Below are 70926 nucleotides of genomic sequence, written 5' to 3'. Positions count from 1 at the left end.
CAATGCACTTCGTCACACATCGCTTGCTTTAGTTCAGGTGTCGCGTTACTGCATTGAAGAACTCGGCTTCAAGTATGTCCTTCTTGGTAAATTTCAGTCTGACTGCCTTGAAGATAGGTTTGGACGGTACCGACAATTGAGCGGCGCACAGTACCACATCTCGATCCGCCAGATATACGAGTCGGAACACAAACTCAGATTGCAGAAGGTTCTTGAGCTTCCCGAGTTCGACGACATCTCGCTATGTGCCCGCACTGATGCGGTGAATGCTGCCGTGAACCAGTTTGATGTTGAAGTGACAGCAGTTGACGTAGAAAAAAAAGAACACATGCTCCCAGCTATTACATACGTGGCTGGGTACTGTGCGCATGCTGCGCTGAAAAAGCTGATGTGCCCATTCTGTAAAGAGAACCTTGTGGTTGACAACCGCTCTCTTGAAATTGAGGCAGAAGAGCTCATTGCTGGTGTAACAAGAGGTGAACTAAAGTTCCCGCAGGCCGTGGTGGTAAATGCCGTGCTGGCAATGAATATTGTGCTGGAAAAACTGAGCAGCGAAAGGTACGCGTTAAAATTTTATTCTTGTGAAAAGCAAAAAGATTTGCTTGTGTCCCTGACAACACCCCTTGTTGAGTATAACGAAGATCTGGACGTCTGTGAAAACGGCCATTTACCTCACGTGGTGATGGGTTATGTACTAAGTGCGGCTGCCAACACTTTGTTGAATAACTTGTGCAAACGAGAAAACAACATGCTTGCTGAAGCCAAAGCTGCAAAACGGAAACTGAAGACACTTCAGGCATAAGCGCATAACGTCTGCTATCATTTCGACTGCTGCCTGGAAATTATTGTCACATAAGTGTTTTTTTCGTGTGTGTGTGCTCCGACTTATTTCTGTTTCTTGTTCTTCAATTTGTGCAAACAATGTTTTTGGGGACATTGCTGTATGTTGTTTAGAACTTCGAGGATTTCCTTATTGCTTTGTTCTGTTGGAAATGTTGATGTAATAATATTTTTGTTTGAAACTTCGGTTATGAATGTGCTATCAGTTCATTTGTGGAAGCTATTCCCGAGAAATTGTATTTTTTCCACAAACCCAAGTTCTTCCTGCTTATTCCTGCAAAATAAAGAGTGAAATTCTGTACCCCCGAAAAACAGTTGTGATGTTTTAATAATGGCTGTGAAAATCGGGGCGCCAGGACTCTTGCTTTTAATTGTGTTATTTAATATGTTTGCAAATCGTGCGCAAGTCCTGGACTCCTTAAATGTTCGTAGATCTAGGCGACATGGAAGTGAGAATTCGAAGAATAAATACAAAACACGACTTGAAACGTCCATCGAGCGCCACTCTGTTTCGTGTGCGTTTCTTCTACGTCCTTGTTTTGCGCTTTTAACCTTTTAAATAATCATGAACCAACTAGCTCGAACCAAAGTATTAATTCCTACGAGCTTTTCTGAAGTAAAACGTATTGTCAGTGTTCCATTCTCGAAAATTCAGCGCCGAGAACGAAGAGACTCGCATTACGAAGCCCGACCGAGTGGGTGAAGCCAGCTTCCAGGCCGATCTCACTTCGATGACGTCACGGGAGCCTGCGGAGGCCTTCAAATAGTCTAGGAGGTGTTGGTTCATCCCCCTCATTATACGCTAAAAGAACTAGCAATGTCTTCTTATTTGTGTTCCCGTGCTCACAAGTGCTATCTGAAACCATGTGCGAATGTGTTGACGTCTTTAGCCTCCTGCTTCTCACCTCTGACGATGTGGAAACCAATCCTGGTCCGATGAACACCGAGCAGTTGAAACAGTTTAATGAAATGCATCAAATGCTTGTTGACGTTAACGCGCGATCAATACAGATTCAATCGTCACAATCAGGAATCCTAACATCTATTAACGAGATTAAACAGAACCAAGAAACAATGAGGGCCAACATCTGACATCAACTCGAGGCTCCTTGCAGTCGAATCCAGCGCCTCTGTTGTAGCACAACTTCAAACAGCAGTAATCGACGCCAGAAATGTTGCTGATGGTTTACAAGGCGAAAATATTGCGTTGCGAGCACGTCTTGACGAGGCGGAAGATCAGTCCCGTCGAGACAATCTGATATTTTTTGGGGTTACTGACACCATATCAGAAACTTGGGCCCAGACGGAAGAAAGAATGTTGAGCGTTTTTCGAACGTCCCTTGGCATGCCAGCTACGGGCGACTCTATTGTTCGGGCTCATCGTCTCGGAAGATTTTATCACGAAAAATGCCGACCTATAATTATAAAATTTTCGTCATTTAAACCGCGGGACCAGATCCTGATGGCAAGACAAGCATTAAAAACGCACCGTATTACGGTTAGCGAAGACTTTTCGCTTGCTACGCGTAATGCGAGAAAAAGACTGTTAGAATTTGGTAAATCTAAGGGAGGAACGTTTAAGCTTAGGCACAACAAGCTGCACATTAACAACCGGCGTTACGCTTTCAACTCGACAAATGGCGAAGTCTATGAGCTAGGTCCTTCTAGTTTGCCTATTGTCTCTCCCGCACAGCCGACAATTCCCCAGACACAGTCATCTCTTACTCAAGATTCCGCTGAGGCGCGCTCGCCAACGTAGGATTTGTCGAGGGGTTGAGCTAGGCTGTCACAGTTTTCCGACGTCTCTGTTTTGTTTACTAACATAAGGAGTGTAATAAAAAAATGTGATGAATTGTGTTCCATCATTGATTCTACCGATGCTGATGTTGTTGTTCTAACCGAAACATGGCTTTCTGGGAGGATACGGAACAGTGAACTGTTTGATGGTTCAAAAAAGTTCAATGTGTATCGGAACGATAGACAGGACAGGTGTGGCGGTGGCGTCCTGATTGCAATTGCTGACCATATTAAGGGGGGATACGGCCCCGAAATTCCATTTTTTTTCGAAAAAATGCATTTTTAAAAATTATTATATTTGGGTTCACTATATTCTGGAGCATAGTTTCAGAAAGTTTCATTTATAAATACGCAGTATTTATTTCGCAAAAAATTATTTTCGACAAGCTCGCGGCCGCGCGGGCTGCGCGCGGCGATCCGCCGAGCGAGCAGAACAGCGAAGTTCGGCATTTTCAAATTAGGCCTACTCCGCGCTCGTTCGACGCAGCCGAGGTATCTTACCCTCGTTGGAAGCGCCGTTTCTTCTAGTTTCTGCCCATAGAAGCTTGCTACATTGGAGGCTATCTGTGGCCCGGGAGAACCCCGTACAAACAAGCCGAAAAAACGTGGGAACTGTGATACCAGCAATCCCATTGGTTGCGACCCGAAACGGGGCTCATGATTGGCCGCCTTCGGTGACGTAGCTCCTTGTTCGCCTGATACGCGCGCTTTCGGCTGCTTCTTTCGCTTCTGATCGTATCGCTACTTCGCCGCTGTTTAGATTCGTTTTCCCTTTTTGTCCCCGGTAGCTTTGTTCCCGGTAGTTTTTCTGCCGAGGAATGCCTGCCTCCAAGGTTAGCACTCGCAGTAGCTTTGGCCGGCGTTCTCGATGGCGAAAACCGAGGGGTCGATCAGCGGCACTCCACGCAAAGGACGGGGACCCGTCTCCGCCGGCACCATCGTCGCCGTCTGCGCCGCCGCCGTCACCATCACCATCTTCAAGCTCAAGTGCGGCTTTGCGGACATCGGAGCCTACAGCTTCATCTCCGAATGCTCATCGGCTTCCTGTCTCCTCCGAATCGGATGTGCTGACCACGTTCGAGAAGAAGCTCAGCCTGCTCGATTTTGACGCGGGGACTACGGACGACCCGGAGCAGACAGACGCTCCCGTTGAAAAGCCGCTGGACGGCTATCGGCTCCTCAGTGTGTCGGCCGTGCAAACTCTTGTTGCGGCTTTGCTCTGCCCCAAGTGCCACGGAGAACTGCTGAGCTTGCGAGAAGAAGGAATTGGCGTCAACCTTCAATTCGTTGTTAGCTGCTCGACTTGCGGAGACATCGTCACGACACCGCATTCACCGTCAATTGGCAAGTCTCGACAGAACGAACTCGCGGTGCGTCTCGGTGTCGTTGGAAGAGACTGTGGCATCAGTTTTACGAAGCTCACGAATCTTTTCGGGGGCCTCAACGCTCCGCCCCCGATGCACGTCAAGTCGTACCAGAAGATCGCGGCGAAAGTACACGATGCGGCAATGCAAGCGGCGAGTGACGCAATGAGGGACGCTGCGCAAGCCGTGAGGGACGCGCAACCGACCGGGAACCCGAGCGCCGGCAGCGATCGTTTAGATGTCTGCATCAGCTACGATGGCACGTGGCATAAACGTGGCCATACATCGCACTTCGGAGGTGGCGTTGCTATCGAACTGGAGACCGGCTTGGTGCTTGACTTTTCGGTCCAGAGCAAGTATTGCCACGGGTGGCATTGGGCCCCAATGAAGACGACGAACACTTCGAGGAGTGGGCAGAAACCCACAAGGCAACTTGCCAGAAGAACTACGAGGGATCGTCCAATGCAATGGAGGTACAGGTGGCTGCAACCATCTTCAGCCGGTCTATTGAGCTACACAATATGCAGTACGTCACCGTTTTGTGCGACGGCGACAGCAAGGCCTTCACGCATGTGTCCAGCCTTGACCTGTACGACAAGGACATCCACAAGGAGGATTGCATCAATCACATAGCAAAGAGGATGTATGCAGGTCTGGAGAAACTCAAGAAAACAAAAAAAGGACTGGGAGGAAAAGGGAAGCTGACCAACGTAGTGATGAAAAAGCTGACGAACTACTATGCTTGCGCTTTGAAGGACAACGCGCCTGATGTCGTGAAGATGCAGCGAGCCATCTTTGCCAGCCTGTTCCACACGTACTCCACAGACGAGGAGACCCGTCACGTGGGCTGTCCAGATGGCGAGGATTCGTGGTGCCATTATAACCGCCACAAGGCCCTTGAAGCAGCAGGGAAGCCTTCGACACCACGGCCACACAGACCAGCATTCTCCAAAGACGTTGCAAGAGAGCTTGTTCCAGTGTACAACCGGCTGTCGCGAAAGGAGTTGCTCCTCCGATGCTCCCGCATGATGACACAAAATGCGAACGAGTCTTTCAACGCCCTTATTTGGAAGCGATGCCCCAAGACGGAGTTCGCCTCCTTGCGAACTGTCGAGACAGCTGTCGCCCTAGCTGTCCTCGAGTTCAACCTTGGACCTAAAGGTTTCGAAAGGACGCTCCAAAAGATGGGCATCACCCCAGGAAGCCACCAGGAGAAGCATGCCCACAAGGCGACTCTGGGGAAGATCGTGAAGGCCAGAGTGAAGGCACAGGACTCATCAAAGCTCGCACACAAAAGACGGAAGCTGGAGGCTATTGCCAGGGAGCAACAGAGCCTGGAGGTCGAAGGTGCCACCTATGTCCCAGGCGGATTTTGAGAACAAGCCGCAAGCTGCTGCCAGCAAGCAATGCGCCCATGAAGTTGAAGGTGCCACCAATGACTCGGTTGGATTTCAAGTTTCTGGCATCGTCCGAAAATAAAAAAAAAACAGAAGTTGAAACTTCAATCGCATTTTTCTCAGTTTCACTTTTTGACAGGAATTCTTGTTTTAGGAAAGCTATCGTTTGACATTCAGAATAATGAGGGACATCATTCAAGGTTCTCTGGGACTGAAATTTTCTGGGGAACAAGATAGACTACTTCACAGTTAAAAAAATACACTCCTTCATGAAAAAAAAAATAAAAAACTGAAACATGAAAATTTTAGAATTTTTTTTTAATTTTGGGATGTTGCTATTTTCATCATAATTGAATATTTTGCAATATATTTTTTATCTAGGTTGCACTGTGGGTATTGTTCTTCTCATTGAAGCAGGTAGTTTGCCACCAGCTAATATTATTTTTCTACGATAGACTTCCTAATGAAGTGTCTTTTTTCTGAAGTGTAAAAATCGTAGCATACTGTAAAGTTCACCGATAATGCTAAAACTTGGCAGATTATCCTTCCTCATAGTGCTGAAATAACCCTCAAAATTTGAACCAAATTGGGTGAAGGGTTCAAAAGTTGACCCTCCCAGGCCATATCCCCCCTTAAATCTTTTTCATTAAACATTGCGTGCGATATAGAACTAACCTGGGTCGGCCTTGATTTGAACCATAAGAAGTGGATCATGGGAGTATGTTATCTGCCACCCTCATCTTCGTCGTCATTTGTTGAGACTTTGCATAACGCCATTAACAGAATAGTGATGCGGTATCCCAGCGCACCCATCTTCCTTCTGGGTGACTTCAATTTTCCCGCTATATCATGGTCAGATGACGTTCATTGCATGAATGTACACACTACAGAGTGTAATTCGTTCATTAACTTGTGTCTCGATTTTAACCTGTCGCAATTAGTTCTTCATCCCACCAGAGTGTCTCCGACGACAGCAAGTGTTTTAGATCTAATATTGGCTACTCACCCTGAACATGCAAGTGACATAACTTATCTTCCAGGGATCAGTCATCACTCTATGTTACATTTTCATTTCAAAACGTAGGTATCTAGGCCGACTGACCGACGAAAGAAAATACGCGATTACAGTAGAGCGAATTTTGATCAGATTAACAATGATCTTGCGGTTTTCTTTGACCAGTATTTGACAGACTTTTCGGGGCGCTCGGTTGACGAAAACTGGAATTTGTATAAAGATAAGGTAATCTCCCTTATCAACAAATACGTGCCGCTCCGAAATATACTTGAAAATAATCAGTCACCTTGGTTCACGAAAGCCCTGAAGAGACTGTCAAATAAAAAAAAGCGCTTGTACCGTGCGGCCAAGTTTTCCCAGTGTGAGCGTCGCTGGGCCGCATATCACAATTCTGTAGAAGTGTACAAAAAAGCGATTGAAGGCGCTAAATCTCACTTTTTCACACATAGTCTTCCAGACATGTTGGTAAATAACCCCATTAAATTTTGGAATACTGTTAACAAAAAGGACCGTTTTTCAATTTCTCTTACAACTTCTAGTGGTGACAGCGTGCCCAGTGACGAATGTGCTAATGTCTTAAATAGTATATTTATGGAATCTTTCTCCGATATTCGCAACATAACTTACCCTTCGATGAGCTGTTCCTGTTATCTGCCAATGGATTCTATCTTTGTTGATCCTGCTGGTATTGCAAAAATTATAGATGAACTGAAGTTATCATCCTCATCAGGAGTGGACGGAATTAATTCCAAGTTTTTAAAAAACACTAAACTATACTCATCTCTTATTCTCTCAAAATTGTTTGAACAGTCGCTGCAAGATGGTATTTTACCTTGTGATTGGCGAGTGGGGAAGGTGGTTCCAATTCCGAAAGGTGGCGATAAGTATTCCCCTAACAATTATCGTCCCATTTCATTAACCAGCATACCATGTAAACTTCTGGAACACGTTATCTTTTCCCAACTCGCACATTTCCTAGAGTCGAATAATTTTTTCACCGAAGCACAGCACGGATTTCGTAAATTATTATCTTGTGATACTCAGCTCCTATCCTTCACTCATGACATTCATTCTATTCTTGACCGAGGCTCCCAGGTGGACTGCATTTTCTTAGATTTCGTCAAAGCATTTGATAAGGTGTGTCACGAGCTATTACTGTTAAAACTTTCAAAACTTAACATTGACCCTAACGTTCTCGCATGGATTCGGTCTTTTCTAAATAACCGTTCACAATTTGTAACAATTAACAACGAAAATTCTCCTCCCGTGTCTGTGAATTCTGGAGTTCCTCAAGGGTCGGTTTTAGGCCCACTACTATTTTTAATCTATATTAACGATCTTCCCATTAATGTGTCTTCATCCGTTTGTCTCTTTGCCGATGACTGTGTAATTTACCGTGAAATCTGTCACGATTCTGACCTGTCTACACTTCAGTCTGATATTAACTCTGTCTCTCGTTGGTGTGAATTATGGCTAATGAAACTTAACACTAGTAAATGTAAACAAATGAGAGTGTCCCGCAAGCCTAACAACAGTCCCTGTTACCACCTAGATGGCAACCTTTTGGAGCAAGTGGCAACGTACAAGTACCTTGGTGTTCACTTAACAAATAACCTTTCATGGAAACCCCACATTCAATATGTTACTACCCGTGCTAACTGCATGTTGGGCTACTTAAAACGCAACTTTTCATTGGCACCTATTTCACTAAAATTGATCCTCTACAAAACATTAATCAGGCCTAAATTAGAATATGCAGCCTCCATCTGGGATCCCGGTCACGATACTCTAATCACTGCATTGGAATCCATTCAAAATAGGTCAGCCCGTTTCATTCTTTCCAACTACCATCGTACTGCTAGTGTCACATCAATGAAAAATAGTTTATGTTTACCACTTCTCTCCTTGCGACGTAAAATTTCACGCCTATGTCTATTTCATAAAATGTATTTTCATAACCCTCTCCTACGCAATCGGATGATTACCCCCCCCCCCCCCTTTTACATTTCATCCCGTCTTGACCATCAGCATAAAGTTGGAGTTCCAAGTTCGTTTACCACAACATTTCAATCTTCTTTTTTACCCCGCACAGCCGAGGAATGGAACCACCTCCCCGGTTTGATTGCTACTGTAACTGATACTAACTTGTTGAGAAATTCCATCACTAGCTATTTTAGCAGTGACCCATGACCTATTATTATTATTATTCTTTGTTTGTTGTATATTTAATATTGTTGACTTGTTACTATATTACTATCTTTGTTTCATGTATGTGCTCTCCCCCTCTGTAATGCCTTCGGGCCCTGAGGGTACTTTCAATAAATAAATAAATAAATAAACAAGCTCCATGTAAGCAAACCAGTCCTTGGGTCTTGGGAGAGCTCATTTAAGAACCGCTTTCACGAAGTTATACTGTGCCGGCTTCGAATCGGGCACTCCTGCCTTACACAAAGATATCTCCTTTATGGGGAGGATCCACCAGTTTGTGAGCACTGTGAAGAAAATCTTACTACTCTTCATATTTTGTGGATCTGCCCGGAATTCGACACTGAATGACGCGCTCATTTTCCTGAGTTTTTTTAGATTTTGTATTCTATTTCATCCCGCTCTTTTGCTGGGAAAGCACCCTCTTGTTCCTCTTGGTCGAGTTTTATCATATATTACTAGTACTGGCCTTATACACCAGATCTAGTCCCAGTTGTTGCCAGGATCATCTTTTTGGAATGAGGTAACCGTAGGAGTTTCATTAGTTAATTTAGTCTGGCGCAGTATGGCCTCCGTTGCTGTTGCGCCAAGAAACCCGCAAACAACAACTCCGCGACATCAGATTCGAGCATGACAACAGGGAACGAAACTCGCGGCTGATTGAACAAGAGGACATCGTCACCTGGCAGCAGAAGTACCTGCATGAGATCGCACGTCACCGACAAGATGGTCGGAACATCATCTACTTGGGCAAGACGAGGGTGACGGCAGGGCACACTGTCTCAAGGGTGTAGGTAGACACGACCGTGGCCTCGTCTCACGACGCCTTCATGCGTGGTTTCTCGACTGGCCTTAAGCAGCCATCGGGGAAGGGCCAGCGTCTTACTGTCACCCACATCGGCGGCAATGAAGGCTTCGTCGACGGCTGCCTGGACGTGTTCCGTGGACAAAAGACCGGCGGTTACCACGAGGAATTGAATGGCGCCCGCTTCGAGAAGTGGTTCGACGGTGTCCTAGACTAACTTGCGACAGAAGCGTCATCGTCATGGACAACGCTTCTTACCATTCACGGCGGTTGGAAGCAGTGCCGACGACGAGTTCCCGCAAGGACGGCACCCGACAGTGGCCGAGGTCTAAAAAAAATTTCATGGGACCCCAAGAGGCTGAAGAAGCAGCTGCTCGACATTGTGGCCTTGGTGAAGCCACATCACCTAAAGTATAGTGTGGACACTGCTGCCGAGACGGCTGGCTGCACTGTGGTCAGGCTCCCACCGTATCACTGCGAGTTTAACCCCACTGAACTGATATGGGCGCAGATCAAGAACGGCGTTGCTGCCCGAAACACGACGTTCAAGATTGTCGACGTGGGGACACTCCTCAATGAAGAAGTTGACAAGGTCATTAGGAAAAGTCACTACTGAAGTACCTCCCAACCATAAGAGTTAGCCAAGACCACCTCGAACTATTCTTCGGGGCTATCAGATCACATGGGGAATGCAATGATAATCCAACTGCGAGACGTCTGCTACAGTCTTCAAGAAGTTGAGTGTGGTAAACGAAGTGCGAGATGTCACATCTGGAAACTGCCTGTCAGTTGAGCAAATTAAAATTCTTCATGTTAGCAACTCAGTGAAGCAAGACTCCCTGGATATCATCAACTGGTCCACCGCTTGAAGAAGCCTCGTGGAAGAATCAGAAGGAACCAGCATGGATAGAGGCGACGATATTCCTTTCGACCACGATTACTTGCCGGATCCAAGGTTTCTGTCAGAATTATCCGAAAGGATTATTGCTTACATTCCTGGGTTCATGGCTCGTCACCTCCAAAAAGGTTGCACTGTGCAGACTGCATTGATGCACTCGCGACCACAGCTCCCACAGATCCGTTCTACTGACTTATACGACATTAAACATTGGGAGGGCTGCTCTACCCATCTGGAGATTGTGGATTTGTCTACAAACGTAAAAAAGCTCTCGGATCTACCCTCGCACACTCGTCCACATTGTCAAAGAATTTCTTCTCAAAGCTACTTAACAATGTTTTCAAATCATTCATTGGGAACTACATGTTCAGCACCCTTAATGAACACATGCTCGACAACGCCCAATGGAAAGCCACGCATTTCTTCTTTTGCGATGCACCACCGCAAGTACCTTGACATCAGGCTACACACCATAAGCCGAACATCAATGCAAAGCCTCCACCCGCAAGAGAGCAGACAAAGACAAACAAAGTTGACAGAGTTACAAGGTCAGTGAGCGCACACACTCGGATCTGAACAAGGATGATGAGCCAGGAGCAAACAGTTACAAAAACAAGGCAAAGAAAATTTGAGGTGACATTATATCTGAGTCTAAAGCATGTTTGTGTCGATGGACATCACTGTGAAGATAATGCAGCAAAAGTTAAGGCTCATTCACACTGCCCCGTTTTTTTACGTTAAGATACGTTATGAAATATTACGTTAAGTCACCGGGACCTCTGTGCTTCATATTAATCGAGGCTACCAGTTCCAAAAAGAAAGCATGACACGCGACATTCGAGACATTAATTTTTCAGGTGATTTATACGTAACATAACTTAATGTAAGAAAATGGGGCAATGTGAATGAGCCTTTAGACTGCAGAGACTGTACATATTTTCACAGCCTAAACTATTGGGGAGGAGATCAAACAGTCACACCACTGGCAGCACGCTTCAGCTGTGGGGACAACAGACCAAATTTCCTTGTTTGTTTTTGATCAGCAATATCGATGGTGACAATTCGAATGGCCGCTCCTCGTGCAACCAAAGCACTGGTAAGAGTGAAGCGCTCGTGTCCAGACCGTGCATGGCGAGGTTCGATTTCTTTGCTATTCTGTGTTAGTGAACACCGGGCTGTGGAAACAACAAGCTCAATAAAGCTTCCCCTATAGTTCTATCTGCTGCCCATATTGGGCAGGAGATAGAACTAGTTTGCTTGTGTGCAGTTAAGACTGCTTATTTATAGTGTCATACATAATTTCATTTTTGTTTGCAAAAATATAGTCAATAAAACATTTCCCAACCTCGAGTCAAATTGAACTGGTTCAATTTGTCACGACAGCAATAAAACTTCCCAGTGGACGACCTGCCTAGCGGTTGCAACGAAAAGAATTAGCGATGAGAGCGCAGCTATCATTTGCAGAGGGGCGCGGAAATCATCGCCGTAAAAATGCGTAAGTATCGGTCCAAACTGCCAGGTGTATATAATTTGTTCTTGCTTTGGCTACTGTAATAATTAGTAGCCAGGAGATAAAAAGAATACTCCTCGCTGATGCACGGTACGTTACCCAAAACACGCTAACAGGCAATCGTTACAACGTTGACATTCCACGTTGAATGCTATCATTTTCAGCATGGTCTGTAGAAAACATAATGCATTTACTTTATGGTTGAGGGTACATAACGAAGTGCAGCAGGCGTAGAATCGGTCGGCTGGGTGCAGGCAACAGTTTCCATCTGTGATGAGTGATAAACAAAATCATCACGCTCCGCGCTACACGCAACCGTCAACCACGCTACGGTCACGTGATGTGGTTACGTTGGCCCGATAAGTGAGGAGGGTAAGGAGGAAAATGAGAAAGAGGCGAGGCGTCAAGGGAGCATGGCTTGTGGGGGGCTACACGGCTGACGTCATGCCAACCTACCCTTCTGATCTCCTTCGTTTGTTTCGGTTAAGGTAAGGTTCGAACATGCCATATAAAGGTTGTGTTCCCCGCTGCCACCGAAATTACGACAGCGCAGCTGGTGTAGAGGGCATAAAAGTTTCAATCTTGACGTTTCCGCAAGAAGGACTGCAGAAAACGTGGATTAGAGCGATTCCACGAGAAAATTTTGTGCTTTAGCAGAATACTAAGGTGAGAAGTTCACGCTCTTTGTTTTTGTGGGTCTCATGACAGGATGCAAATATTATTGGTATTGTTACTGAGCCACTGAAGCAACGAATTCAACTGCAGAGCGGATTTTTCCCTTAGGCATGGGCCTGAAGAATTACTTAATTGATTTGGCAATCTTAGGTTCGATTCATTTTTGCAAGTTATGCAACTTATAATTGATCACTGTTTCAACCTGTGCATTGATGTAAATAATAAAATGGAAGCACATCTTGTCATTTTTGCGTAAAGGCATCGGAGCACAGAAAGTATTTATCTCTAGTAAAGCACATGTTTCATCCAGTTTCCGAGTTGTGGTGAACACGCAGGTAGCAAAGATTCACTTGCCGATTTTAGGTATCCGCAACAGAGGCACTACTTGAAATTCAGCTGAGCATGTCAGACTGCCATAACAGCCACGCCAGTGCAGGTGGTTCCCTGGAGTAAACTATAGGTTTTTTTTGTTTTCTTTTGTATTAAATCAAACACGCGTGATGGGCGTATATTTTGATGTCCTGGAATTAATTATTAGCCTCATGCTTGTATGAAACAAAATCAGTCTATTTTTTTTAAATACTTATTTTTTACGAAAAGCGAAAAAAAAAAAGTGAAGCAAGGCGGAAATCGAATGCCGTGCTAGCGGTTATCGCACGTAGTTCTCTGAGTTGGCATAAATTTTAAAAAAAGCTTAAAATGTTTGTTGTTTTGTATGTCGATCTATGGTACACAACTAATTTTGATGAGTAAACATGTATTTTGACATATAAGCAAATCAGTCCACTTCTAGCTGGATTATGGAACTGGAAATGAGACAGTCCAAGCTGGAATCCAGCTGGACTGCCTCATTTCCAGTTCCATAATCCAGCTGGAAGTGGGCTTATTTTCGCCTGGGTATATTTCCATGATAAAAACGTCCAACATTGTACTTTAGACAATCTGGCATCATATGCCATTCGGAGCTGTATGCCTCAATATGCATCACAGATAACGCCTACCAAGTGCTATTTCATGGTCCACAAACTGGTAGTTTCTGTATAATTCGGAGTCGCGAAGTATATTAAAGGAATTAGAAACCTTATACTTGCAAACCCTGATACAAGGGAAAAGGAAGGGAGAAACACAAGCAAGTCTCAAAATGCAGCTGCAAAATTTATTCACAGGAACAGCCTCTTATATGGACGGAACTAACCCCCAATCTTATATGGACGGAACCCACGGAACGTTCACCAGCTATCCTGCACCACAACTCTTATTTATGTACTAAAAACCATATGAAGACAAAAGTTAACACCGGTTTAAACCTGTTTTACTAAACAGGCCATTTTGATTTTCCCTACAACTTCCTAGTTATTCCCCATATCGTCTTCTCAGTTGCCAGGTCCGATTTTCTCCCTTTTCGTTGCAGTTCTTACAGAAGCATTCAAATACGAACCCTGCCGCCCAAATCTGCGGAAATGTTGTTTCTGCTGGTTAGCTGACCCGCAACGCCATATCATAAATGTCGCTTGCTAAATGCTATGCGCCTATTGTCCTATATTAGGGCTATCGACTTGCGCTACTTTGATTGTAAATACTAGAAAGAACCCTGCCAGAACCAGTATTTTCGCGATTTTAATGTCTGGATGTGTTCGACCGCTTCTACAGGAAATAAACCAAAGTGGAAATGAAGCATACTTAATGAAAATGTTATGTTGAAACCAGGGTGTCGAACCGGAACCGAACCGAACCGAAAACGAACCGGTATTTCTTTCGGAACTGAACCCGAACCCGAACCGCTATATTGTTATCGCGATGAACCCGAACCGGAACTGAACCGGAAAAAAATAACGGTTACCGGCTCATGTCAAAACGGTTCGGCCACGCGCTGTTGACAAAAAATGTGCTATCAATGCCATTTGTTTTTTAAGTGCCGTCAACTGACACACACCTCGCTTACATATTTTTCTTCTCCACTCAGTCTTAGGAATATAAACGCTGCATCCATGAATCTTGACAAACGCTGCATCCATGAATCTTGACATAGGAACCAGTATTGTGCTGGTCGCAGCTTGCACGGAAGAAAGAGAATTGGAAAGCTGTGCAAAAAAAAAAAAAAAGAATTGCGTCACGGGATTTCATTTTCCTCAATCTCGTAAATCCTAAATGCTGCTGTATGCTCACTTCATAACACGTTTCTAGAACGCGCGAGTTCTTGAAGCTTGCTTCCATCGGAATGAGAAAAAAGGCTGTGGGAGTTTGATAATAATGCATCCGGTTTCATATAGGCACTTAGATGCTAACATATTTGTGAGACAGCGAACTCTTCTATTTTAATATTTATCCTATTACGTCCTTCTGGCGTTGCGTTCGGTTAAGTGTTTTTTTTATATTCCGTGTCTTGTTTAATGAAAACTTCTTTAAGGGTCTAATTTGAGTTACCAAAGGCTAGTTCAAATAAAGAAAGCTGTATTTTCTCCCCACTGTACCTTCAATTGCTTACACGCCGAGGTGGCGGGATAGTTAGTGAGTTCTACTTGTAAGTGGGTTTGTAAGGAGGTCGCGGATTTTACTGCTACTGCGTCGGACCCAATTAGATGAAGTCCGAATGCGTAAACGTCGGTGAGGTAACCTTTGAGTGCACATAAATAAACCATTCCTGGTAGAAATCCCTGAGCCTTACACTACGATGTATCCCGTTTCGTATGTGCTGATTTCAGATGTTTTATTTGTAATTTATTTTGATGTTGCAATTTGTCATTTATAATTTCCGAACCGGTTCGCGGATCGAATTAAATGAACCGGAACTGAACCGGAACAAAATAAATTTACCTGAACCTGAACCGTAACCGAACCCGTATTTTTTTCGGTTCGACACACTGGTTGAAACAATGGCAAAATATGAAAATTACCAACAATCTCCTTTTAGAGTGCAGCTATTAGGCACCCGTTTCCGGGTTTCGCGGTGTCGACGTAAAATTTATGTCACGTGGCCTCAACACCAACTAAATTTAGCGAGGAAATGACGTCCCATGACTTGCTGTCATGTCACCTATGAACAAATTCAGTTTCTCTGCTAGATTTAGCAGGAAAATTAACGTCCCGTGATCTCAACAGCAATTCAATTTTCCACCAAATTTAGCGGGAAAAATCACAGCATGTGACCTCAACACCAATCCAATTCCGCGCTAAATTTAGCGGGAAATTGACATAATATGACTTGGTGTCAAGTCACCTATGAACGGGATCAGTTTCTCCGCTAGATTCAGTGGGAAGATTGACGTCATGTGATTTCAACAGCAATTTAAAGGTGCCCTCCGGAGCTTTCTGCGATCGTCTGTTTATGTTGTTATATTGCGTAGTAGGTGCAAGTTAATATGTATACAAAGTTTTAGAGTACAAAACCGTTTATTAAGTAAATGGCAGTAGAAATATATCGTTACTATTTTCTCTTGAAAGACAATCGCCCATTCCCTGGCCATCGCTAAAACTTGACCAATGGAAATGCTGCATCTCGCGGTGAATGCGAACGTTATTATTGCAATACTTTTTAAGCTTGTTGTAAATTAGAGTTTGAGAAAAACGTAAACTGATTGTGGTGCGGGAAACATAGTTTGCAATTATCGTTCCAAAGCCAGCGAACTATGTTTTCTCCCCGCAAGCTTGTTGCTAGGGGGTGATGCGTCGGCGCGTCGGGTCGTCTGCTTCCCGGGGCGTGTGCAAGCGTGCGTTTGCGACACACGTGTTCCTTCTTCCCGTGGATCCCGACTCCGAAGCCAGCTTTGCGATCCTTCCACGTGAATGAGTCAAACTTTTCCTTGTCATCTGTGGAATGCGACTGCGTATTGCAGTAGTTTCTTTTATCCTTTGAGTGAGCGATTTCCCTGAAATGCCGAACGTTTGTTTCGTCAAGACGTGCCACCATCAAACTGGGAAGAACGTTCGCAAGGGCTTGCGATTCTTCTCTTTGCCGGAGAAAGAACCACGAAGGACTGCGTGGTTACGCTGCGCCGGGCGAGGGCACGACATTGAGAACCTGCCTCTCATTCCCCGTTTTTGTGCCGAACATTTCGAGCCGACTGCTTTCCGAAAGGACGACCTGCGTCGTTCCCGTCTTCGATCAGATGCTGTGCCGACGCTTCTGCTTCCCGTCGCCGATGAGACCGACGATCCTCCCCCAAAGCGCCAAAAAGTCGTGGTGAGTTTTTCGATGGCTCAAATATTTTTAGGAGTGTCACGAACATGGCATTCTGCGTTGCGCAGTGCGGCTGCTTCTGGTATCTATATTCTGAACTAAGAACTGAGGAGGCATTTGTGTAACATGGGAATCCACATGGCATTCGTCAAGTCGATCAGTGGTGCCTAATGTTCCGGACTAGCGGTTCGAGAGCTTATCGCGCGAATGGTGCGGTGCATGGGGTTTTCATTTTCGGGTTTTATATCTTTCAAAAATCGGGGGGGAAAAAATCGGGCGCTATTTTTCCGGGCGATAATCGGGAAGAAATCGGGTTTTTCCAGAAACCATTCCGAAATTCGGATTTTTTTTCGGGATTTCTTTATCAATTACAAATACGTGCAATGTGTTATTTACATGAACAAAAGTAAACAAAATATATTATATAGGCATAGGATATGTTTCTACCTTCTGATCGGCTCTGAAGTGAATCTTTGCGGAGGTCACGCAAATCGAAGAAAATTGTAACCATCAACTGATGACCAAGGAATTAAACAGATCCAGAATGGTTCATATTTTTTATCAAGTCAGGTGATTTCAACACTGCTTTTCGGGGAGAAATCGGGTTTAACCCGATTTTCATCAGAACTATTCGGGGGAGAAAAATTAGGTATTATCGGGTTTTACCCGAAAACGAAGAACCCTATCAGCATGCACCATCTGCAGGATCGAACTCATTTGTAAAAAGAAAACACGAACAAATAAGATAAAAGGACAGAGTCATAAATCGCCTCTAATGGTACCACCATCACCACCCCCCTCTGCTATTGACCCACCCAAAGTCAATACATGTTTTCCCAGCTTGTTTACAGACAGGAACCCTTTCGTATCAGCTTAGCAAAGTTCCAAGTGTCCGTGACTACTAACAAGCAGGTTTTCTTTTATATCTACTCTTGTGAGCAAACTCAGTTTTTTTTTTTCTTCTCACAATCCTGCACCCACGATTGCGTGCAAACCCGCGTTTGCAAATTTGTATGCACATAGCAAATGCACGCCATGATTTTGTTGCTTGGTGGCACTTCTGGACACTGAGAACTCATGGCAGTTGCTGTATGTTTCCCACTTGCGGCTATAAGTGCTCGTTGGTTGCATTTCCTTCAGTGGTTGGTAAATACATGTCAAGCTGCAGCTTTACGTATGTATGTAATGTGACATCATATTGCGACATGAACATTTATTGTTGCTGAGCTAGAGACTGAAAATATAGATGGTAATGTAAGTTATAAAAACAAATATAAAGAGTGAGGCATCCCTTAGATTTGTATTACAGTGAGAGCTTTGGTTGAGTGCATGAAATTCTAAGCTATGGAAAGGCTACAAAACAATTCATGGATGTTTGCCATCAGCTAAAAAACTAGGCATCAAGGATGTTTGCCGCGGTGACGGCATTGTGTGGAGTGCTCGAGTTGCACCCTTTAATTTTAAAAATATGAAATGTGTAATAAACAGTGCCCTTTGCAGACTCAGGCCTCGGCAACTGGACTGCCTGCACCCTGCGAGGCAGAAATGACCCTCAGGGACTGTACTGCTGAAACAAACATCCCTGCAGTGGTGCCACCTGTCCCTGTCGCAGACGTGCCTGCACAGTCGCATCCACCCGAGTCTGCCTTCTCCACTTGTAGCAGTGGGGTGCCATATGAATGCACATCTCCTGTTCCCAGCAACATGCCAGACTCTGACGCAACCTACTCTCCGTCTCACAGCGAGGATTACGAGAGGTAAGTTGTGCATATAAACACATAGAATCTGTAAAGAATGCTTCACATGATCCCATTTCAGAATCGAGCATGGTGCATCAGCTCCACCACCACCACCAGAAGAAGAGCGCCAGTTTCTGGTGTTCGAGAGCTGCCTAAGGGAGCTTTTCAAGACGTGCCAAGAGTGCTCAAGACTGTGCCAAACAACGATCGAAACTACCGGCACACTGATCACAGTCTACAGCATCTGCCCTGTGGAGCACGTGCGCACATGGAAAAGCCAGCCCATCGTCAACGGCAGACCAGCAGGGAACATACTGCTGACCAGCCACCTGGTCTTCTCTGGAGTGAAGATTGCCCCTACGCTGCGGATGCTACGCCATATGAACGTGCAGGTCATCTCCGACTCGAGCTTCTACGAGCATCGGAAGGCCTTCGCTCTACCTGCAATCCACAAGGTGAGCAATATTCCGGGACACTGCAACTGCATTTTTTTCCCATATACCCAATTTTCCAATGAGGTACAAAACTGGAGCCCCAGTCACACTTCGGTTAAATGAATAAATATCTTCTTGTAGTATGCCACTTCAATGGTATAGTGCTAAGAGATAAAATTTTATACATCATGTTACATATGTGCCATGGGCTACTAAATCCACGATACTTTAATTTATTTCTGCTATGTGTAGTATCCTGGGGCAGTTCCCTGTCTGGCATTGGGTTGAGTGAGTCAGGTTCCCCGTGAGAGTCAAGAGACAGAGGGTGGTTGTCAGAATGGAAAAGGGTAGGGCAGCTTCGAGGTAACGGGCGGCCTGCTGCCTCTTTTATGAAATACACAAACATAAAAACACAAATCACAACCTAGCACAATCTAAGTCACATTCAAACTCGCTGCATTGTGCTTTCCTTTTTCTTTCACTCAGTCATTCATTCTACAACACAACACTATGCATACATAAACAGATGGGACTATTGTAGTATGCTCCATGCCTTTCTAAAGCAATATTTATCTGCATGAACAGGTCTGGCTGCAAGAGCAACAAGAACTTCTCAACGAGTTGCAGAACAAAGAGGTGGACATCTCTGCTGACGGGAGATTTGACTCCCCTGGGTTCTGTGCCAAGTACCTGACGTACACAGTCCACGTCGAGCAAATCAACAAGATTCTACACTCTGTCCAGGTCCAGCTAAAAGAGGCAAGTAGTCGAATTTACGTGAACCAGTTGCAACAATCTCATAATCTTTCTCTTGTGTTATGTCATCAGTTACTTCACTGCTATGCACTATTTTGGTAAAATATTCATTTCACACCTTTTTTTAGTCTGAACAGGCCATGGCCAGTGTCAACATGGAGAAGGAGGGCCTCCTCAAGCAGCTGCAATTCTTCAAGGAGAAAGGTATGTTCATGCTTAGTTCATGTATATCACTACTCGGCGGCCTTTCAGGCACTCTGTTCAAATTGGCATAATCACTTATTCTTTTGCTATCTTCGGAAACCTAATGGTGCAGGTATCAAGATCCGATCGTTGGTGACTGACCGTCACCCTGCCACACGAAAGCACATGAAGACGCACGAACCCGGGATTGACCACTTCTTTGACATATGGCACATCTCCAAAAGTAAGCAATCCTAACAGGCCATTCGTGTAGCCTTTATTTTCCAGCGATCACGCTGCAGGTTTCCCTGACACGACTCTGAATTTTAGGTGTGAAAAAGAAGCTGACAGCAGCAAGCAAACGGGCTGGATGCCAAGACCTGCAAATCTGGATCCAGACAGCTACAAACCATATGTACTGGTCAGCAAGGGCTGCAGGAGGCGACGAGAAGCTGCTCATCGACATCTGGCTCAGCATGCACAACCATGTCATCAACAAACACTCGGGGCACGAAGGAACCTATGGAAGGTGCCTCCATGGTGACATGCCAGAGCCAACACGACCATGGATGGATCCCAGTATGTTTTTGTTCTTCCAAATGAAGGTGGTTTTTCTAAAACTTGTATCATCCTCAGACTCGCAGGCCTACAACCAATTCAAGAGCATCACTGGCAACAAACTGCTCCTGAAGGACCTTGCACAGATGTCTCCACATGGCCAGACATATGCTTTGGAGGCGTTCCACAGCGTCCTGATAGACTTCGCCCCGAAGTCCCAGGCTTTCAGCCCAGAAGGCATGCTTGCAAAGTAAGTCAACCAATTTACAATCACATTTCCTTTGTTTGGACACTTTCATCCAGTCCATTGGTTACAATGCGACAAACCTGACAGTCTCTTCCTAATGATCAGATAATGGAATTGGATTGATGCCAGAATAACCACTCTTTGTAAGTGGCACACTTTACCATCACTGAAATGTAACCATCTTGCAGGACTCGACTTGCAATCCTCCATTTCAACGAAAACTCAAACCGCTGCCAAGCCGTCACACGAGAGGGCAAGCCACGTTGGTCGGTCGTAACATCAAAAGCACGAAAGGGCCACCACACAGCACGACCAGAGATTACGGATCCCACTTACAGTGAGTATAACACTAACTGCAGTGTGAATGCCTTGTCCAGAGAGCCTAGGAATGTTATCATGCAAAGGTTTGAATTCTAGAGTATGTTGGAAAGCTCATCAAGGAGGCAATGGAGAGCAGCAAACAGTGGCGGTCCCTGGCTGCTGCATCGAGGGCCAACACCGTCGTCTTCCCGGCACCGATGACTGCAGCCTACACAAGGCCTCCAAAAGAGGAACTCGTGGCAGCACGAATGTCCAGGTTCGGCCACAGTCCCCAGTAACGGCATCAAATCCCTGGTCGGGACTTCCATGCTGCCGCAGGTAAGCACACAGGACCTTGGTCCTAATCAGGGTGCAGGATAAGCAGGTGGGGAAACGGCCCATAGAAGCCTACCGCAGCGCCGTGACCGGATTGTGTACTCGTCTGCTTGCGGGTACCCCCGATTTGCAACAGATGGCGCTGCGGCGAGAGGAAAAAAATCGGAATCGGATTTGCATGGAACTTTATGGGAGAGTGCGCAAAATAAACAGAGAGCACGACAGTCTTTATTGAAAATCCACGAGAAACCATCTCCGTCAGTTTAGCCAGTCGCCCACCTGGAGTGAGAGTTTGCGGTGCTCCACATCGATGGCGCCACAGAAAAAAAGAAAACCGAGGGGTACACAATCCGGTCGCTCATTTGGCTCTCGTTTCCCCACCTGTCTATCTTACACCCTGGTCCTAATACAGCCTTGCATGGTAAGCAACCGCTTTGTTTTGCAGGACGTACGGCGAATGCAAGCAGACAGACCCAAGAGAAAACAGCCGAGCTGCAAAATGGTTCACCATTTTCCATTAGGACACCCTGACCGACAGTAAGGAGGAAGTTAGATCTGTCTGCAATCATTTTTCACAGAAATGCAGATCTCTCCTCATGAGAATGTTCCATTTTAGGGCCTAATCAAGCTGGTCATGGCATGCCTATCTCGAAACAGGGCAAGGAACTTTAGCCGGTGGCAATGTCGGAGTCACAGAAAAGTCACCAAACAGCGAGACTCAAGGCTACAGCTCAACTTGCGGTGAGGACGACACTAACTTCAGTGTGAACGCCCATCTAGCCCAACTTGGAATGTCTAGGAATGTAATTATGCAACCGTCTGAATTGTCACTGTAGGTTGGAAAGTCTGTCAACGAGGCGGACAGCAGCAGGCAGCAAAGACCTGGTTGGATCTTTCATGCTGCCAGTGGTAAGCACACAGGAGCCTCGTCCTAATGAAAACTACCATGGTAGGCAATAACCGCTTTGTTTTGCAGAGCATACGGCGAATGCAAGCAGACAGACCCAGGAGAAAACAGCCGAGCTGCAAAATGGATCATCGTTTTCCGTTAGGACACCCTGACCGACAGTAAGGAGGACATTAGATCTGTCCGCAATCATTTTTCACAGAAATACAGATCTCTCCTCATGAGAATGTTCCATTTTAGGGCCTAATCAAGCTGGTCATGGCATGCCTATCTCAAAAGAGGGCAAGGAACTTTAGCCGGTGGCAATGCCGGACTCACAGAAAAGTCACCAAACAGCGAGACTCAAGGCTACAGCTCAACTTGCGGTGAGGACGACACTAACTTCAGTGTGAACGCCCATCTAGCCCAACTTGGAATGTCTAGGAATGTAATTATGCAAGTCTGAATTTTCACTGTTGGCTGGAAAGTCTGTCAACGAGGTGGACAGCAGCAGGAAGCAAAGACCTGGTTCTATCTTTCATGCTGCCAGTGGTAAGCACACAGGAGCCTCGTCCTAATGAAAACTACCATGGTAGGCAATAACCGCTTTGTTTTGCAGAACGTACGGCGAATGCAAGCAGACAGACCCAAGAGAAAACAGCCGAGCTGCAAAATAGATCATTGTTTTCCGTTAGGACACCCTGACCGACAGTAAGGAGGACATTAGATCTGTCTGCAATCATTTTTCACAGAAATGCAGATCTCCTCTATTGATAATGCTTGATTTTAGGGCCACGATCAAGCGTAATGGAGAGATGCAAGCATTGGCACCTGCCCTCTCAAGCCGGATTTTTCAAGCCCAGCATGGTGCACCTCTATTGTTGGCACATCAGTGCCAACAGTAGAGGCATTAGGAGATGAGGACAGGCCAGTGCTATAATTCTTCCCAGTCCATTAGCTGTAATTAGGGTTCTGCGTTCTCAGATAAACCTGATAAACTCCAAAAAACACTAGCCGTTAAAATTTTGCTGATTCAGATTCATTTGAAAAACTCAATTTTTCGGTCCCCCACCAGTCTTTATATTTCCCGGAATCTTCGAACAATTTTTGCAATTCTCCTCTTATTGCAGTGTCAACTTCCGTTGCCATGTAGCCCCTTATAATAAAAATGAGGTAGGCCCTCTACGACAGTAGATGAATACGGCGCTCTCATATGAAAATACTGCTTTACTAAATTCACAAAGTGCTGTTTTCTACCTTTCATTTGCCTCATCGAAAATGCCGAAAGACTCCGAACTTTGCGTACATAAATGGAAGCTCCAAATTGATGGTTCAAAAAAACAAAACAAAAAAAAACACCCTCTAATTTTGCTAAAAAAAAAAATTAAATTCAAGAACGCAGGATCCTAGCTATAATTTGTGCAAGCTTTCAAGATCGAGGAAATCGGTGACCGTATTGTCATATTCATTGTGGGCACACCACAATGAAGGCGGATCAAGTGCTATTTTGAATAGCATGTAGTTCTGCACCAGAGATCCCATCCCCAGTTCACAAGCTTAGCCCATCGCAGCAGTTTTAGAAAATTGAAGTATTTTCAGAACCCAACCGACACTTTTCTGAAGACTGTAACACAATGCCTTATCCATCTTTCTTTTCATGTGCTGATGAGCGGACATGCTGTGGAGACTGCACCGAGGCGGGGCAGCCCGCCCGTGTTTCCAATAAATAGGGTTTTCATCCAGGAGGTAGGCTGGTAATGCAGCAATAACATAAGTGGGGTGGTTGCATATAACACTGGAAATATTAACAGAAGTTTTTTATGGCAATTTAAAAACAGTGCTGCATTTTCCAGTCTACACCACGGTTTTCCCCCCGTCTGCAACATTTGTCTTCTGTCATTATTGACCTGCTTGCAAATAAGTGAGGCACATTCGCTAACCTTACGATTGAAATAAACTGCATTAATTTTCCAACAACTTGACTTCTCGGTACCAGAACCTGGAAGGTGTAGAAATTTGCATGACCAAAAGGAAATAATTTCATAATTGAAAACAAGTGATGCCGATGGTAGTACTAATTTTGTGATCCCCTGGATGATTTCTGCATTGTGAGGTCAATACATGGGTCGATGTAACTAGAATACTGCACTATGCCTAACTAAAAACCCGACCGAAATTGTGCCATTTCCTCAAAGTATTTGCATGATGTGAGGGTATACTTGCCAATTATAACGACAATATAAACTAACAATCGTAGTATTCACTGAAATATATAAGCAGATCCTATTTACCACCGGGAGGAAAAATCCAGGGTAACTGGGCTGTGGAGGCATAGAATATTCCATGCAGGGGATCTATTGTGCATGCTCAAAAACCATTCCACAGCCAAGTAAAAAAAGGATTTCGCAGAAGGCTTGGACTGGAAAAGTCTATACTAGAGCACATGTTGAGAGTACAGTAATGAAATGTAGGTTGGCAATGAATTCTAAATAAAAAAAGTAATACAATTTACAGCATGCCTATAGTCGGTGACAGGTCAAGAACGAAGTGGAAGCTCCTCCCACCTCTTTCCACTTTAGTAGAGCGAATGCTGGAGAGGAGGCGACCTCCTCTCCGTCGTTCGCTGCATTGAAGTGGACTATAGTCACCCAAGCAGAACGTCATTTGTTTGTCATGTTAGCCACGTCGTCATCCAGACCCTCGGAACAATCGACCACGTCCCTCTGAAAACTGCAGCAATCGCAATTCGCCTTTCTTCGCCTCATCGCACCGGCACGCTCAGACGGCTGATGTAGGGAAGCATCTTGTAGCTTCATGCAGTCAGATTTTTCCATGTTATATGCAGTTTTTCCATTTGAAAGAACAGATCCAGAAGAAAGTAGAAGTACACTGCACAACACTGTTAGTGCGAACATGACATCGGTGCTTTTTCTATCTTTACTTTAAAATGGTATTAGTGGGTGCCAAATTTTACTGCTTAGGTTAGTGTTCCAAATGAGCACTTCTCACGCCCTAGTAGTTTTGATGACAGCCTTTGGATTCTAGGAGGAAAATGAAGCAATCCGGTCGTGCGACTCAAATCAAATTTGGGGGTTTTACGTGCCAAACCAACGACGGGCATCTGGCACGCCCCAGCGGAGGACCGAGGATTAATTTCGACCACCTGGGGATCTTTTGACGTGCAATCGAAAGCTCGATTACCAAGCTGCCTTCTCCGCAATATACCTCCATCAGATTGCAGGCACCTCGGCCGGGATTCGAACCCGCCACATGGGGATCCGTAGGCCGGCACTCTCGCCTCGGAGCCACCGAGGCGGCTTCGTCGTGTGACTGAATGTGACGTAGGTGCACTGGCTTTGGTTTGACTACGATCATGTGATCATAGTTATGGTCACGTGATATCGTAGATAATAGGTCACGTGATTTAGAGGATTCCGTTCATGGCTACGAGCGACTTCACACACATGCAGGGAGGGTGAAGAGACAAGGGAAGGGGGTTGCGTGGTCTCTAGGTCAACGCAATTTATTCTGCATCCCTGTAGCCCGCATACACGTCAGCAGGGTACCTGCCCCTAATTGTCTTGACCACACAGGATGGCAGGGGCCGCCTATTCTTCTTTCCCAAGCGGCTCCACAGCCACAGGGCACACTGCCTGTAGGCTGCAAATCTGTAGTGCCTGGAACAATGACAGAGATTGGATGTAAGAAGCAAAGCCTATCACTCTGTTGGCAAATTCTACACTTGTTTTCATTTCTCTAGGCATGTAATCATACTCTGCTTTTCTGTTACGTCCACTCCAGCTATCACATAGCAGAATCCCTATTTGGCAGTCCATGTCGGATGGGCTAGACATGGAAGCCAAATTGAAGTGAACTGCTGTAGATTCATTCTAAATGCTCCAGAGTTTAAAAAAAAAAAAAAACTATAGGCCTTGGTTCTCCTAACGCACCTCCAACTCCAATCGACACAACAACCAGTTATACACCGGAATTAACAAGGAAGGAATATCTGTTGCGTGGTCATGATACATAAAATAAGTTCACAGGGTCCCAGTTCACAATTGTAGATAATATCTGTCATTGGTGTTGGTGACGAATATTGCATCGCTGTGTTTTGGGAAGGACACATGAAAATTATGTGCACTGGCCAGAGGGAATGGGAGCCATTCATCCAGAACAGTGGAAAGCTCCCCATATGATGTTGTTTAATTTGGGACAAAACAGTGCAGTTCGTAAGCCTGTAAAGCAGTGGTGTGCAAATATTGGTTTGAATCAAATAGTGCACTGTCGTTTCTAGCATCAACAGCGCAAAAAGAGCCGGTTGCATCGGCTTCCCTTTGCAGCGCAAAGGTTATGGCAAACATACTATTCAATTTGAACCAATATTCGCACACACCTACTGCAAAGGTTTCCTGCACACAAGTGCCAGGGAATGTGAACTCATCAGAGAACGTCCCAATTTAACATTGTCTAAAGTGCTGCTGGCACTGCCGAAGCTTGGCATCGGTACTGGTGATTAGGGATTTGAGAATAGCAGCCTGGCCATGAGTGTTCTATGAAGCTCGCACAGAACAGTTTTGGTGTAAACATACGAGCTGAAGTGCTCATGCAATACTGGAGTGGCTCCAGCAGTTGTGATTTCATGTCTCTCCGACACAATCCGTGTCAATATCCGAACATGTCATTCTGACAGCTTCCATTTGCCATGACAGCTGCTACCACCCCCATGTGTTTATTGGTCCTGAATACCTTAGGGCTCAGGGCACCGCAATCATTTGCTATTTGGTCATATACGCATCTGCAAGACACATATATCAACATTTTTTCCCGTTTTAGACTGCGATATGTCTTCCATTATGCTGTGTTGATTTAGAGGTGACACTACTATCATCAGAGTAGTGGGGATACATATGAGCACCCCCAGGCCTCCCCATTCTTGCACGAGAAACTTTGAATTTCAGTGTTTATTTCAATGAATAGTGTTAGAAAAATATTTTAACGAAAAATGATGCGATACTGTTTGGTGACCTATTCCAATCTCGAATCCTTTCTGTCATACTCACCCATGTGGGCACTGCAACATCATCCGTTAAAAAAAAGCATGGATCTCGACGACGACAGCCTGCTTCTGAATAAGCTGTCCAGACATGGCACTCCTAAAAAACTATCCCAGCATAGCGTGCAAAGAATGCCACACCAGCGGTGCAAGTGTTGCTGGCACCACAAGGAACATGTCGAGATGATCATCCACCGGCTTCAGGGTGTCTGGTATCTGCATCCAAAAATAGTGTAAATCAAGACCCAGACACCCAATAATTATCACCCCACCTTGAGATTTTGGCTTTTCAACTAGATCAGGGGATTAAGGGATCGAAGCTAGGAAGGATTGGAGGGCAGGACGCCTTGACATGTCTCTGACTGGGGTGTTTACTGCCCTATATACCTCCCATGGACCAAAAGCCGTCCCAAAGTGGCAACAAAATATGTTACGGGAGCCAAAGTGTCATGCTGTCAGATGCCGGCAAAGTTACGACAGAGAAAACGAGCAGATGCAAGTGTGGCTGTTGTGGCGTCCCCCCTTGTGACAATCAAGTGAGCACAAACTATTGTGCAGCTCTTGGCACAGCAAATTAGGCAGCTGCCATACGCACATGGACTCTTCTGGCACCGCCAAAATTCTTGACGTGGCAGATTTTTATAAAAAAAGTAAGCAAACGTAAAACAACGCATTGCAAGCGTCCCGGCTGGTGCCTTTGTTGCAATGATGTTCACATGCACGTAAGGGCAACTTCGGCAGGCTTGCAGTTACACGTGCTTCGTCGCGCGGGCGGAGACAACGGCTGTTCGACCGAAACCGAAACCATCACTCCGCGCTCCGTCGCCAACTGCATGGTTCCCAAAATAGTATGCAAAATGTAACTGTCCAGCATACGACAATAAACAGTCCAGCGACTTGTGCTTGCCAGGCCGGCAGGCGAGGTACAGGCTAAACACACAGAAAAAAAGAACCTGAGCGTATCGATGCAAGACACTGCGAATCAAGGTCAAAAAAGTTCTTGGAGCGCTTCGTGCAACGACTGAACTCAAGACAAACAAGCACGCTGTGCGGGTTCAGCGTGCAGACATTGCCTTCTTTGCTTTAGCTCACTTCTCTTCACCAACTTTCTTTTGCGGCAGATTTTTCACGTACCGGGGTCCCTCTCGAAAGAAAGCCCACCAGGAAAAACCTAAGTAATCAAAACTTTGCCAAGCAGTCATTGAGTTAGAGAGGGATTTTTATAGCAGCATATGATTTAAACAAGAGCAGGAATGTCGATGTGTTTCAGTTTAGTAAGCGCCATATCTGCAGCGACGTGGGGACGGCAACACACGACGTCGCGCGAGCGCTTCAGCTCAAAAAGTAACTCCCGCCGCGCAAAAACGTGGTTTTGTCTCACAGATGACGGCATGTTTGGCACCCGATACACTAACGTCTGAGAGTCCGCACACGCCCGTGTCTACCGCTAAAAAAAAAAAAAGACGCGAGACGAGATTCCTGAGACGACGAGTGCACGAAACGCGAGACGTGGGGAAAAATCATGCAAGACCAAATAGACGATTAATACAGGGTACTTTGTGTCGGGTGGCGTCTTGTGCGACCTAGCTTACGCATGCTCAATTACGGTTCTCAGTTTCGTTTCGTTTATGAAAGGCGACCAAAATTGCTTCTTTGGCGCAGGCTTGGCACGGATTAGCCATATTTCGGTGAAATGTAGCAGGATGTAGCAAAGTTAGCCCCTTGGTGCAGTTTGGCGCAATTGGCGCAGCAATCACATTCCTGCACTGTTTATAAGTGTGTCTCAGCCACGCCTGGACAGATGCCTCCGAGTCATCAATGTCCGCAAAGACATCCTCGCGTGGCTTTCTGAATACGGAGGGCATTATGCTCATTGACTGCATGTAACCGGCCACCACCATCAACATCGCCCCGTATGTGGCTACCCTCAGGTGATTGCGCGATTCACGAGAAGCTGCCAGGGAAAGGGGCGGCAGGTACGCTCTTGCAGCATGACAATGCCCATCCCTACATTCACCGTACTCCCTCAACCTAGCCCGCAGTGACCATCAGCCATTCAGCACCATGAAAAAAACCACCTATGAGGACCCTATTTCATGGACACTGGTGAACTCGAAGCGGCTGTCCAGGCGTGGGTGCGAAGCACTCCCAAAGAGTGGTCTCGGAACGGAAAGGCTGCCACACTACTAGAACCAGTGCGTTCGTCTCCAGGGGGACTACGTTGAGGAGGTCGACACACCTACCGACCCCTAAGTGGACAATATCTGCAGAAAAATAAATCGTAAATCAGTATGGTACGCCCCCCATATGGCTGCACTGCCTTGACAATTATAGTATGGGAAGGAGGAAATTTTTTTTTTTTTTTGAGTGCATGGCCTGCAGTGGCATAGCCAGAAATTTGTTTCAGGGGGGTGTTTTACATTGCTGGTGTGTGTGTGTGGGGGGGGGGGAGGGGGGATACTTTGCATCGCTGGGCGAATGGAAGGTTTCTAGTTCGCATTGCCATTGCATTGTAAACGGTGCACGAACCAGAGCAATGAGCCTTCAATGACTGCCTTTTTGTGTAGTTTCTTGACCAAAAAGCATGCAAACACCGTCTAAAGCCCCTTCTGACAATTTGGATACTGGAGTAAAGAATATGACTTTTGCCGATAGGGTTGGAATATAAGTCTCCACTTGCCTTCTAGAGGAAAGACGTAGTGGCATCCATGGACTCAACAGCAATCTGTGCCTATGTCATCGTTCTCAAGTTTTTGATTGTTTTGACCAGAGAACATTGCACTCGCTTGGGACACCCAAAAATTGAAAGGATGCATTATCGAAATGCTGAAAGAACAAACCGCCGAAATCTCTATTAGCCGAATCACCCGGTACCAGAGACCAAACAATTCCAAAATATTATGTTCAACACGAACCTACAGGGTTCTAGATTGAGAAAGTGGAAGAAACATTTGTTCTGCCAGAGGAATTCTTTGTTTGTTGAATATGATCTAATAGTTTGTGTGTATTTCCCAAAGAAAGCTAAGGATGTTGAGCTTGTCCCAGTTGCCCAAAGCGGCTGTCAGGCTCTCTTCTCGCATGCTTTGCTTCTTGTGTGGTAGATGGCGAGGTTCTAATCTGATTTCTGCCTCGATATCGTCTTCGAGCGCAGCTTGCACATTTTTCATGCTCCTAATTTTGCAGAAGACACTTCCATGATTCCAACACACTGGTGCAGCTAGCATCTGCCAATACCGTACCAAATATGGCGATCAGATATGTACGCATTCTCACCTTTCGGCATTTTGCTGTTCGGCATTTTATTTTTCGACGTTTCAATGTTTGGCCTTTACATTTTGATTTTCGTCATTTTGATATCGGCCCCTGTTTTGATGGGCTTGAAGGTCACACGCAGAGACTAGACCAGGTAAAAAAACGAGGATGTCTGAGCTGAAGGTGCCAACTGTACTGTCGACGTTGACAGTGCACTTGAAGCAGTTGGTGTTTGTTTCTTCTCAAAAAGATTGCCCAGCATCAACTTAGCTGGCATAGCTAAGCTCATTTTTAAGATAGCAACAAGGCATTGGTGCATGCAAGATAAAGTAGGTGTATGCAGTTTTCTGAACTCTTAGCTCTGAGAAACAAAGTGACTGGAGCATCCTTCCCCAACACGGTTGCGAATTACTGCGTCAATATGATAACTTCGTGCTTATTTATTTGTTGCTTCAAAAGTGTTGCTCTGTAGCATAGTGCTGGTCCAGTCCATGAAGCTAGCAGGAAAGAATCTGGAAACAGTAATTCTTCGTTTTTCCGAACTTGGGAAAATGCAAAAGCTACGGCATCAGCAAGCCAATCGGGGCGTGTAAGAACAATGCATGTGACAACGTAATGTCTTCAAGTACTCCTCCTGTGGAATTTTGGCACGTGCTTAGCTCCGTCGCTCAGACTGGCCCACAAGGGCAGTAGCTTTCACCCTTTGTTGAGTTATGCTAAGACAGAAAAGCAAGGAAACTGCATGAGACGAATACAATCTCGGGAGTGAGTTAATCTTCGCCTCTCGTTGACAAAGTAGGACTTTCAAGCCTTTGCGGCCACCTGCTCTCTGCGAGCTTGTAGAGGGGCTTCAGGCGCTAATTCGGCTCTGTTCAGAGACACCATTTGAGCAAGCTGCAAGCCAGACTTGGGTTTCTGACACGGACTGCGTTATCTTTGTCGTTTGCGCCAAAGCCAAACGTGTGGGATATCCACTGCTCTCTTGAGAGACAGAGAAAGAGAGAGAGAGGGAACCTTTATTAGTTACACCATAGTCCGGTGCTTGATTGGGGCCACCAGTGCTCACCCGGTACAGCATGGACATGCTGTACCAGTAGGAGCAGTAGTGTATCAACGAGTTGAAGCTGGGGGGGGGGTGAGCCAGCCTGCCTAGTCAGAGGGTCGAGAAGGGTGAAAAAGAGGGAGGTAAGGGAGCATTGGGCATGGGGACAACGCCAAAGCATATGTACATCCAAGGTGTCGCCTTCTATTGCTCTCGACGAGACGAGGCCGTCTCGACTAGAGACGAGGCCATGTGACTGTCATATATTTCATAGTGCTATTGTTGCATAACATTGCATCTAAACAGAGCAAGAAAATGACATATCTAAACTGATAACCGTAAATGCAAGGAAAAATAGCTCTCCATGATCTGGCCTAACGGGAAGAAGTGTAACGCTCGAAAAGGGCGGTCTCGTCAGAACAGTTCGTTTAGAACATATAAGAATATGTGTAGTTTATAGTGGGACAGCAGTTGGAAGTGTCCGTGTTTCTGTATTGAACAAATGACTGGGTGGTAACTAGGCAGGCTGCTTCTCATTTAGTCTCTTGAAAGCCTCCCTGGAGCGCTATATTGCGCCTGGACAGTGGGGGTTATGATTAATTTCACTATCGGCAACACAAACAATTCATCGACCGCTTCCCAGGATGGTGCTAAACGTTCATCTAGCCTAACAACAAGTTATTACAAGTACGTATGTACGCTGTGAATCGGACAGTGAACGTAGTTGCCGAGGGCACGGTCCTCACCGAGACATGGTGAGTTTGCTCACGCGCAAAGCATGACATCGTACTCACTCGCTGGCACTTGCGCCCATCCCTTGCTGCCCGTAGTGCCGCATGTTGAGGTAGGCCAACCTCAACACCTCAGGGTTGAGGCACAGGGCCTCGAACTCCGGGTGGCCCGTTACGCAGCCCTGCCGGCCCTGCTGCTTCCGTGCGACGGCCGGGTATTCGCGGCAGCAGACGCACTCGACGACGGTCTCCATCGGCGCGCAGGAACCACATAGACACCTTCGCAGAAAACACGCATCAATTACCCATTAAAGCGGGGTATAATGGAGCGCACCACGTACCAGTCCGTGTTCCCAAGCCGCCCGGTTCCATCGTCGGGTGCGTCTTCCAGCTCTTGCGGACTCGCTTCACCGCGGCGCGGCCGTTCGTCGTTGCCACAGGCGGTGCCCGCGGCGCTGCGTTCGTCGACGTCGCGCATCGGGGTCGAATCGTAGGATATGGCACCCATGTCAGCTGTCCGTTCCAGGATTTCGAGCTCTAGAGACGTTAGGTCCGAAAGGTCCATAGAGCGACCGTGGGATGCGACGAACGACGAATGCTGAGCACAAAGTCCGGGCAACTTTGGTCCGGGCCCCTTGACGACGGTCCGCGCGTTGGAGAGATTCCTCCGCGGGTCGGCGGTCGGTGACGCGCAGTGACACTGGAATCCTTCGATTGCCATTGGCTGATGCGTAAAGAGATGCCCCTCCCGTTTTCCGGGGTCATCTCAGAAAGGGGGGCGTGCCGGGGACTTTGATAGCAATTTTAATAGGGAAATCCGCCGCGCATGACTAATTTTACGATTTTTAGGATCCTTAGGACCCATAGATTGAGTTACCGCCATATATAGACCATCGCAGAACGCTCCGGAGGGCCCCTTTAATTCCCCGCTAAATTTAGCGGGAAAATTGACGTCACGTGACCTCAACACCAATTAAATTTTCCCGCAAAATTTAGTGGGGAAAATGACATCACATAACTTGGTGTCATGTCACCTATAAACAAATTCAGTTTCTCCGCTATATTTACTGGGAAAATAGACGTCACGTGACCTCAACAGCAATTCAATTCCCCGCTAAATATAGCGGGAAAATTGACATCTCGTGACCTCAACACTAATTCAGTTTCCCCGTTAAATTTTGAGGGAAAAAGGACGTCAAATGACACAAATTCAATTCTGTAAATTTAGCAGGGAACTGAATTGCTGTTCAGGTCACATGGCATCAATTTTTCAGCTAAATTTAGCGGGAAAGCTGTGGGGGAGGGGATATGGTATCCAGGAGGTAGAGGGGAGAGGTGTAGTAGGGAGAAGGACGAGAGGGTTTAGAAGAGGAGAAGGGGCATAACCTCCCCTCCTCCTCCTCAAGAGCTGCACTCTAACTTCGTGTTAAAGAGATTTGTAAACGTCTTTCATTTTTTAGTTGAAAAAGCAACAGATTAGGCCAAATTTAATTTGCATATCGTGTGTGAAAGAGTTTGTGATAATAAATTCAGCTATAATGTCAATAGCCCAGGTATGTGAATACAGGCGACCAGTGTCTGGCAAGCGACATTTACGATCATCACGTTACAGAGAAGCCAATCAGCAGAAACTCCGCTACACGTCTGCTTTGTTTTAACTTTAGTTTGGGGCTTTTAGGGCATGTCAGTGTAACCTAGTATAACCTTATGTCCGAACTGACGTGCATAGCATTGCAGCTGCTTCCTAGGGTTCTGATCTTCCGTTACATAACGTACATGAGTCAGTGGACGTAAGTCTAGCGGCATTGAGGTATTCAAGCGGCCAGGGACTCCCTCTGGCCTTAAAAACAACTCAGACCAAGGGCCAGCAAATTTTATGTACTTTGCAGACTATCGAAGATATTACAAAACGGCGTAAAAGTCGCATCTGCAAAGCTTGTGCAACATCCAGGCAAAGTTAGCAGAACAATTTTAACATATTTCGTCTGCTACTTACACGAAGACAGATCTTCATTTTAGATTTTCAAAGGTTTAAAAGCACGAACTGAAACAGTACGGGAAAAGACATAAGTATAAAAAAGACACGCCAAATTCCAACCGATTTAATATAGCACCAAACATTGCCAAACTATCGATCACCATGAACGTTCGTTCTAGGTCTGGAAGCTTCATTTTGACGAGAAAGCTATCATGCGGGAGACGTTTCATATTCACGTGTCTTAGGGGCGCACACTGACTGCACCTCTGACGCACCCCCGCCTTCGCCCGGACGCAGTCCCTTCGAAGTTCCCACACTGCCCCAGCCACCTGTCCAATCAAAGCACCACAAGAGTGGACCCCGATTCCAAGAAAAGGCATTAGGATGCCGCTACAGTGGAGACCGTGATTGCAGAATCCATGGAGACCTTCCACTCTGAAAAAGAAGCTGACACCAGACTCAGCCTCAAAGACCTTGCCGACAACCTGAGAAGTAGACAGTCTACGTTTTGGTATCTCAATGAAGGCGGTGGACACCTAACCTTAGTGCACATCGCTGAAGATGACGCACCATAAATAAAGTAATCGGTTCTCGGCAGAGAGAACATGACTCCTATCCGACATTTGGTGAAGCAAATGCAGAACAGAAAAAAAAAACGAAAAGCCGAAACTCAGCGAGCGAAGAAAGTTACGTCCGACTTAGTTAGCACCAGCTCGTCACTCATCTCACAGTGCAACTGTAAACGATTGAAGAGTGACGCCCGAGAGGACAACCACAAAAGTGAGTCTCTGCTGAAGCTTGTGCTGGTGCAGTGCAAACATTTTATAAAAAATCACCTTTTGTTACGAGGCGACAGACACGCTGTGAGTGAAAGTGCAATACCTTATAATGAAGACCTAAGTTGTCAAGGCTTCATAAATGTGTTCACCTTAAGCGAACAGGGTGTTCGTGCTCCATCCTCATGTAAAGGCAACGCAGCTATGATGTCGATGCCTGCATGTGAATCCAGATAGTATATCTGTTATGTCCTTCATTTCATTTGTGCAATATCTTTGGGTGGTGATATGGCATAAAGGTCGACATGCCGTACACACACTGTGTGTCTCGGTGTAACAAAATCTACCGAATGGCATCTAAGATGCATGCGTGCAAATTTTCTCAACTCGTATATTTGAAGAAAATTCGGTACAAGAAAGCTTGTTCAGCAGTATTGAAACGAGAGCAATTTCCTGCCACTCCCTTTTGTAGTGTAAATCAAAGCAGCTTGGGTCATGAAGATTCCAGACGTGCATCGTTCGCGTACAGAACTTACTTTTCGACGCAGTAACGTAGCTGTGTCGTTTCCAGACTCTGTTACATCGAAGTAAGAGCATAAGACAACGTCCAACTATTACAATCTTATTGTACTTAGATATAAACTTGTAATACCGTAATATGAAAATGAAACGCATCAGTGCGTTTCGATTGCCACATCCAGATAACACGCTTTATATTGGAATAATCAGAGTGCATCTGATTGACGAACAGGTATATAAATGGTGCCAGTTTATTTTGAGAAGATATATGTCCGATTACTACGAATATTGCCATTTTAGTAAAACTATTTTATAATGCCCATGCCTTTTGGAGATGATTATATAGCTCAGTTGTTTGTTTCAAACAGGAACACATCTGTGTCGAAATATCACTTTCTTGTCCATCACTACAACAATTGTAGGCTTTAATAATATTCATGCAATTTAAAATCTGTTCTTTAAATCACTTGGTGTTCCCACCTTTCATGTTTGCTCTGCAAAAAATTGAGCGAAAAACAGCGTTTCTAAGATGTAAAAGCTACGCGCAAAACTTTCAGCTCAGCGCTATAGCACCGCGCACGTCAGCCTACCGCCATGCATACCTCGGCAAACCTCACTCATGAGGGCCCTCACTCACCCTCACTCACCCTCGTCTTCACAGGTGAGGTGACGGTGAGTGAGTTTCTGAAGCAGGAAAATTCATGAGTGTGAGGGTGAGTGAGGGCCGTGAGGGCCGTGAGGGCTGTGAGGGCGGTGAGGGCCGTGAGGGCTGTGAGGGCGGTGAGGGTGGTGAGGGCCATGAGGGCGGTGAGGGCCGTGAGGGCGGTGAGGGCCGTGAGGGCGGTGAGGGCGGTGAGGGCCGTGAGGGCCGTGAGGGTGGTGAGGGCCGTGAGGGCCATGCAACTCGGAGCAATTCGAATGCGTTTGAAGCGGCTGCATCCAATCAGGGACGCAAAATTTTCATGTGATACCTCGTGCCGGTGATGATGACACCGAAAGACTTGGTTCTGGTTTGAAATAGATCGTTTTTTTGGAAAGAAACTGTTTCAGAAAGGTGCATTAGTATTCTTAACGAGATTTAAATGCATAAAAACACGTTTATAACGCGTAATTGTGTCTAAATAGTGCAAGAAAAATAAAATTTTATGATGACGATGGCAAATTGCAGCAATTCGTTGCTGCGTGTGATCGCGGGCGGCCTGTGTTGCTGGTGTTGCGACGTAAAGTTTCTGGGCGAAATTGCCCCATCTGAAGCTGGCCTGAGTGGCGTGAGGGCCATCAGTGTGTGAGGGGTGTGAGGGCCGCAAGGGCGGTGAGGCGCGTGAGGGCGGTGAGTGGCGTGAGGGCGGTGAGTGGCGTGAGGGCGGTGAGTGGCGTGAGGGCGGTGAGGGCGGTGAGGGCCGTGAGGGCGGTGAGGGCGGTGAGTGGCGTGAGGGCTATGAGTGCGTGAGGGCCGTGAGGGCGGTGAGGGCCGTGAGGGCCGTGAGGGCGGTGAGGGCCGTGAGGGCCGTGAGGGCGGTGAGGGGCGTGAGGGCCGTGAGGGCGGTGAGTGCGTGAGGGCCGTGAGGTTCAGTGAGGGTGAGTGAAGGGCTGAAGGTGAGTGTGACTGTGAGGGTGAGGGTGAGTGAGGGGCTAAAGGTGAGTGTAGCTGTGAGGGTGAGGGTGAGTGAGGGGCTTAGGTAAGTGTGGCTGTGAGGGTGAGGGCGACCTAAAATGCCGACCTCTGCCGCCATGTCACAGGACACGTCTTCTGGCCTTCTCCTCTAGGTGGTGTTGCCTCTGCTTGCGAATGAACGGCGAGTAGCCTAAGGTTGAAAGGGGAGGGGGGGGGGGGGTCAACGGAGGAATAGTTTTTTTTTTTTTTCACATCGGGTAGACGCTGCCAGTAAAACTGAACATAGTACCACTTTGTTGGTATGAGGTTTATGACGCATTCACTTATGTTGAAACGATAATGTTTATAAAATAGAGCATTATATTGAGCACATAAAGGCACATCTTGCCAACCCAGGTGTGCGTCACGCCTTGGTTCCCATGGCCACCATCCCCGTGGATGCAAATTGCAAAATAATCCTGTTTTTCGCTTTGCTATCACGCAGAAAAATTGCGACATTTCAAGACTGAAGCGGTGTTGATAAGGTAAACACTGTAAAAATTAAAAACTACAAATTCTTTTGCAGTTAAAATTGTTTCATCACCCTTTTAATTCCCCGCGAAAAGATTTTCAAGTTATCTTGTACTATATTTCATATATCATAAGTTGTGAATTCAAGCTTGAAAGTTCTTATTTTCCCATTCAATAAACCTTTCATGTTTTTTTTTTATTTTCTAGCGTTATTAGAGATTTATTCTTCATAATTCCACTTCTGTTTCAGCGTTCTAAAGCAACTACTGTGGAATGTGGAATGCATGCATAACTTTTACGCAAATGTTTGCTGCACAGAAGGGGTAACTGAGGTTAGTTCACAATCCTTTTTCGCATGTAATTATTTTTTTCAGAACCACAAGCAACATGGTTTCCAGAGCTGCCTAGACGATAGACCGATCCCACCAGGCAACCCGCGCATGCGCGGGCAAAACGGAAGTGGCACCGATGCCATGCTTCTTGTAGACACCGCCGAGACTATGGTGCCTGGAACGCATCTCCGACTGGTTTGTTTACCACGGACAAAAAAGTGGTCCCTCGATTTCCACCTGATGACGTCATAGAAGTGTCATGCTGTCGCCGGTCGTGACCCTGGCGGTGACCCAGCAGCTGTGGTGTATGTGGCAGATGTCTGTTCTGCTGCAGGTCGCTCTCCACATTGACAGTTCACGGAAGCTAGAGCAACAGGAAGCTGGGACGCCGTGACAACAGCGGCACTCGCGTTCGCTCGTGCTTTTCGCCAGCATTTGTACGGCCAGCCGCCAGGATCGCGACAGGCAATAGCATGACACTCCGGCTTCTGTGACGTCATTTGTTGCCACTTTGGAACCACTTTTGATGTATGGGCGGGATAGGAGGCTAAACACACCAGTCGGAGACGCGATTCAGGCACCATACCAAGACTGCCCGCCTGTGGAACGTGAACTGACGCACGCATCATCGTCTTGGCCTGTTGCAGGCTCGGCTTGCTTTCGTCAGCGGTGAAGGTCGTGCAAGCATTCCGACATACTAAATTGATTGTGATACCGAAGTTTGCCAGTAAGCGTATAATGAAAAGAGCGTTGTCGCGTCGTTCACGCGGCGTTGTGTTGCACTTGGCTGCTGCTGTTGCTCAGCAAATTCCGAAATGAATGACCAGGCAGTTCAGTGGCAAACAGCGTGGAAATTTCGAAGGATTGTTGGGCCAAGCGGCATCGTGAAATAAACATAAGGGCGCAAACCGAGCTGATATTTTTCAGACTTTCTCGGCGCTGGCTGAGTATGTGACAGCTCTCGTGACAGCACCGAGAGAACGCGCGTAGGGAACTTTGACCAGCAAACCACTTGCATTCTAACATAGGGCCAGACTGCACCTGTTACTAGCAGTCTTCCTTTGTTCTAGGTTGGTGTTATTAATATAGTACTTGGTCCTATCTTTCAAAGCATAATGGCACTTCAGAGTAACATTCCCTGCATAAACTACAGGGTGTTTCAAAATAAATTTTCGACTCTAAAATCACACGCAAAAATAAGTGACTCGACGTATCAAGTAGAAACCTACGTCGAATAGCGTTTCTTACAAGTCGAATTTACACATTAAAATTTCAAGTTTCAAAACCAAGCACAAAAACAAAACAAAATAAAAAGTGTTGCAAATGAGAGTTTTTTTTTAAATTCTTTTTGTAGTCGGAATACATACTTCAGTTTTTGATGTTTAAGTGGGACTAGTAACATATGTATTCGAGGTATCTTTCAACTTGATACGTCCAGTCGCCAATTTTCGATGGGCCATGAATAGTAGAGACTCTTGAGTGTGTGTCGTTACCTGCAGCCTCGGGGATTTCCAATCATGAATAGTAGCCTCTAACTTTATTTTAGACACTCAAAAATAAGCGACTTAATGCACCCAGTTGAAACTTGCCTCGAATACGTATTTTGCTAGTCCCATTTACACATTAGAATTTCAAGTCTCTACTTCAAGTTCAAAAAAAAAAAAAAAAAAACTTCCCAATTTAAAATCATGGGACATTTTTGTTTTTTATTCGTTCTTTTTAAAATTTAGATGTATCATCCGGACCAGTAAAAGATATATTTGAGGCAAGTTTCTGCTTGATACATCGAGTCCCAGATTTTTGCGGGCCATTTTAGAGTCAAAACTTTATTTTGGAACGCCCTGTAGTTCTGTAAATTTACTTGCCTACCCCTTTTCTTTTCAGGTATATGGCATCTGTACTAAGCCAACACAACAGGAAGACTGGACCCGCGAGAGGAGGTCACTAAATCCATTTTTTGGAAAGGAGCAGATTTATAGGTATGTACAACCTTCTGGTATTAAACATGTATTCAAAAAGTATCTGCAGCGAAGCAAGCAATAGAACATGTATGTTTCAAACAAAGATTTTATCAAGATTTTAGTAGAGAAAATGAGGATGGCTTCCTAAACTGTTGCTTTCGCTGAAGACTTGTATCGAAGGGTAATAAGGGGTCATATTAGTATTCCTGGCATGAAATTTTTTTTCCGCTATAATCACCGTTTTTAGCCTCTGCACGAGAGAATTCACCGAAATGCACCGGTATTCTAGAAGCAAGTAAACATCCGCCGATTTTTCTTATAAACACCGGAAAGTATACACCCTCCTTTTAACATGCTAAAGGTTCCCTTTGTTAAGCGATTCTAACAGCTCTACAGTGTTTTCATGCTAGATGTTGATTTTAATATTTATTACGCAGGTACATAGACAGCAAAGGAGCTGGAAAGCACAGGGAGGCTGGCCTGCGCCTCTCTACGCCAGGTCACCTACAGAAGCTCGAGTTCGCGACGAGGGATTCTGAAGAAACTCTTTTCCGTGCAAAAGTTTTGGCTTCCCTGTCCACCCGAACCCTCTACAAAGTTAGTGCCCAGCTGTCAAAGTGCGACGATGAGATAACCACTGGCCAGTGTTCATGTGTTGCGGGAAAAGGCTGTGTTTGTAGAGACCTTTGGTGTGTATTTTACGGTCTATCATACATTGTACAGCACGACCTCGGCACCGTACCAGAAAATGTTGCTTGCACCGAGACAGAGCGACGATGGTACAATCCTAGAGACCCAAAGAAAGTCAGCAAACAATTTGATGGCATGGTCTTTTCCAAAGAATAAGCAATATGCTCCAACGCATCATGATCGACGAGTGGCATAGTCATCACTTAAAAGTAAGGACACAAATCTGGCTCCACTGGACCTGATAAACGTGCACAACAACCTGAAGGAGAATGGCCTACAGCGTTTTGCAGATGTACTCGAAGCAAACGACTTTTAACCTGTTGAAGGTAAGGAACGTCTCGACTCCGAAACTATTGCCAAACTACCTCTGTGGTGGTTAAACCAAGCACATCAGAAGCTGGCCTTCACACCCTACACAGCTGAAGAAGTAGCTGCTGTAGAGCAGGCTACGAGGCTCCAAAGTGCTTGCACTCTTTGGCACCGTTACAAAGAAGGTATCATCACCGCTTCAATGGCACATGGAGTACATACATGGGTGCACACTTGTAGGACAAACATGGAATCTCATGACGCCGAATCTCTTATGGGTGCAGTGATGGGCAAAACGAGAATTAGGGCAACGCCCGACATGAAGAGGGGCCTATTGCTAGAAAGGCCAGCAAGAGACACATTCAAAGAGAAAAACCAAAACCATGTGGACCTCGAAGTGAAAGAGAGTGGACTCGTGCTATCTCGCTATCACCCCTTCCTTGGTGCGAGCCCAGATGGGCTGGTTGCGTGCAGCTGCTATAAGGCACGGCTTCTCCAAATCAAGTGTCCGCGCAGTTTGCAAGTGTTCTTGAAGGCTCAGCTCTGTGGTGGCAAGTACCTCAAGCCCAGCAGCAGACATTACACACAAGTGCAAGTTCAAATGGAAGTGACAGAGATGAAGTCGTGCATCCTCTATGTGTACTGTAGCAAAACCGAGTATCTGCAGGTCCCGGTTCTTTTTGATCATTTTTTTCTCGACATAGTTGAGCGCTGTCGATTGTTTCATAACTTTCCTGCCTTCGATTAGGTCTCTCTGAGGTCCCAAAATAACTTTGGCAGCACAAGAGAGTGGTTTTGAAAATTTTATTGTTTTAGATCAGTGATGTATTAAGTGAACGAGGATTTTTTTTTTTCTTCGATGAATGGGATGACGTGTGCAACCTTCTCGATACCCTCCTCAAATAAGGTTAGCGCGTGGGTTCTCGGCCACTCTGGCGCACTTGAAGACAAACGCGTGACCTGCTTAAGTAGTCGCCGTACAGTCAATACATGGCACCCTCGTACTTTCTCTTCTATTCCATGAAACAATGGTTTGACGGGCTGTGGTCCACGGTAATGAAGACCCAAAGAACAATGATAAAGTGGCTGAAAAGACAGGTGGTTCCCTTTATTCAGTTCAACAACTGGTGTCCTGTCACAATGAGTCCGGAATCTGTAAAGGTAATACATAAAGACCTACCAAACATTTCGTACATGTTACATCTGTTATCACGTGTTTTCTTTCTACCCAGGTCATTGGAGGTAGGAAAAAGGACATCTCTTGTACAAATTGCAAAGACTTGCATGTTTCATGGCAACAATCATAAATATTTCCAAAATAAATTTGTATTCATATAACTTTGTGCAAAATGTGGTTTGCCGACAAATAAAACACTTTGTAGATACAAACTGAAATGGGATTATCATGACTTGCTGGACTACATTGCCTTCACTTGCTTTTATGCTTACTATTTGTAGAGTAATGAGCTCACTGCATATGAACAGAGCTCGTGTGTCTACCTTTCCACAGTGGCCACATACAGGTGATCATCTTTCCTTATGAAACAAATGAACCGAGGAGATAATTGTAACTCTATTTAGAGACACTAAAATAAGCGCCCGAATCGAATATGTATTGTCTCTGCTTCAAGTGGGAAAAAGAAATAAAAAACTGACTCATTAAAAACCATTAAGAATTTTTTTTTTTGAACTTCTAGTTGAGATTTAAAACTTTATGCATAAATCCGACCTGTAAAAGCCTTATTCGAGGTAAGTTTTTACTTGATACGTCGAGTCCCTGATTTTTGCGGGCAATTTTAGAGTTGAAACTTTCTTTTGAAATGCCCGTACAAGCACTTTGCACGAAAGGCACCTCATAAAATGACAAGCCGAGCACATTTTAGACTACACTGTGCCACTGAAAGTTGCTCACTGAAAGCTAACAAGATACTAAAACCGCTATGGTATAATAGGGACAGACTGCACACAGCTTTACTCCGGAAACAAAAACATAAAACGGCACAGTGTACTGACGAAAAGTTTTGCAGGTTATTGTAGTGCATGCGAAATATGGCCAAATTCAGTTGGAGCATAATTTGGCAAAGGGCATGTGTGCTTGCATGAAAAGACAGTGGCAACTGCAGCGACTGAGGAAGTGCAGTGCCATAACCTCATGGCATAATTTTAGGCTTCAAAATTGTATTTATCATAAGAGCAAACAATAATAATAATTATTATTACTATTATTATTATAACTTCTTCAACGCCAAATCCGGATGCATCTGCAGTTCTTATGATTACCATCTGCTTTTTAATGGCAATAAAGAAAAAAAATCTGTTTTCTAACTGCGAACATTTTCATAAGCATTCTATCGAAGATACATTCAAAATCTCTCGCCCAATACCTTCGCGCATTCAGACGATGTACCGTTAGGAGTTATCGACAGCTGCGTAACGGACTGTCGACTCTTATACAAAAGCGACGGTCAGCTCGACGACATCGCCACCCTGACCTCAATTATTTCGGCACGGAATTACAGAAATCGGAGGCCTTTGTATCACGAAAAGGTAATCTACCGTTACTTTCACTTTGAGTTTAAGCGTTTATTCAGACACGGCTTTACAACCCCAGACCCATCACTTTCCAAATTGAGGTCAAAAGCCTAAATGGTTTCGATTGGTTCCTAATGGGCTTTTGTCCAGAAAATTATAGGTCAATTGAATCTGTGAAGGCAGTTAATCAGCGAACTTGTGGAGAGCAACCTGCAAACCGGGAATGTATACGGGGAGCACTAAGTGCTTTGCATTGTTTGTGTGTGCCACGCGAACACGCGCAATCACGCATGTTCGCAGGTGAAATTTTTTTTTTTTCTTTTTATGTCGACCGTTTCACTGTCGATGCAGACCAAAAACCCCCGGGATTCGAGCCATACCGATATCACCAGCTAGTTTCACAACGCCACCACTGCCGCGATGCGCTGTCTTTCTGCACGTCCGACAACCTCGCTGAAGCTCTGCATGTGCAGAGTGTGACAGACAGCGTGCAGTGCGAGCTGTACCGTGCACTGCCAGCTGCCTTCTGAGAACTAAAGTTACTACGGCGTCACTCTAAATGCCGCAACAACTTTAGTTATTCCAGCGTCAAAACGTTTGATGAAATCGGTGTAAATTTCGTACCTGGGATATTTCAGCTAGACAAACGTCCCACTGTCACGATCCTTCTCGAACGTGGACGAGGGGGGCCGAAGCACCCGCCGAAGAGAGACGACACGCAGCCTGGTTGTGAGGGTGAACGATGACTGACCGGAGCGGCGTACGCTCAACGGCGTTTATTGGGCAAGGTGATCAATGTTGTCCGCCGAGCCAGGCGGCCGCAGACGGGCGGACTGGAGGGGGGCGCTACATACTTGTCACATTCCTCCCCCCCCCAGTTTGTTTCTCTAAAAAACAAAATAACTAAATATACACAACGCGCACGGCCGACACCAACTTGGCGTCTGGTCATGCAAAGTCCTGGCCGGTCAACGGCGAAGGTTACCCCGGCGAGTAGCGGTCAGGGGGCCTTCGCTGGCGTGTACCCCGCCTGGGTACTAGTGTCGACGGGCCAGGAGTGGCAATGCCGGGCGCTGCCTGTACAGGTCGCGCTCCACCCGGTGGAAACGCAGGGACCGGATTGGGATGTGGCACCGGTCCAACTGGTGCCACAGGAGTGGCGACGCTTGTCGCCTCCAGGGTGGGTGGCGCTCCGCTGGCCGCTACTGGTGCTGTTGTTGGGCCCCCTGCAGGCTGGTCCTTAGAAGCGACGGCCGAAAGTGGAAGCCAGGTCCCGAGGCGAGGCCTGACATGGTCGGCGTGCCGGTGCCAGGTGGTCCCGTCGAGCATGCGGACGAGCAGCGACGAGGCACTCGCTGGTGAAACCACACGCCCGGCAGACCAGGGTGGGCCAGGACGGAAGTTCCTGGCGTACACCGACGCTCCCGGCTCCGGCAAAGGCCCGGGACGGCACCCTCAGTCAGCAGCCAGCTTCTGCTTCAGCTGCTTCAGGAGCGCCGTGGACCGGAGGTCTGGGTGCAAGACGTCCAAGGGTGTCTTGACCATCCGGCCCAGCAAAAGCTCGCAGGGGGCACGGCCAGTGACCTTGTGGGGTCTGGTCCGGTACTGGAACAATACCCGGGCCACCTGCGTTCGGAAATCCCCGGGCTGGCTCTCCTTGAGCTTGTCCTTGATGGTCTGTACCACCCGCTCTGCTGCACCATTGGAAGCGGGGTGGTACGGCGGAACCAGCATCCGGCGGATTCCATTCCTCTGCAGCCAGTCCAGGTACTTGGCGCTGGCGAAAGCGGGACCATTGTCGGACACAATAATGTCCGGCAATCCCTGCGCCGCGAAGACTTGCCGCAGCGCTACAATGGTCGCGCTTGCCGAGAGACTGGTGACTGGCAGTGCCTCCACCCACTTGGAGAAGGCGTCCATTACTACCAGGAAGTAGTGGCCCTTGAAGGGTCCCGCATAGTCCACATGCAAGCGGGACCACGGCCTCTGTGGGAACGGCCAGGGGGTGATCTCCACGTGGCGCGAGGCTCGCTGGTTCTCCTGGCAGACCTGGCAGCCTTGCACCTGGTGCACGATGTCCTGGTCCAAGCCAGGCCACAAACGTGCGACCGTGCCACCATCTTGGTCTTTTCCACGCCAGGAAGCCCTGCATGCAGCAACTGCAGGACCTTGGCCCGGAGACTTTGTGGAATCACCACCCTGGAACCCCCCAGGAGGCAGCCCTGCTCCAAGCTCAGCTCGGCGGTCTTGTGGCTGCATGCCTGGTGACGCAGTTCCTCCCCTCGGGCAACCGCCTTGACCACCTGAGACAGGACCGGGTCCCGGCTGGTCGCCTGCGCCACCGCAGTCCTGGTGAGCACCCCCGGGTAGGCCCGCTCCAGCAGGAACACGTCAGCAGGCTCTGGAACGGCAGCAGGCACCTCCGGCAGGGGCAGGCGGCTCAGGGCGTCAGCAGGTCCCAGGTCCTTTCCAGGGCGGTAGACCAGCTTGTACCTGTAGGCTGCCAGCGTCAAGGCCCAGCGTACCACACGAGGCGATGCTTGCACTAGGACTGCCTTGTCAGGCCCCAGCAGCCCCAGCAGCGGCTTGTAGTCCGTGACCGCCTCGAATTGCCGGCCCCACAGGTACTGATGGAAGCGCTGGACCCCGAAGATGAGGGCCAAGCCTTCCTTGTCGAACTGGCTGTAGCACTGCTCCGCCGCATGAAGCCGACGAGAAGCAAACGCCACAGGGCGTTCCTGACCATCCTGACCCCGGTGCGACAGGACGGCTCCTACCCCGTACGGCGGTGGCGTTCTTCGCTGCTGCTTCCATCGCCAGCGCTGCCTTCACCGCGTCGTCCAGCGAGGGGTCGGGGAGCTCCAGGAGTCGCGTCTGCATGGCAGGGTTGTTGATGCCGCAGACAAACCGGTCCCGGAGTAGCGAGTCCAACTGGTCGCCGAAGGCGCAGGTGCTCGCTAACCCTCGTAGCGCAGCGACGAACTGCCCGAGGGTCTCCCCGTCTCGGCGGCTCCGGTTGTTGAAGCGGAACCGCTCCATAAGCGTGGACGGCGCCGGGCTGAAGTGCGAGCGCAGCGTGGCGAGCAGCTCACCCAGCGCTTTGACGTGCGGCGTGGCCGGCTTGAGGAGGTAGAGACGGAGGCTGAAGACGCGGGTCCCGCAGCTGGCCAAGAAGATGTCCCGTTGTTTCGCCTCCGGCGTGTCGTTCGCCCGGAAGAACACGTAGACTTGTTCTTCGTAGACAGGCCAGGCGGACCCAACTCCCTCGAACGGCTCGAGCCTCCCGTACAGCGGCATGGCGACAGGAGCGGGGGGCGGTGTTGCGACTCTCTCGGCGGCGTGGGCCGAACCGTGCACGTTGGTGGCCTCCAGTGCCATGGTTCCTCGTCGCCAGTGTCACGATCCTTCTCGAACGTGGACGAAGGGGGCCGAAGCACCCGCCGAGGAGAGACGACACGCAGCCTGGTTGTGTGAGGGTGGACGATGACTGACCGGAGCGGCGTACGCTCAACGGCGTTTATTGGGCGAGGTGATCAATGTTGTCCGCCGAGCGAGGCGGCCGCAGACGGGCGGACTGGAGGGGGGCGCTACATACTTGTCACACCCACTTTAATTGCGGACACAAATAAATTCCAAATTTATTTTTATTTTTTATTTTTTTGAGGGGAGGGGGCGGGGGGGGGGGGGCTTATATTTGTAAGGAATCTGTGAGCATGAAATACGCTTAAAATGATATTTGCTGGCGTTTTTAGACAAGCACATATAGCAGAATGGGGCTGAATCGCCTGACTGAATCATGAGACCTGGCTAGTCCTAGTAGGTAATCCCTGCCTCCACCAAAGGAATAAAACAACATTAATGGAATGCTTGTTATGAGTTTGATTTCTGACGGATTCTAAACGTGTCTTTAACGCTGCGAAAGGCAGTACTCAGAGACTCGGGTATTGCCTTTCGGAGCTGTTCATGCCCTTCTGTGATAAGACTGTGTTTGATTTGTCCCGGTCTCACTCACTTGCATTCTTGATTCTTTATTATTTGCTGTCACAGCCGTATCAGCACTATTGAATAAGTATACACACATTCTATTCAATTGCTATATTATACAATGAACATGGAACAGCGGGAGCATAGTCAGTGACAGGTCAAGAAAGTTGTACGAGCTGGAGGGGACGAAGCATTCGAAAGCTCGGAGTGGACAGAATAAACCTGTCCATTCTGAGCTTTCGGCCGTTTCCTCCTTCCCAGTTTGTGCACCGTTCTTGACCTGCCACAGTCCATAGCTGGAAAGCGGTGGCAATCATTTCGTCGAACCAAATTTCACCAGCAGACCGTTCGGGTGGTGTTTTAATTACAATTCCAGTAATCGAAAGGAGCCCGCCGTCGTCTCATTGACACGTGCCCCATCGTAGGCAGCTTTTTTCGTCATTCTTCGTCACAGATGGTGGCCAGGTGGTACAAACCGCTGCCCAATAAAAATGGTTGAGATGCATCTATTGATCCAGCTATGATGTATGGACAGTGCGTCAAGCAGATTACAGTGAACCGGACCTTTCAACGTTGAGTATTGTCCTACGCCCTAGCTGCTAGCTGCGCGACATCCGGCTAGCCACGTTTTTGGTTCTCCGTCAACTCCCGCTTTGCTGCGGGGAAACTACTGCCATGTCTGGGTGAGTGCATTTTTGTTATGCTATTCTGGATAAAAATGGAGGAAAATTAGTGCAGGAAAGAAAAACAGTGACAGAAGCTACGCTGCCCCTGTGCACATTCCGGGCTAATTTTCCAAGAGTTGAGATCATGGCTGAAGTATTGTGACGGTCTTCCGAATTGTTGTCACTGCAGGCCATAATAGGGAGTTCTAGAATACATATAGCGTACCGAATTTCTTTTGTGAACAAGCTATTAGTGCCACCTACCACAGCCCTCTGTTCTTTTTATCCTTGAAAGTCAAGCCTGGCCGAAAAAGTGTTCCTGCCGACTTCTGTTTTCGCGCAACCGAACCATGCGGCGCGTCAGCGCCTCAGCGCTTCATTCCTTTTCTTATACGCCCGTTGATAGAACATATTCGACTGTTAGTTGCCCTGCCCTCGCCTGATCGCCCTACGCCTCACCTGGCCGGCGCCCAGCCGTAGTCCTCAGACTTAAGGTATGCAAACGAAGAGCGTCGTCGGTACTGCACAAGCGCCGAACGCATACCTAATTTCAGGTTTTGCGTCATTGACCTAAAAATTGCCCCAAAAAGAAAACAGCGCGGTTCTCGCAGTGTGCGACCACCTAAATCCAAGACGGGCGTCGTTTGAGCCGGAACGAAGTGTGTAATGGCACCCTCCGAGATAGCAAGTGGCAGCTGCATGGGCGTCCCCCGCAAACGCGATTTTCAGCACTAGACAATGTTACGCACTGGACGATGTGCGTCAGCAGTACGAGACCGCCCGTGCGAAGACTATGTCAACAAACACGACCGCCCGCGTCGTATTCCCCAATTGAAATCAATTCCCGAAGCTACGCAGGCCAAACATTCTTTTTGCTCCGATTCAAGCAATTTGTATGATTAATCAAATATAGTGATAGGACGAACTTTTTTGTGAACCGAGATTCAGACTCGATTCTGGAGATTCGGATAATTGACCGAATCTTCTAGTGATAGGATGATTCGGGTAGATTCGGCATATTTGTTTGGAATACTCATACAAATGGACAAAAAATTGACAAAAAAATTGCAGCAGGAAGGTTTTTGCATTTGACCGCTCATGCTTGGGTGGCACCACCGAGAGTTCTAGCAAAGTATTTGGTTCTAGTTCTTGGGCACCTCTCTCTCTGCCCCTCCTTTCTCTTTTTCCAATGCCGCTCTTTTTCAGGATCTGACAGGCTGCTAAAATAAAGGAGGCTATGCACCATCTCCCGATATCAGCACCATACACGACTCTTGAGCGTGACCAAGCCGTCTAGGCCGGCTCATTCCTCTTCTCCAGAGATGATGTATTGTTTATTCTTATCCAGCTCGCCTGCACCGCTACATTAATTGCATCAACAACGCAACTACACAGTGAATACATGTTTGAAGGAAGTCTCAAGTTTACTTATTGCATGGAATCATTATTTTGGCTTGGTTTACTGCGACCTTCCAGATCAAATTCAATTTGGTCTTACATTGACCTAAATTTATTTTTCATTTCAGAGACGAGGCCGAGAATTTTCGGTAGTAGAATTCACATCCGAAGAGTGCAATGTGTCAATTGTACCGAGCAGCTGGGTTCTGCCTTCAGAAAAGGAGTGCCTCTGGCCTCCGCCGATGCGGGGTTCTGCGGTAATGGACCTTGTTCGAGCATGTTCCGAGCCACGGCAAGGTTGGAAAAGCTACCCTGCGAAAACTACTCACCAGATGCAGTAAGTGATGCTTGTATGTTTTTGGTATGTAGTCAAGTTGTTTCTTCATTTCTCACACCCACAAGTACTTAGGCAGCCCAGGTTCAGCAGGATGTCTAAGCAGCTGTGAGTTAGTGTAAAGTCTGCAACTCATTTTTCTGGAAAATCAAAATTTTGCTTCAGTATCTTTAAAGTGAACCTTTCAAAAAATTACAGTTGAGTGCCATGTGCATAAATATTGGTATTTGATACATTCATATCCATACTATTTACGCGAAAATGGAAGGGTCGTTTGCCTTGAGAACTTTCAGTTTAGAACGCGCGCTTAACTCTTTCAGTACCGCGCCATAGAAAATCGGACACGGAGTTACGATGACTTTCAAAGCGTCTGAAAAAATCAAAATTGGCGCGTCAAGACAGACAGCGCCACCTAGTTTGCTCGTAGACATCTACTTTTTCAGTTTCGGTTTTGGTTTTCATCTTCTGACGTGAGACGGCGCTGTTAAAAACGAAACTTAAACCAAAAGTTACCGCGTAGTCGGGAGCCATGGCGTCAAGTTTGCCGCGCGCACCTCAAAAGCGGAAGGCTGTTGCAAGCACTTCGGCCGCTTTTTCTGCCGATTTTTGTGACTCAAGCAGCAGTGATGACTCCAGTAACGATGCAGGGTCGTCAGATTTTAGTTCTGACAGCGACACTCCAGCTCAAGATCCGGGAACGTCAATAGGAGCTCGCAGGTGTGTTTCGTTTTAGCTTGCACACTGTATTTATACAAACGCGCGCTTTGTATTTGACGACAGCGTTTTTTCTTGCATGTTTAGAGTCTCAACAACGTACGGCAAGGATACTTTTCCGAATGCGTCGCGCCGTATCCAGTTTTCGCCCAAGAGACAGCCCGGTGTCCATGTTGGCGCAGCACTGCGGAGCGACTCACGGCGCTTCTCAAGAGCACTAGATTTTTTTCTTTTGTTTTTCACTTCCGAGGTGGTAAGGACTTTGTGTGAGAACACAAACAAATATCCTTGGATGCACATTTTGGACCGGCAGACATACGCTCGGCGTGACGGCTCCTGGGAGAAGGTCACACCGCTCGAGATGCTGCAATTTATTGGGATTCTCATCTACATGGGAATGGTTGAAGTTCCGCGACTGCACTAATACTGGAAAACAACAGGAATATTCAGAGGCCTTCTACCACCAAATATTATGCCAAGAAAGCGCTTTTCTGCGCTGCTGGCGTTCTTACACGTATCGGACCCGGAGGACTGTGGAGCTGCAGCTTCTGTCGGCAAAACCTGGAAGGTATACTGGCTGTTGAAGCACATCAATGAAAAATCAGCAAGTTTTTTCCAACCACGGCGTGATCTCTCAGTCGATGAACGCATGGTAAAATCTAAAGCCCGATCAGGAATAAGGCAATACATTCGAGACAAAGTGACGAAGTGGGGATACAAACTCTGGGTGGTGGCAGACTCAAGAACAGGCTACACCCTTCAATTTGTTGTGTACACTGGCAAGCGTGAGACACCAGGACCTCACGGTCTAGCTTTTGACGTAGTCACCAAGCTCTGCACAGAGTACCTTGATCAAGGGTACAAGATTTACATGGACAACTTCTATACATCAACGAAACTTTTCGACCACCTCCTTGCGCGCAAGACGTTTGCATGCGGCACATCTCGCAAAGATCGCCGATGTTTTCCAGCTGAATTGAAAGATGCTAAATGGGAAAGAAGAGCTCAGCGGGGAGATGTTAGATGGATTCGTGAAGGGAACATCCTCTACATGCAGTGGAAAGACAGGCGTGCGGTAAACCTGATGAGCACGATGCATACAGCAAACGAGCATGTTTCGGCCCCACGAAGAGAAAAAAGAGGGGACAAGTGGACTTTGAGGACCATCAAAAAGCCGCTTCTAGTCCACGAATACAACGCTGGAATGTTGGGAGTCGACAAGTCGGACCAAATTATTGGAACATACAACGTCCTGAGGAAATGTGTGCGTTGGTGGAAGACGCTATTTTTCCATTGTGTGGACATTGCATGCGTAAATAGTTTTATACTCTTCCAAGAACACCGCAAAGAGAACCCAGACGTCCCAGAACTTTCCAGAAGTGCCTACTTTGACCAGCTGGCATTTAGAGAAGAGCTAATTCAGCAGATCTTTGAGTACGATGGAGCAGCGCAAAGTGGTACCCCCTTCTCACCTCATGTCCCTGCTTGCCACCAACCAAAAAGAATGGAGAGGAGAAGAAACTGCAAGCTCTGCTATCGAAAGACAAAATCCCAATCCAGAACAAACGTCTTCTGCGCCACATGCGAAATTTATCTTTGCTTCCTACCTTCACGTGACTGCTTTTCTGAGTGGCACAGCCTTCGGAACCGCTAACTTTGCTGGCCACGAAAAATACAGAACACGGCGCACAGAACTGGAAGATATTGAAATGATGGCTAGGGCCACTTGCAACATTTTGTATATTTCAGAATTTCGAAAATAATTTTCTGGCTCAGTACAGCCACTGATTTTTGTTTTGTTTGTACTTTTTTTGTCAACTTTTTGTTCATTTGACAAATAAATTCTCTTCACTGTTTGCACTCATAACACTACAGTTTATTTAACTATGATGCCCAGCTAATAACCTACAGTTTGATAAATAGCAAAGCTTAATGCGGCTAGTAGTCGCAGAGAAAAAAAATATTTTCTAGAAGCACTGAAAATCAGTCATTTTTCCGCGGTAACGAAAGAGTTAAAGACCCTAGTCAGTTTTTCATGTGAATAGTGAGGCGCTCGCTCGTGTGGCGTGCACGTGCTGCTCGTCAGAAAAAAGCATTCCGCCTTGGAGCTCGAGCGTTCTGTTTCATCTGCTCAGTAGCACGTCTGCAGAAGCTCCCTTCGGCCAACAAGGTTGGGAAAGCGGAGCTTCTTAAAATTGACATCATTCTGTATTCCTTCCACTCTAAAAAAAGCCCGTGTGTCTTCTTTCCCACAAAACACACAGACAGCTAATCACTGCTGTTTGGTGTTTGCTGAATCAGCTCAGCGAATGACAATGCCGAAACATATGTTTAGACCAAAAAGCGAAGTCTGCGATGTAGCATCAGGCAATGTTTCGCATTGCTCAATGCTACATCGCAGACTTCGCTTTCAGAGCGCAGCTCTTAGCCCTTTCAGGTGCTATGTACACAATTGTGTACATTAAAAGAAAAACCTAATTTTGCGTTTAGAATGCAAATATTATAGTTAAACTATATTTGGCATAATTATATTTTAGTCGTCTAGCAACCATGACAGTTTTTGGTACCATCTATCGGGATTTTCGGGAGATACGATGTAGGTTAGGATTAAGATTTTAATGGCATAATGCGCCAAACAAAATGTGTTTTAAAGATAGAATGAAACAGATGCTAGGCTAGAGATACGATGTAAACAAGAAGCATGGCGTCGAACACAACGGCAGCGGCAGGTAGGTTAACTTTTCTAATTTATGTAGCAAGCGTAGCATGAATTCTGCCCGAAGTAAAATCACAAGTTTTATGCTACATTATAAATATTCGGTTACAACGAGTTTATGGCAAGAAGCATCTTGGCGGGCTTGAAAAGTCCCAATTTATTGGCATACACAATCGTGTACAAAGCGCCTCAAAGGTGGCAGAAGCTTTGTCAAAGAACCAATTTTGCTTCTTTTCCAGGCTTTTTGACTCTGCCTTGTTCTTCTTTTTATGCAAGAAAAAGCCATGAAAAGACGGGAGAATCAGCTGGAAGGCTTTTGGAGCGGCTTGCGAATGGAGACGTGTCTGACGTAAGGGAGAGCGATGAAGAAGATGACACCTTTGAAACCAATGCGTGCCAAACGCCGGAGCAAGCTTACGACGTGGAGAATGAAGAAGCTGCGGTGGAGGATGCAAACGAAGACGAGGAGAGCACTCCTGATGTCCCGTGCACAAGCGTGATATGGAAGACAAAAAGGTACACACCACCTCAAGACAGCGGCTTTTTTGTACGAGGAGACTATGCTGTGACGGCGGATGGGACGAGCCCACCACTCACTTATTTCTCAAGATACGTTCCCCAGTCTGTATTCAAGGGCATCACAAAAGCGACAAATGAGTACAGTGTGCTAACGTCACACACCAATGTAAACACAGGTCCAGACGAGGTTGGGAAGCTTGTTGGAATGCACGTGCTGATGGGCGTGATATCGCTTCCCCGAGTGAGACTGTATTGGGACAATACAGCCAAAGTTCCGCTTATCTCAGAAACAGTGACCCCAAAGAGGTTTTCCAAGTTGAGGAATAACCTCCATATTGCTGTCAGTGAGTTTTCTGATTGCCAGTACAAGCTGTGGAAGGTGCGCCCTTTCTTGGACAGCATCAGGGCGCGCTGCTTGGACCTACAACTCGAGGAGAAAGTTTCAGTGGACGAACAAATGATACCGTTCAAGGGGAAGCTTTCGATCAAGCAATATATGAGGGGGAAACCAACACCTTGGGAAGTCAAAGTTTTTGCCCTTTGTGGGAGAAGCGGACAGTTCTATGACTTTGTCATTTATCAAGGCCAGAACTCGATAAGTGACGATTTGAAAAAGGCGTTTGGCCTCTGCTCGGGTGTCGTGCTCCACCTAGCACAACGGATCCCATTGGGGGGCAATTATCAATTGTACTTCGACAATTATTTCACTTCAATACCCCTTCTTCGACATCTCAAGAAAGACGGCATTCTAGCTGCCGGTACGGTACGGACGAACAGGCTGGCGAAGTGCCCCATTTCAAGTACTAAGGCAATAAAGAAGAGTCCGAGGGGGTATTCAGAGGAATGTGTTACTCAAGACGACATTGTCGCTGTCTCCTGGAAGGACAACAACTGCGTTACCATTGCCTCGAATTTTGTTGGCATAGTAGAACAAAAAGAGGTCAGCAGGTGGGACAAGGAGAAGTATAACCAGTCAATGGGTGGAGTGGACAAGCTCGATTTTCTCTTGAGCTTATACCGGATTAAAATCCGATTGAGGAAGTGGACACTTCGGGTCCTATTTCATTTTGTTGACATTGCCATCTGTAACGCCTGGCTCGAATACTTGCGCGACAACGAAGGCATCCCCAGGACGAAGCTGATGGACCTCATGCACTTTCGCCTACAAGTTGCAGAAGGACTAATTAAGGCCGTCCCAAATGCAAGAAAACGAGGACGACCGTCTATAGAAAACCTGGACCTGCAGGCAGCCGAGGCCACCAAAGTGCTAAAGAAGCCAAGGATGTCTCGCCCATGCGCTGACAGCCGGTATGATTGTGTGGACCATTGGCCAGAAGCCAGGGATCAGGCAGAGCCTTCGCGTTGCAAACTCGAAAACTGCAAAGGAAGGTCGAGAATTTTCTGCAAGAAATGCGCTGACCCACTCTGTCTCACAAAGGAACGCAATTGCTTCTTCAGGTTCCACGTGTGAAAAGTGCAATCGGTAAGTGCTTTGTACACAATTGTGTACATACTCGTAAAAAATAAAGTTTTGCATTTGTATTCAAAATTCCATTGTTTCTGTGACTTTTGAGCATATTTCTGTTAGTTTAGGTGCAAAAACAATTTTTACACTTCAAAACAGCGGATGGAGCCTGAAAGGGTTACGCGCCCGTTTCCGGCTTCAGCGGCGTCGGCGTCGGCATAACCAGGGTCACCCCAAGGTCCCGTGACCCCCCAAGGTGACCCACACGTGACCCCCTCCCCCAAGGTCAGGTGACCCCCCCAGAGCATATTAAAGAATGAGGGGAGGAGGAGGAGAAGGAGGAGGGGTCTACCCTCCCCTCAGTACCCTTCACTCCTCCTCCTCAAGAGCTGCGCTCCAATTCGGCGTTACAGGGAGTTGTAAACGGCTTTCACTTTTTTGGTCAAAACATATGTTTCGGCATTGTCATTCGCTGAGCTGATTCTGCAAACAGCAGTGATTAGCTGTCCGCGTGTTCTACGGGAAAGAAAACACAGGGTCTTTTTCAAGAGTGTATACGGGTCAGAGTTACTCCTGAGCTGCATTCAAACATTATTTGCTCCAAAAAAAGATTTCCGAGCTTCTAACCTGCTCCAAAAGTGAGGTTTTGTGCTCCTGCAACCTCCAAAACTGAACTGTGCCGAAACTTGTACTATATGTCCCACAGCTGGGATCTTCGCTGCTGTAAGTGCTGAGGACACTTTCGGAAAGAGTTTCTTCTTGCTAATGTTTATATGATGATGACTATGATTTTCGAAGCAATACATTGTGATATTCTTTTTTAATGGTAACATCTTTGATATTCAGTTACACTTTAATTTCTTTGTGCACACTGCTGTGGAAATATCTGTGTTCTTTCAACCAGTTGGCAGACTTGTGAGTGAAACACAAAAAAGAAGAAAAGAAGCACGCTGAAAAGCATGCAGATCTTATCGATGCAAGAACACGATCAGCTAAAATGCGGGCAAAAAAGCATTCGCACAGTGTTAAAGCGCATATGTGTGCAGGACAGCTCTCGAGCAGTCTATTCTACAGGATGGTCACGGGAAATCCGAGCCCGTTTTTCGCACCGCAAAAATAAACCAGACAGAGAGCTCCAACTTCGTCAGAATGTAGCCCGCATCTGTTGCAGCAAGATAAGTCTGAACATTTAACATTACCGTAATTAAAAGTTAGAAGTGAAAACTGCTGTCGTTTATGAAAGAATGCCGTCCGGGGAAAGCAGCAGACGGAATGTTGCTGTTTACGACCGCATCTCACAGGTGGCATCTCTATCGGCACTCGCGAAAACGGATGATGATGATGTTTGGGGGTTTTATGGCGCAACAGCTACGGAGGCCATACTGCGCCAAACAAAATTTAAGAAATCAGCTGTTGCTGTTAACGAGCTACAGAATAATAATTACCGATGTAGGGTTAGATCTTATTAATAAAACCCGCGCTTGTGATAAAAGACAACACACGGTCGAATGGGATTAGAGGGTATTCTCCCAGCAAAAAAGCAGGATGGAATGGGATTTGGAAGTGAAACAATTCTGGAAAGTGAACACGACGTTCCTTGTCCAAAGCTGAACACAGCCACAGGATATGCATGATGGTAAGCGTATCCCCACAATGTTCACCCCGGGCCCTCTCCACTTAGAAGATATTTGTGCGTTACGCAAGAATGGCCGATTCGAAGACGGCACAATAGTACTTCATGGAATCGGTTCCTCTGAGAAGAGCTCTCCCAGAGCCCAAGAACCGGCTTTATAATATGAAGTTTATTATTGCACTCCATGTTCCATTCAGACTGCCAATAACGAAGAAGGGATGACTTCGTTATAGGTTTAATGTCTTGGCGTGGCAAACAGGCGTGAGACAGGGGAAGATTACCTGAGGATGTAGAGAGTCTGTCTGCTTCTTCATTACCTTTTATTCCCATATGACTCGGCACCCAACAAAATTTTAAATCAAGGCCTCCATGTACCGCTTTATTAAGCTTATTTTGAAGTTGCTGCACCAGCGCATTCTTAGTAACTCTAAAGGAGCATATTGTGGTAACCGCACTCCGAGAGTCTACAAATAGGACAGCCTGTTTTATTTTAGCCCGGAGAATATAATCTATGGCCATAGATATTGCAAAAATTTCAGCTGTAAAAATGCTAGAGAAAGCATTTAGGCATTTCACTTTAATAAAACAATCAGAATGCACGGCAATGCCAACAAATGACGACGTCTTGGCGCCATCGGTGTAAAAATGAGTGTAACCTTCATACTTCTTCTCAAGCTCAGAAAATTCCTGTTGCATCATAAGGGCAGAGACGCTATGTTTATTAAACCTTGCGAGAGCCCAGTCACAAGCAACTGGCACTATGTCCCAGGGGGCAACACAGTCTACACTCTGCAAAAGATTAACTTCGTTCAAACACAGATCAAGTGAGGAACATAACTGCTCTACTCGGAAACTCAAGGGCCTCACAATGCTTGGCCTATTCTCAAAAAGGCGGCAAAATCTAGACTTCGGTAGGGAGTGGTAGGTTGGATGATTACGGTTAGCAAGCACCTTGTAGTAATAAGTTAAGCTTAGATGATGGCGTCTTTTCTCGAGTGACATCTCATTTGATTCAGCATACAGGCTGAGGACGGGCGACGTCCGAAAAGCACCTGTTGCGAGTCGCAGTCCAAGGTGATGGACTGGATCCAACATCTTGAGCGTGGACGGTCGTGCGGAACCGTAAACTGGAGCCCCATAGTCGAGACGGGATCGAAGAAGAGCGTTGTACAGCTGTAGAAGGCATTTTCTGTCAGATCCCCAAGTTTTATGGGATAAGACTTTCAGAATATTCACAGTTTTGAGACATTTTTCTTTGAGTGACTAGAGGTGAGCAATAAAACTGAGCTTTTTGTCAAAGGTAACACCTAAGAACTTGTGCTCTTTCCTGACAGGGATGCAGGTTCTTTGCAGTTTTAGGGATGGACCCAGTGATAGACCACGGCGTAAAGAAAATGGGACACAAACACTTTTCCCGGGAGAAAACTTGAAACCATTTTCGTCCGCCCACTTAGCAAGCTTATTTATGGCAAGCTGTAGCTGGCGCTCGCAGCTCGAGAGATTGCACGACGATGCTGAGATTTGGATATCGTCAGCATAAAGTGAGTATGTAATGGACGGTGGCAAAACCTGTGCGAGAGAATTCATTTTGATTACAAAAAGTGTAACACTCAGGATACCTCCCTGGGGAACCCCATTTTCTTGAATGAAAGGATCTGACAAAACAGTTCCTAATCTGACCTGAAACGTCCTGTCAGTCAAAAAATCTTTTATGCACTGCAGCATACGCCCACGAATTCCGTAGCCATAAAGGTCTTGGAGGATGCCATACCGCCATGCTGTATCATAGGCCTTTTCTAAGTCAAAAAAGACTGATACACAGTTCTGCCTATTCACGAATGCTTCACGTATGGCCGTTTTTAGGCGCACCAAATGATTCAAGGTGGATCGTCCTCGGCGGAACCCGCACTGATTGTTATCCAAAATGCTTTCCTTTTCTAGAATGTACACCAGCCGCCTGTTAATCAATCTTTCATATGTTTTCCCAAGGCAGCTGGTTAAAGCGATCGGACGGTAACTAGAGGGCAGAGATTAATCCTTACCCGGCTTCAGGAGACGGATAATGTGTGCCCGTTTCCAAGCTGCTGGAAAGCTAGCCCTTTTCCACAATGAATTGAAGAAATTAAGAAGGAATTCGAGAGATTCTGGAGAGAGATTACGCAGCGTTTCGTAATGTAGTCCATCGGGTCCAGGAGCAGAGAGTTTTTTTATATCAAGGGCACTCTTTAGCTCGTACTGTGTGAAGGGCTGATTATAAGATGCAGCGTTTGATCCCGTTTTAACTATATCATGCTGCTCTGCTCGTCGTTTAAACAACTTGAAGGAATCAGAATAATTAGAGGAGCTGGACACAGAATAAAAGTACTCTCCAAGGACGTTAGCCGTATCTTTCAGTGAAGCAGATGGAGGGTTGAAAACAGGAATCGTAAACCCTCTGTAGTCCCCTTGGATTCTCTTGAATCTATCCCAGACCTCCTTAGCAGTTACAAAACTGCTCAGAGATGACACATATTTCATCCAGGTTTTCCGTTTTGATCGCTTACGGGTCCACCGCGCTTTAGCTTTTCGTTTTCTAAACTCAACCAGGTTTCTTGAGGTGGGATACCGCCTGAACTTGCCCCATGCCTTATTTTTCTCTGTGCGCGTCATGGCACACTCCTTATTCCACCAAGGTTTGCACTTACGAGGCAGATTACCAGTAGTTTGGGGGATTGACTGCTGAGCGGCGTTAATCATCTGCTCTGTCACATACAACGTGGCTTCATCCGCAGTCATGGAGGAAAACAAGGATGCATCCAGCGTGGAGCTTAACTTAGAAAGAGACCAATCGGCTTTGTCCAACTTCCACCGAGGCATTCGTTTTAACAGAGTGGGAAGACAAATGTCGCTCTCTAAAGTAATAGGAAAGTGGTCACTCCCGAAAGGGTTATTAAGAACCTGCCAAGAAAAACAAGGCAGTAATGAAGGTGATGCAATAGATAAATCAATAGATGTAAATGAATTGTGAGCTGAACTAAAGAATGTAGGCTCCCTCCTATTAAAAAGACATATTTGAGATGATAGTAAAAACCGCTCAATTACTCTGCCTCGAGAGTCGAGACGAGCACTGCCCCACATAGGATGATGGGCATTAAAATCACCTAAAATTAAAAAGGGTTGAGGAAGGTGTCCCACGAGTCCCTGGAGCTCAGAGAGATGCAGGGGAACATTTGGAGGCAAATAAATAGAAACTACTGTTATAAGACGGTCTAAATGAAGACGTACCGCTACGGCTTCCAGTGGGGTGCAGAGTGGTACCTCGGAACAGGCAACCCCACTCTGTACAATCACTGCCACGCCCCCAGAAGTGGAATTAACACAATCTTTACGAAAAACTTGATGACGCCTTGAAATCTGTGTATGACGAGCTTGGAGACGAGTTTCTTGTAACGCGAGGGCAATAGGAAGGAGATCATCCATAAAATAGTTAACGTCATCAATATTGGGTAAAAGACCACGAGGCAATGAAAAAATTGAGAGTATGAAATTAATGGTTATTTGGGAGATACCACTGGTTTTTTCCATTTGGACTTCAAAGTCTGCCACTCCATGTCACCCTCGTCGGATGCAAGAGTGGGTGACTCAGCGGTATCATCCATCGCCTCTATTTCTGGAGGCGAGCCTTTACCTGAAGGTTTTGGCTGGCTTGTTGTGCGGGGTGGCTTGCCCCGGCCACGACCAGCCGAAGAGGCACCGGAGGTGCTGGGCAGAGTGTCTTTCAACTCTGCCTCCGCCGGCCCCTTGGGTACTGGGGGAGCGGCACGAGGGTTGTGCCGCTCTTTCGAAGAGGAGGTCCTCTCCGAGGAGGTCGGGCGGGAGTTTCGCCCCCTCTCCCCGGGAGAAGACCGCGAAGTGCGGACAGGTGCGGCATTTGCTGGCCTGTCTAGAACCAGCGAAGCAGCATGTGCACTCCCTCCATGAAGAGGGGGGCACTGCTGCCCCGGCTGGAGGGTTGGGGCCCTGAAGGCTGCCTCCAGAACCTCAGGTGAGACCTGGGTAGCCCTCGACTCCGAGCGTGGCACAAGACCCCTCCGTGCCACGTCGGCGTACGATCCCTTCGACATGAAGGAATACCTTTTCTTCGCTTCGCTATAGCTGATATTTTCTTTGGCTTTAATGGCAATGATTTCCTTCTCTTGTTTCCATATGGGACAGCCACGAAAGTAGGTAGGGTGTGGTCCACCGCAATTAACGCAGTGGGCCACATTCTCGCAATTGTCAGAGATGTGACCCTGACTGCCACACTTTGCACAAGTCTCCTTCCCTTGACAGCTGCGTGTTCCGTGACCAAAACGCTGGCAACGGAAACACCGCTGGGGGTTGGGGACAAAAGGGCGGATGTGGCAGTTCAGGTATCCAGCCTTGATTGTTTGTGGCAGTGTGTGTCGTTCAAATGTAAGGATGACGTGTTTTGAAGGAATTTCTTCACCATCTTTTTTTAACATAATCCGTTCGGAATCTGTGGCGCGCCGCCCACCACGGAGCCCAACGAGCGAATAGGTAACACCCCATAACAAATATGGCTTTGCTGGAAGCATTACTCTATTAGCGCTACCCAGAAACTATAACCAAGTGTGGATCTGGACGAGAGTATCTGTCACCACCCAAGGTTAGCCCTTGCCGCCAAAGGAGTTGAAAAAGGAAAGAAGGGAAATGAGAAGAGTGAAAAGAAGACAAGGGTGAAAGAAAGGAGGGGATAGTAGAAGTGGCAACTAGGCTGAATCATCCTGGTCGGGCCAAGCCAGGACTCCCGTCTACGGGAAGCGGGGGCCGAAGTGGTGTATTGCCTTACCCGGGGGGCCCCGAAGGGTCCAAACCTACCCCGGGCTCGGCTCAACCACCAGGATGCCCTTTTCCCCGGACACGGGAAAGCCACGCACAGCCAGACGTGGGCGGACAAGCCCGCATGGCTCGGGGTCCGTGGAGACGCCACTCTCCAAACACCTGCTTTCACAGGTGCCCCCTGCGGGGTCGCGAAAACGGAAGCAGACGATGTCCGGATCGGTATTTATCGGGATGCCATAAAATGTGTTACAACAGTCAATATAAGAAAATAAAATGACCTGGAATAAATCTATAGTAGCTATTGTCTGGAAAGATGGGCCGAGCACGTTTACGCAGTGCTGGTACGGCTGGTACAACCGCTGGTGAAGCCATTTAGCCCAAGGTTTAGCCAGTCTAGCTGAGTCCAACGTTACTAGTGGCTGAACCGCTAAGGCGTTGCTCGATTGCGTCTTACACGCAAGCAGCGATGGCGGGCTCCGACGTTTTTCAGTGCGAGATTGAACGAAGCGACGACGAAGTTGTCATTCTTCGCGCAAATTTAGAAAGCGATACAGATGCTTACAAATGGCTCGCCAGCTACAGGGAGGCGACGAAGACGTCCTGGATTTTCGACTGGAGAGCTCAGAGCCCACAACGGTACGAACGCCGTCTTGGCGAGTCTTCCTTGCATCAATATTGTTTTACTTGACTGAGCAGTTTCGTGATTAGGTAGGCACTAATGTACTTGTCAAACTTATATGGAACACTTGTGGAATATTGAATGCAGGAAAAATATAAAATATGATAGAACTGCGCATATTTATGTGAACTGAAAGTATGCTATGAACGTAGTTGGACACAAAGAGAAACAGCTTAGGGCTAGCGCCAGCTATGCACGCACATAGAAAAAATAAAATAGAACAAACCGAGAGTAGGGATAGCATGTGTTCCAGATAAGTTTGCTGAGTACTGTACCTCAATTGAAGCAATGAGAACTTTGTAGCATTGCCAAGTGGAAATAGTTTCTACCCAAACTTCTGTTCCGCTAGCTTGAATATAATCAAATTTGCAGTAGAAGTTTATATGAGTGCCAAGACACTCCCTGCCAAATTTCATTGTCCTATATCAGTTCTGAAACTTGTTACGAATGTTACATGGAAGTCAGTGTGTTCACTTAGGAAAGCTATCATTTTGAAATAAAATAAAATTTGTGATTTTATGTGTAATACAGACATAGGAATACCCATAGCACATACCCAGCTAGTTATTTCACTATATTGTATTGTTTTTCATAAGTAGTTGTTGTTGTTTACGGGTTTTATGGCGCAAGAGCTCCGATGGCCATACTGCGCCAAACTAGGTAAGCTGAAAAACACTAGTAAAAGTACATTCACTAGACTAGAATTTGGCTATAATTTATGTAAGACACCTGTAGTTTTGAGGAAAGCTAAAAGACGTTCAAGTGATATGAGAGGCTGCTCCCCTAGAAATAAGACAGGGTGAAATGGGATGTTGTACTTGAAAAACTCAAAGAAATAGATCTTGTATTGTTGTAAAAGGCCACGGCAAAGAAAGAGAACATGCAGAACAGATAAAGCTTCCCCACAGAGCTCGCATATCGGCGGTTCCTCACCTATAAGCAGGTATTGATGGGTTAGGAATGAATGGCCGACTCTCAGCCGGCACAGGAGGACTTCGTGGAAACGATTTTTATTATACGAGGCTTCCCATGCACCAAGTTCTGGCTTGATGACATGAAGCTTATTGTTATCGGCTAACTTCCATTCAGATTGCCAAAGTTGCGAGAGTGAAAATTTTACGGACGCTTTAAGGTCTTGGTAAGGTATGCAGACATTCGATGGTAAAAGGTTCTGTGAAGAAGCAGCTAGTCTATCTGCAGCCTCGTTGCCTGCGATGCCCACATGGCTCGGGATCCAGCAAAACTCAATGTCCTTCCCACCAGCGAGTCCCTGTTGAGCTCTGGCCCGTACAAGTTGAGTCAACTTATTCGTAGTTGGTGTGATAGAACATACTGCAGTAAGAACACTTTGAGAGTCTACAAATATAATGGCTTTCATCACTTTGTTCCTGATTATATAGTCAAGTGCTGCCAGAACTCCATATAGTTCGGCAGTAAAAATGCTGGCGACATTGTGAAGTCGAGTAACATGGGTAAACGAATTTGAATAAACAGCTGAGCCGACATACATTAAGGACTTGGCACCGTCAGTATAAAACTGGCGGTAATGTCTGTATTTTTCTTGCAGAGCTAAGAATTCCTGTTGTAGAATGAGTGGAGAAACATTATGTTTATTAAATTTTGTAAAATACCAATTGCAAGCTATTTGTTTCATATCCCATGGGGCACTATGATATGCACTTTCTAGGAAATGGACACCCTCACGTGGCAGGTTAAGGGAGAGACGGAGACTCTCAAAACGAAGACTCAAGGGTCGAATAACAGTTGGTTTATGCTCGAAAGTACGATAAAACTTAGACTCTCGAATACTATTGTGGGCTGGATGGCTGGGTTCTGATAACACCTTGTAGGCATAAACCAGACTTAGATACTGCCGCCTTTTTTCCAGTGACATTTCATTGGAGTCAGCATACAAGCTTAAAATAGGAGATGTTCTGAAAGCACCCATCGCAAGACGCAACCCAAGGTGATGCACAGGGTCAAGCATTTTTAAGGCAGACGGCCGAGCAGACGCGAACACAACAGACCCATAATCAAGGCGCGATCGTACAAGAGAGAAGTACAAACGAAGTAGACACCTCCTATCAGAACACCAAGACTTGTGTGAGAGGACTTTAAGAATGTTCAATGTCTGCATACATTTCTGCTTTAGCCATTTGAGATGGGAGACAAAACTAAGCTTACTGTCAAGTATCAATCCCAGAAACTTATGCTCAGTTCTAACTTCGATGGCATTTCCATTTAACATGAGAGGGCTCTAACCAGAGACCTTGCCGCAAAGAAAATGGAACACAAATAGTTTTTTCTGGTTTGAACTTAAAACCATTCTCGTTAGCCCATTTAGTCATTTTATTTATGGCTAGTTGTAGCTGCCTTTCACAACTAGACATATTACATGATGCTACAGAAATTTGAATGTCATCTACGTATAATGAATACGATACTGAGGAAGGTATGACGCAACAAAGAGAGTTAATTTTTAAGGCGAAGAGGGTGACACTCAGTACTCCAACCTGAGGAACACCAATCTCCTGGAGAAAGCTGTTGGATACTGTCGTGCCTAACCGTACACGGAAGAAACGTCCACTAAGATAGTTTTTTATACAATGAAGTAATCTGCCGCGTACTCCATACATGAACAAGTCACGTAGGATGCCATGCCTCCAAGTGGTATCGTAAGCCTTTTCCAAATCAAAAAAGACAGATACGCAATGCTGCCTATTCACAAACGCCTCTCGTACAACAGTCTCCAGCCGGACTAAATGGTCTATGGTGGAACGTCCTGATCGACACCCACATTGATTTACATTCAAAATATTGTGTTGCTCCAGGAAATAAACAAGACGCTTATTAATCATCCTTTCAAACGTTTTACCCAAGCAACTAGTCAGTGCAATCGGTCTGTAACTTGTAGGAAGTGAAGGATCTTTTCCAGGCTTTAGTAACGGAATTACTTCTGCCTGCTTCCAATCGGCGGGGAAGTGTGCATTGTTCCATAGTTCATTGAAATATGTCAGGAGGGCTGAGAGTGACTCCTCCGATAAATGGCGGATCATCTCATAATGTATTCGATCAGGACCGGGGGATGAATGCTTCCGGATTTTGAGAGCCATTTGAAGCTCAACCATTGTAAACGGCTGATTATACGGTGCAGAGGCTCCTCCTGCCAAGCTGACTTTCGTTTTTTCTGCATCTGTTTTAAACTTCAGAAACGCTGGAGAGTAATGAGATGAGTTTGAAACGGCTGCAAAATGAGCACCCAACACATTTGCCTGGTCATGTAAAGAGCTTACAGAGGGAAAAAGAGGGACTGTAAAGCATCGGTATTTGCCTTCAACCTTGTGCAGTCGGTCCCAAACTTCCTTTGCTGGGACATAACAGCTTATAGAGGACAGATAGCCTCTCCAGGACTTCCTCTTGGCCTGTTTCCTGGTCCAACGAGCTTTGGCCCTATTTCGCTGAAACTCTATCAAATTCATGAATGTTGGATATCTGCGAAATATACCATGCCTTGTCCTGTTTTTTCTTAGTATTGGAACAATCATCATTCCACCATGGTTTACACTTTTTGGGGATGCTAGAGGAGGTTTGAGGGATGGAGCGAAAAGCGGCATTAGTGATCTGTTGTGTAATGTATGTGGTGGCTTCATCGTGTGTTAAGGACAAGAACATGGAAGGCTTAAGCTCTGCATTTAGGTTGAATAGACTCCAGTCTGCATTGTCAAGTTTCCAACGAGGGGTACAATTCATAAGGCTTGGAACTGAAACAAGACTCTCCAGAATGATTGGAAAGTGGTCACTTCCAAAAGGATTATCCAAGACTTTCCATGTAAATGAAGAAAACACTGAAGGGGATGAGACGGAAAGATCGATAGATGTAAATGAATTGTGAGCTGCACTGAAAAAGGTTGGTTTTCTCTTATTCATGAGGCACAGCCCAGATGTTAATAAAAACCGCTCAAGGACTCCACCACGTGAGTCTTGGCGGGCGCTACCCCATAAGGGGTGGTGAGCATTAAAATCTCCTAAAAGTAAAAAAAGGGTGAGGAAGCTGTGCAACAAGTCTTTGGAGATCATGAAGATGCAGTGGAATGTTTGGTGGAATATAAATAGATACAACAGTGATGAGGCGATCCAAAAGAAGGCGCACAGCCACTGCCTCAAGAGGTGTGCAAAGAGGAACCTGCGAGCATGCGACTCCACTTTGAACAGCCACAGCTACTCCACCTGATGCATTTGATGAAGGGCGATCTTTTCTAAAAAACTGATGGCGACGTAACACTGAATTATGATGATCATTAAGATGTGTCTCTTGTAAGGAGAGAGCTATAGGACGCAATTCGTCCATGAAAAAATTGACATCATCAATATTTCGTAAAAGACCGCGGCAGTTCCACTGCATAAAAGTAAATTTAGACATTATTCTAAAATACAGTTAAAAGATTAGTAAATAAGTAAAAGTAGTAAAGGACAAGTAAAAGTAAAACCTTGACTTTGCCGCGCAGGGCAAAAAAGAATGTCCTACGTCACTTTGGAGGGGTTACTGGTTTTTTGCTCTTATGCTTAGATCCATTGCCTCCGCCTCTTGGGACGGGGCTTTGGGTAAAGCTTTGGGTTGGCTCGGAGCGCGGGGCTGCAGGCCCCGGCCACGACCTGATCCAGCAGAAGAGGCAGCAGGTGTGTCGGGCAGGGCACTGCCCGACTCCACCCGTTCCTGTCCCTTTTTCGATGTAGGAGCGACAGAAGAGACATGCCGCTCCTTGGAAGAGGATGCTCTCTCCGACGAGTGCGGACGAGAGCGTCGACTTCCTTCCCTGGAAGGGGACCGCGGAGTGCGGACGGGCACGACAGCTGCAGCTGCCGGCCCATCCTGAGAAGGGGGGGTAGCCTGTGCACACTCTCCGCCAGAACGGAGAGGCTGCTGCCCTGAAGGTGCAGGGCAGTTAGCAGTCTTGCTGGAATGGTCGGGAGACCGACCTGCTGAAAGTGCATGCCCAGGGAGCTGAATCTTCAGCTTGGGCGTGGGGGACTGCAGTGGCTTCCCATTGTCTGGAAAAGACGTCTGGGTTGCCACTGCAGGTTTCAGTGGTGCAGGCCCCCGCTGCACCACCTCCGCGAAGCCGCCTTTTTGCAAAAACGCAAAGCGACGGCGTGCCTCTGGATACGAGAGGTTTTCTTTTACTTTCAAGGTAAGAATGGCTTTTTCATCTTTCCAAGTTTAACAAGAGCGGGAATACGCAGGATGAGGACTGTTGCAATTGACACAGTTGGCGTCGTTAGAGCATGTATCTGCTTGATGGTTAGCGTGACCGCACTTCGCACAAGTGGCTTTGCCTCGGCAGTTCTGGGATCCATGACCGAATCTCTGGCAGTTAAAACACCTGCGAGGATTTGGCACGTAGGGCCGGACTCTACAGTGAAGGTACCCAGCCTTCACAGCCTCTGGCAATGTAGTGGATTCAAAGGTAAGAACTATGTGCCTTGTTTTCCGTTCTTGGCCGTCGCGGCGCAAGGAGATACGCCTTGCCGCTACAACGCCTTGGTCGGAAAGTCCCTCAACTATTTCACTGTCTGAGGAGTCAAGGAGGTCATCCTCAGAAATGACCCCCTGGATGGTGTTTAGGGTGCAGTGAGGTGTAACTGTGACTTTCTGGTCAGATATGGAACTTAAAGCCACAAGGGCAGCACTCTGCTGGCTTGATTCGATTTCAACAAGCAGGTCGCCAGAGGGCAATTTCTTGGCCTTGAATTTCTTTCCGACAGTAGATTCAAGTATCTTGGCTACAAGGAAGGGAGAAAACTTTGATAGTGGTTTTTCAGTTTCAGAGTGGAGAACCAAGAACTTTGGGAACCTAGCAGGAGTAGATGGTGTGTTGACTGTGGTTGGAACTTCGGTGCGGCCCCTTTTCGGGGGCTGATCGAGGAAGGTTTTTGCACGAGAACCCATGACATGGGGAGGAACATTCAGTGCCCGGGTGCACCGCCCACCACGGAGCCCAACAAGGGGGTAGGTAATGTGCCATAGCAAGAAAGGCTTGGCTGACACAATTACACTACCAGTGCTGCCCGGGCACTATACCCTAGTGTGGTTGCAGGGAAAGGACCTGTTTCCACTCAAGGTTGGCCCTTGCCGCCTAAGAAGGTGAAAAAGAAAGGAAGAGAGTGTAGAAGAAAAGAGAAAGAGGTGGAAGGAAAAGTGAAAGAAGGAAGAAGAGGGTAGAAGAGGCGACTGACTGAATCATCCTGGTCGGGCCAAGCCAGGACACCCGTCTACGAGAAGCAGAGGTCGAAGCGGTGTATTGCCTCGCCCGGGGGGCCCCGAAGGGTCCAAACATACCCCGGGCTCAGCTCAACCACCAGGGTCCCCTTTTCCCCGGACACGGGTTAAGCCACGCACAGCCAGGCGTGGGTGGGTAAACCCACATAGCTCGGGGTTCGCGGTGGCGCCACTCACCAAGCACCTACCAAGGCAGGTGCCCCCTGCGTGCGGGTATGGTGGCCCACGTGGCTGGGGTCCGTGGTGACGCTACTCACCAAGCACCTAGCACCAAAGGTGCAGGCGCCCCCTGCGGGGCTCGGGGTACGTGGAGACGCCACTCTCCAAATACCTGTTTTCACAGGTGCCCCCTGCGGGGTTTTTCATAAGTAGAACTCCATTAGAAGATAAATATTTTTCATATCTGCGCTTTTTTACAAATGTAGTTTCTTTTAGCATAAAAGAATGTTAAAGCAGAAAAACTAACCAACCAGTCATGTTCCTTACTAAATTCTATCCCAGAAAACCACCTATGAATAATTGTCTATTGTGTAAAAGGAAAACGCTAGTTTTCCTAAAGAGAAATTTATGCCGAAAAATGAAAGTGAGAAAAATGCATTCTAAATGATCCAACCCCTATCTTTTCTTTAGCGTCAGTGGATCAAAAATAATTGATAAAAATTAACTATGCAGTGTAAACTAATGAAACTTTCTGGGAATACTCTAGATGTTGGTGGACGTAAATGTGGCATTTTTTTCAAAATCAACTTGTTTTGCAGAAATTTTTTCTGGGTATTATCCGCCGCTTAAAAGGCAACTCCGGTCCATACCTTCGATTTTGGGATTATGACTGTTTTTAGGGCAGACAGCGTCCCTGAATTGCAAGGTGTAATTTTTTTCTCGTTATTGTGCGTAGTTTTAAAGATATTGACGCCTCAATTATTGCTCCCCGAGTATCACGTCGGGTACTTCCCCAAAGGGGGTTGTGGGCATTCAGGTCACCCAGTTGGAGAAAAGGCTGAGGAAGCTGTATCACGAGTGCCTCAAGCTCCTCCCAGCTCAATCAGGGGCTCGTGCTGTCCGTGCCGTTGTACGCACTACCCTGCTCGGCCTCAGCGCCTCGCAGATGCACAACCTCGAGGCAACCCAGAGGATAGCCCTCCGCATCTGCTTGGGAGTATCCAGATCGGCGGCGTCGATCCCCACGTATGCGGAGGCCGGAGCCAACACCATCGGCAACCACCTCCAGAAGATCGCACTCGGGCACCTTATCCGCATCACCACCTGCGAGTCAGCTGCTCCATTGCTGGCACGCATCGCGGAGAGGCCCGAGTCGCGCTTGGGACAACTCCTGTGTGTCCTGGGCGACATCGCTGGCCCTCACACCACTCCCCCCTCTACACTCCGACCCCCACCCGTTGGCGGTCACGCTCTATGTCGACGGGATGGGCACAAGACGGAGAACAGCCGACATCGCTGCCCGACAGCTCGCCCACAGCCACATGGAACAACACTTCCCAAGGTGGGCCCGACTGTACACCAACGGCTCGGTCAGGCCCTCGGACAGCTCGTCGACGGCGGCCGCCTATGTCGAGCGGGCGGGCTGGGGGCAGGCGAGCGCCTCGCTTTACAGCCAATGAGCACGACCGCCGAGCTCGACGCGATCCTCATCGCCTTGCGCCTCGTCCATCATGGGACACGCCGTCCGGACTGCTGGCTGCTCCTCTCCAACTCCCAGGCGGCCCTCGCACAGCTCTACAGCCTCGAGAGAGCATCGCCCCTCGCACGACGGATCGCCGGGGAGGCCCTGCTCCTCGGGGGCCTCGGATATTGGATCGCATTCCAGTGGGTGCCCAATCACTGCGGGATCCCGGGCAACGAGGCCGCCGATGGCCTGGCGGAGAAGGTCCACGACGATCCTGCATTCGGAACGTCCGATGTCGTGCCCTTCGCCGACGCAAAGCTCCTTGTCGCCCGGGCGGCCACCGCGCACCACCCGGACGAGCGTTTCGCAGCAGGAGACCGCCCGGCGGGGCTGTCCCGAAACACGAGCCGACAAGTCGCGGCCGTCGTCCACCGGGTGCGGACAGGGTGCGCCTTGACCCCGGCACAACTCCACTATCTCTGCCGCGGCGCCGATCCATACTGCCAAAACTGCGACGAATGGGCCAACTTGAACCACCTCCTTCTCGCCTGCATGGAACACGACGACGCTCAAGCGGCCATGACGGCATCCCTCGCTGCGCTTGGCCTGCCCTGCACAACAAAGCAAGAATTACTGCGGCCTAGAGGCGATCAATCCACCAAAGATTGC

The 70926-nt window shown here is 47.0% G+C and overlaps 4 protein-coding genes, 1 long non-coding RNA gene and 1 pseudogene across 5 annotated transcripts in view; 5 read left to right on the top strand and 1 right to left on the bottom strand.

Moving 5' to 3' along the window:
• LOC115333145 overlaps positions 1-1152 on the top strand; it is a 3452-nt gene extending 2300 nt beyond the window's left edge. The window contains exon 2 of the mRNA XM_042291627.1: positions 1-1152. This exon is cut by the window's left edge and continues 1838 nt beyond it. Coding sequence (XP_042147561.1) covers positions 1-802 — 802 coding nt within the window. The 3' untranslated portion in view covers positions 803-1152.
• Positions 1153-16416: 15264 nt separating this feature from the next.
• Positions 16417-24005, top strand: LOC120839234. The gene is made up of 14 exons (XM_042292119.1): positions 16417-16686; positions 18184-18440; positions 18502-18877; positions 19442-19615; positions 19741-19816; positions 19929-20039; positions 20126-20374; positions 20432-20603; positions 20789-20937; positions 21005-21239; positions 21682-21773; positions 22384-22674; positions 22742-22833; positions 22913-24005. Exons 2-11 carry the CDS (start codon positions 18229-18231, stop codon positions 21755-21757), a joined length of 1830 nt encoding a protein of 609 aa, XP_042148053.1. The 5' UTR covers positions 16417-16686; positions 18184-18228; the 3' UTR covers positions 21758-21773; positions 22384-22674; positions 22742-22833; positions 22913-24005.
• Positions 24006-25480: 1475 nt separating this feature from the next.
• On the bottom strand, positions 25481-32361 carry LOC121836847. The gene is made up of 3 exons (XR_006078038.1): positions 32267-32361; positions 27186-27394; positions 25481-25799 (listed from the first exon to the last, which is right to left on the bottom strand). It is a non-coding gene; the product is annotated as an uncharacterized LOC121836847 (long non-coding RNA).
• Positions 32362-39636: 7275 nt separating this feature from the next.
• Positions 39637-41641, top strand: LOC121045574 (annotated as a pseudogene).
• Positions 41642-50969: 9328 nt separating this feature from the next.
• Positions 50970-52308, top strand: LOC115323637 (piggyBac transposable element-derived protein 3-like). Its single transcript, XM_042291626.1, has 2 exons — positions 50970-51784; positions 52270-52308. The coding sequence occupies exons 1-2, from the start codon at positions 50993-50995 to the stop codon at positions 52306-52308; spliced, it is 831 nt and encodes a 276-aa protein (XP_042147560.1). The 5' UTR covers positions 50970-50992.
• Positions 52309-53148: 840 nt separating this feature from the next.
• On the top strand, positions 53149-55226 carry LOC120850240 (piggyBac transposable element-derived protein 3-like). Its single transcript, XM_042291625.1, has 2 exons — positions 53149-53249; positions 53476-55226. The coding sequence occupies exons 1-2, from the start codon at positions 53222-53224 to the stop codon at positions 55224-55226; spliced, it is 1779 nt and encodes a 592-aa protein (XP_042147559.1). The 5' UTR covers positions 53149-53221.
• Positions 55227-70926: the final 15700 nt, after the last annotated feature.

This window comes from Ixodes scapularis, unplaced genomic scaffold (assembly GCF_016920785.2).
Source record: "Ixodes scapularis isolate PalLabHiFi unplaced genomic scaffold, ASM1692078v2 PGA_scaffold2__306_contigs__length_199485367, whole genome shotgun sequence".
Lineage (NCBI taxonomy): Eukaryota > Metazoa > Arthropoda > Arachnida > Ixodida > Ixodidae > Ixodes > Ixodes scapularis.
The sequence above is the reverse complement of the archived record's forward strand: the minus strand, read 5'-3'. Positions and strand labels throughout refer to the sequence as shown.

What these genes read in the sequence shown, in the direction of transcription:
- LOC120839234 (XM_042292119.1), top strand. Translation starts at nt 18,229, where the DNA reads ATGACCCTCAGGGACTGTACTGCTGAAACAAACATCCCTGCAGTGGTG. An exon ending in ACGACCATGGATGGATCCCA is followed by an intron (nt 20,375 to 20,431) that starts GTATGTTTTTGT and finishes TATCATCCTCAG; the next exon opens with ACTCGCAGGCCTACAACCAA. An exon ending in GATTACGGATCCCACTTACA is followed by an intron (nt 20,938 to 21,004) that starts GTGAGTATAACA and finishes TATCATGCAAAG; the next exon opens with GTTTGAATTCTAGAGTATGT.
- LOC115323637 (XM_042291626.1), top strand. Translation starts at nt 50,993, where the DNA reads ATGCCAAGAAAGCGCTTTTCTGCGCTGCTGGCGTTCTTACACGTATCG. An exon ending in ACAACGTCCTGAGGAAATGT is followed by an intron (nt 51,785 to 52,269) that starts GTGCGTTGGTGG and finishes TGTATATTTCAG; the next exon opens with AATTTCGAAAATAATTTTCT.
- LOC120850240 (XM_042291625.1), top strand. Translation starts at nt 53,222, where the DNA reads ATGGCGTCGAACACAACGGCAGCGGCAG. An exon ending in GAACACAACGGCAGCGGCAG is followed by an intron (nt 53,250 to 53,475) that starts GTAGGTTAACTT and finishes CTTCTTTTCCAG; the next exon opens with GCTTTTTGACTCTGCCTTGT.